Source organism: Carya illinoinensis, chromosome 6 (assembly GCF_018687715.1).
Source record: "Carya illinoinensis cultivar Pawnee chromosome 6, C.illinoinensisPawnee_v1, whole genome shotgun sequence".
NCBI lineage: Eukaryota > Viridiplantae > Streptophyta > Magnoliopsida > Fagales > Juglandaceae > Carya > Carya illinoinensis.
The window spans coordinates 20,696,621-20,768,709 of NC_056757.1; the positions used below are offsets into that span (position 1 = coordinate 20,696,621).

The 72,089-nt window shown below is 34.5% G+C and overlaps 3 protein-coding genes and 1 pseudogene across 4 annotated transcripts; 3 read left to right on the plus strand and 1 right to left on the minus strand.

Moving 5' to 3' along the window:
- Positions 1-214: 214 nt before the first annotated feature.
- Positions 215-685, plus strand: LOC122312660. The gene has a single exon (XM_043127322.1). The coding sequence runs from the start codon at positions 215-217 to the stop codon at positions 683-685; it is 471 nt and encodes a 156-aa protein (XP_042983256.1).
- A 35,291-nt stretch (positions 686-35,976) lies between these two features.
- Positions 35,977-36,960, plus strand: LOC122314431 (nicotinamidase 2-like). Its single transcript, XM_043130036.1, has one exon. The coding sequence runs from the start codon at positions 36,105-36,107 to the stop codon at positions 36,693-36,695; it is 591 nt and encodes a 196-aa protein (XP_042985970.1). The 5' UTR covers positions 35,977-36,104; the 3' UTR covers positions 36,696-36,960.
- LOC122312661 lies at positions 36,881-56,102 on the plus strand (annotated as a pseudogene).
- A 1,873-nt stretch (positions 56,103-57,975) lies between these two features.
- On the minus strand, positions 57,976-70,534 carry LOC122312360 (serine carboxypeptidase-like 34). Of its 2 annotated transcripts, XM_043126936.1 has the most exons (10): positions 70,205-70,534; positions 68,235-68,345; positions 67,854-67,949; positions 67,635-67,727; positions 67,035-67,123; positions 65,953-66,201; positions 59,285-59,421; positions 58,654-58,749; positions 58,393-58,501; positions 57,976-58,306 (listed from the first exon to the last, which is right to left on the minus strand). In XM_043126936.1, the coding sequence occupies exons 1-10, from the start codon at positions 70,503-70,505 to the stop codon at positions 58,151-58,153; spliced, it is 1,437 nt and encodes a 478-aa protein (XP_042982870.1). In that variant the 5' UTR covers positions 70,506-70,534; the 3' UTR covers positions 57,976-58,150. The 2 variants fall into 2 exon arrangements, 1 of the variants encoding a protein (XP_042982870.1); XR_006243173.1 differs by lacking the exon at positions 57,976-58,306 and having other exon boundaries at positions 58,398-58,501; positions 58,595-58,749.
- Positions 70,535-72,089: the final 1,555 nt, after the last annotated feature.

The following is a 72,089-nucleotide window of genomic DNA, read 5'->3' on the forward strand; positions in this document are numbered from 1 at the left end:
TAAGAGCATCCTATGCAATGTAGTCTATAAGCTGATTGCAAAAGTTCTATCTAATAGACTTAAGAGCATCCTGCCACAGATAATTTCCACGTCCCAATCAGCCTTCGTGCCTGGAAGGTTAATATCAGATAATGTTCTAGTAGCTTATGAACTAGTCCATTACTTGAGATAGAAGAGAAAAGGTAAGAAATGGTACATGTCCTTAAAATTAGACATGAACAAAGCGTATAATCGAGTGGAATGGGGCTTCCTTGACATTATCATGGAAAAAATGGGTTTTGAGAAAAAATGGAGAAAAATGGTTATGCGCTGTGTGAAGTCTATCTCTTACTCAGTTCTTATAAATGGAGATCCAAATGGGCCTATTATGCCTTCAAGAGGATTAATACAAGGGGATCTTCTATCCCCTTATCTTTTTCTCCTATACACTGAGGGCTTGGTTGCCATGCTGGCACAAGCAGAGGAGAACAAGCTGGTGGAAGGCCTCAAAATCTATAAAAGCAGCCCATGGATCAACAACCTTTTGTTTGCATATTACAATTTGTTCTTTTGTAGGGCTTCTATGCAAACAAATGCACACATCCATCAGCTTCTCAAAGAGTATGAACAAGTTTCAAGCCAGAAGGTGAATAGGGAAAATACATCAATGGTTTTTTGCACAAATGTTGATTCTCAATTGAAGTAGGACATTATGGCCTCTTGGGGAGTGTAACAAGCTCAACATTTTGAAAAGTATCTCAGAGTTCCATCAGTGGTAGGCAAATCAAAAAATAAGGCCTTTATAGATCTCAAGCATAAAGTCTGGAAAAAACTACAAGGGTGGAAGGAAAGGTTACCATCTCAAGGGGGCAAGGAGGTGTTGATCAAGGTAGTGGCTTTATCAATCCCAACATACTCGATGAGCTGTTTCAAATTGCCTTGGAGTTTATGCAGGGACTTGGAAAATATGATGGCTAAGTTTGGGTGGGGCCAAAGAAAGGAGGAGAACAAAATTAGATGGGTGAGTTGGTCTAAGATGTGTGCAGCCAAGTCTTATGGGGGTATGGACTTTAAGGACCTTCAAAGTTTTAATATGGCGTTATTGGCAAAACAAGCTTGGAGAATAATGAATGAGACATCATTCATTTTCCACAAAGTGTACAAGTCAAGGTACTTTCCCGATTCTAACTTTCAAGAAGCTCAACTGGGTCATGCACATTCATATGCTTGGAGAGGGATTTGGGAGTCAAAAGGTTTCCTACTGAAAGGTTGCAAGTGGCGTGTAGGAAATGGAAATGGAAATTCCATAAATATCTAGTCTGATTTCTGGTTGCCCAGCCAAAGACTTGTCTCCACGATCCATGACCAGGATAGAATGCAAAGATACCAAACCGTTGCACAACAATTGACGAGGACACTAACTGGTGGGCTGCAGAACTAAAGCATTTTTCCCCCTAAAGAAGCTACTGAAGTGTTGAGGATGCAACTAGGACTAGCTTATCTGGCATCATGAGAGATTAGTTGATTATATAGTGCAAACTGCCTATAAGTTTTTCTTGACTTTGAAGAATAACAGTTGCACCTAAACTTTGACTCAAACTAGTGAATCAAAAATTTAGTGCAGTTTTACCTGCAAGTATACAGGTATTGTAGTACCTAACAAGGTTGAATCCACAAGAATTGAATTATGTAATAAAGAAAATAACTCAAATAAATTAATAAAATGAACGTGCAATCGAATGGAATAGAAAATTACTGAGATGACAATTTAAAGTAACAGAATAAAATTAAAATGATAAAATAAGTCGATATGGAGAATGACTAAGGTTTCGATGATCCGTCTAATAATTTAGAATATTGTTTCCAATCGATTTAGTTCAATTAAACTAGAATAATGATTCCATTTAATTGGAAGATTTAGCATTTAAGATCAAAAAAATAGTCACTAATGATTAAGCATGAACGATTGATGATTATAATATTCACAAACTCATTTGAATATCACAGGAATTTTTTTTAAGCATTCACTGTATTTGAAATCACAATGAATCAAGACAAAATATATAGACAATCAAAATATCCAATTATAAAATCTTTCAATCGATCAAGCTTACAAAATGAATTCTAATGTTGATCTGAAAACAATATTTAAATCATTAAACTTCACATCTAACCTTAGTACGAAAGTTTAGCTAACCATATTCATCAAAAGAGTCATGAAAATCAAATAAATATTCTCCATTAGAAAACTAAAATAAAATACACAAATTAATACTAGAAAAATAATCGAGAACATAGAACAAAAGTAAAGATAAGATGAGAGCCCCAAACGAAAAAAAGCTCCCTGCCCGATCGGTCCAAAACACTCTCTTCAAGTCAAGCATTCCTTCTCAAAAATGAAAAATAAAATCATCGCCCCCTTGGAACAAAGCGTCCGTTCAGTTGCTAAAAGTCCCCCTCTTGTTTTCCTTTTCGTCAGACCCAGAGCCTCCCCAGCGTTCCAGCTTCTCTCACCAGTTCAAAACCATCAAGCTCTCATTTTTCTCTCCGTCTACTTCCCAGAGTCTCTCTCCCCAATGAGTAAAAATGAAAACTCTCCTCAACTATCAACCCCAAAAGAAAAACCTGCTGCCTTGTTTTCTTTCTTCAAAACAGAGACCCCCACACTGTTTTTTCGTAAGAGCCTCCTTGCAAGAAGCATCCAGAGCCAGCAAGCAAAGAGCCCCTCCAAGTTTTCGTCAAGTCCCAGACCGGAAAATTTTGAAAGGCAGCTTCCCCAGCGTTCTAGCTTTTCCAACCAAAACTCTGGAAGCCTCATCCTCAGTTCTCCTCTCTCCCCCGAATGAAAAAAGGAGAAGCACCAAAATCAAAACTCATCCCGTTGTCTCTAGAAAAGCTCTCTGTTTTTCTTTCCTCAAAAAATGACTTCCAGTCTTCCGTAAGCCTTTTTCCTTCTTTACATAAAAATACCTCTTTTTTTTCTTTCTCGTTTTTCTTCTGTTTACGTTCTGCCCTTCGGTTCAAACGAAAAGTAACTCTCTTCCTTTCAGTCCATCAGGTGCCCCTCTCCCAGTCTAGCTTGCTCTCTTTTTCTCTTGGTCCAAGTCCAAGAAATAATGCAGCGTTCGATCTCCCAATTGCAGTGCATCCTGTGTCCCAGCTGCTAGCTGCCTCTGTTTTCTTTTTCTTTTCCCATTTAGTCCAGACCGACCTAGAGCTTCTTTCTCGTTTCGTCCCAATCACCCCTGTTCCTTCATGCCTCCCCAGGGTCTCCCCTCGTTTCATCCAACGAAGACCCATGAAAAAAGAAACTTTGTAGTTCCCTTTTGCTGCCAAAACCCCAAGTTTTTTTTTTTTTTTTTTTTTGTTTAACACTGCCCAAGGTGTGACTCTCTCAGTCTATCCTCTGCTCCCATCTAGCCTCTGCTTTTTTCCTTTAGTTTGTGTCTGTCCACATCCGAGTGTCCAACCCTTTTCTTTTTCTGCACTTTTTCCAACATTTTCACTTTGTCTAAAGCGAGAAACTATCTTGTTGCCCTTTTCTATTTCACTACATGTTAAGCATAAAGAGGGCATAAGCTAAAAAGCTAAAAGGGAAAACACTACCTTGAACAAAAATTTTATTTCTAGTATGTAGATTTTGATAACAATGCGAGAGGTACCTCTTATTTAAAAACATTCCAAAAACAAGAAAGGAAATAACACATAAAATTAGAAACTAAAAAAATAATAATAAATTAAAACAAAGATTAAAATAACATAGTTGTGCATATGAGGAAATATTTTTCAATTAAATCACAGGTTATAAAAATTAAGCATAAACATGATATTAATCAATTAAAAATCACAACTTGTATTTATGCTTATTAACCATTTATCCATCTAAAATCAATAATAATATCGTGAACTAATTAAAATGTATTGGTTCTAAACGTATAAAGTATGCAATATTTCAACTCAATCACACCCCCCAACTATCGTTTTGCTAATCCTTGAGAAAAATAGTGAAAATTAATTAAGATGAATATTACATAAATCTCGAAATCTAAACAAAAGCAATAAAACATAATTATGAATTCTCACAAAAGTTGACTTGTGACTACTCAACACTAGGAGTTGTATCCACAAGGAAAGTCTCAACAATTGTTCACATAGAATTAGAGCAAATGTCTTAGAACTTGGATGTGTGTGTGGCTAAACTTCTGTGTGTTCCTCATTAATAACCATGATTTTTCATAGGATTTTTCAACCTTAAAGATTTATCATTATTGATTCTAACTACCTCAAAACTTAAGGGACTAGCAGTTTTCACGTCAACTTTGTTTAAAGGTTGAACACTCAACTCCCAAAGTTTTGGATAACTGTTTCTAGCCCTTTATTTAAGAAAACTAACACGCTTTCGTCTTCTTCTTCTTTTTTCTTTTTCTTTCTTTCTTTTTTCCATTTTTTTAATATTCACCTTTGTTCTCTTTTTTTCTTTCTTTTTTTTTTCTTTAATTTTTTTTTTATATATAAGGCTCGGTAGTCTTGCAGTTTACTTCTTATGTTTTAAATCAATGAACATTAATGAGGAACACTACAAATATAAGCATATGCAAAATGTTCTTTCAAAACTTGTCCTTCCTTCTATATAAATCATACTAATTCTCATCTCTATAAATATTGCATCCCAGAGTTTCAAGTCACTCTTTAACAAAATATGATGCATCATAAGTCATGCTCTATGCTTAGAGTTGAAGACAAATTTTCACAAAATAATTCCACTCAACTACTCTACCAAGGTGTTCAGATTTCACAAAAATGCCAGAATGGGTGTGTTAATCATTTGTGTTTCAATGCACATCACAACAAATTTTATTTTTATTTATTTATTTTTTTAACACATTTTCAACAGAAAACCCTCCCCTAACTACCTGTGACATTGTCCTTAATGTTCAGCAAATGAATGCTCGATGACGTATGATATACTTGCTTGAATTAAAGCAAGATAAACACTGTAAAACATATATTGAAACGCAAATTTTTAAACAGAGAAGAAATAAGTCACCTGAGATACTCAAGTGCACACAAGGAGTAGATTTCTGTCAAAGTTAGAAGATACAAAAGAACAAAAGAAAGCAAAACAAAACAAAAAAAAATGTGATATATACAATGAGAAATCAGAAATTAATTCTGATAAGCAGGATCCTCCAGAGTAGTGGACTCAATCTCTGGAGTAAAATCACCCAAAAATGGTTTCAATATTTGTCCATTAACTTTAAAAATATTACCATTCTCTGGGTTTTCTATCTCAATAGTCCCAAAAGGATAAACAGTTTTTACAACAAAGGGACTGATCCATCGGGATTGAAGCTTGCCAAGAAACAAATGGAGCCTTGAGTTATACAACAAAACTTTCTGATAAGGCTCAAAAGAATTTTGAAAAATGTTTTTATCATGAAAAATCTTCATTCTCTCCTTGGAAACACGAGAGTTTTCGTAAGCTTCATTCTTGATTTTCTCTAACTCATTAAGCTGAAACTTACGAAGGGAGCAAGCTTTATCCACATCAAAATTAAATTGCTTAATTGCCCAATAAGCTTTGTGTTCCAATTCCACAAGCAAGTGACACGCCTTTCCAAAAATAAGTCTATATGGGGACGTACCAATCAGGATTTTAAAATCAGTACAGTATGCCCAAAGTGCATTGGTTAGTCGTAAAGATCAATCTTTGCGACTCCAATTAACCGTCTTTTCCAAAAATGTTTTGATCTCCCGATTGGATACTTCAACTTGGTCACTTGTTTGTGGGTGATAAGGGGTAGCAACCTTATAAGTAATACCATATTTTTGTATTAAGATCTCGAAAGGCTTATTGCAAAAATATTTACCCTCATCACTGATAATGGCTCGAGGTGTTCCAAACATTGATAAAATATTTTCTTTCAAAAATTTCAGCACAACTTTGTGACTATTTTTCTTGCATGGAACGGCCTCGATCCATTTGGACACATAATCAACAGCTACCAAGATGTAGAGATTTCCAAAAGAAATTGGTAAGGGTCCAATGAAATCGATGCCCCAATAATCAAATATTTCAACAATCAAAATTGGATTTGATGGCATCATATTTCGGCGGGTAATCTCTCCTAATTTTTGACAACGTTCACAAGTTTTACAAAATTTATGGGTGTCCTTGAAAATGGTAGACCAATAGAAATCACATTGCAAAATTTTAAAAACTGTTTTCTTCCCAGAAAAATGGCCACCACATGTCCGAAAGTGACTAAAAGACATCATACTTTGAAATTCACTATCAGGAACACATCGCCTAATTATTTGATCCGGGAAATATTTAAACAAATATGGATCATCCCAAAAGAATTTTTTTACCTCTACAAAAAATTTCCTCTTGTCTTGTTGAGTCTAAATGTGAGGAATTTCACCTGTAGCAAGAAAGTTAGCAATATCAGCATATCAAGACAATTGAGATATACCAAAAAGTTGCTTATCTTGGAATGTGTCTCTAATAGGAAATGTCTCTATGGAATCTGAAAGAACAAGTCTAGACAGATGATCAGGAACAATATTCTCAACTCATTTTTTATCTTTAATTATCAAATCAAATTCTTGCAACAAAAGAATCCATCTAAACAACCTGGGCTTTGCATCCTTTTTCACTAAAAAGTATTTCAAAGCAGCATGATCAATAAATATGACAATTTGAGACCCAATCAAATAAGAACAAAATTTGTCAAGTGCAAAAATTACTGCAAGTAGCTCTTTTTCAGTTGTTGAATAATTTATTTAAGCACTATTTAAAGTTCTACTTGCATAATAAATCACACAAGGCTTTTTGTCCTTACGTTGGCCCAACACAGCTCCAATAGCATAATCACTAGCATCACACATAATTTCAAATGGTAAATTCCAATCAGGTGATTGCATAATTGGGGCTGAAATCAACATATCTTTTAGTTTTGTAAAAGCTAACTCACAATCATCAGTCCACACAAAAGAATTCTCATTTGACAATAAATTACACAAAAGTCTAAAAATTGTACCGAAGTCTTTAATGAACCTCCTATAAAAACCTGCATGACGTAGAAAAGATCTGATATCTCTGATGTTCTTTGGGATGGAAAAATTAGAAATTAATTCAATCTTAGCCTTGTCCACTTCAATACCTTGAGAAGAGACAATGTGACCAAGGATAATCCCTTGAGTGACAATAAAATGACACTTTTCCCAGTTTAAAATCAAATTCTTTTCTTTGCATCTAATCAGCACTTTTTCCAAATGAGTCATACATTCATCAGATGAATAACCAAAAATAGAAAAATCATCTATGAATATTTCAACAAAACGCTCTACCATGTTACTGAATATGCTCATCATGCATCTTTGAAATGTAGCAAGAGCATTACAAGGTTCGAATGACATTCTTCGATATGCAAAGGTACCAAATGAACATGTAAAAGTGGTCTTCTCTTAATCCTCAAGAGTAATCTCAATTTGGTTATATTCAGAATAACCATCTAAGAAGCAATAAAATTTATGGCCCGCTACACGTTCAATGATTTGATCCATGAATGGTAGGGAAAAATGATCCTTCCTAGTGAAAGAATTTAGTTTTCTGTAGTCAATGTACATACACTAACCAGTAGTAACTCTAGTTGGGATCAATTCATTATTAGCATTCTTAACTATAGTCACACCAGATTTCTTAGGTACCACATGCGTAGGATTAACCCATCTACTGTAAAAAATAGGGTAAATGATCCCTACATCCAGAAGTTTTAACACCTCCGCTCTAACAGCCTCTTTCATGTTGGGGTTCAGTCTACACTGCATCGCTCTAGAGGACTTAGCATTGTCCTCTAGATATATCATGTGGGTACAAATTAAAGGACTAATACCTTTAATATCAGCTATGATTCATCCTATTACCTCTTTGTGTTCAATGAGAATACCAATTAATTTTCTTTCTTGAATTTTATTCCGTTTTGATGAGATGACCACTGGTAATATCTCCGCTTGGCCTAAAAATGCATATTTGAGATCAACAGATAGAGGTTTCAAGTCGAGTTTTGGTGTTTGTACACTTGAGGGGAGGGACACGACATCACGATGTGGAAATTTCCAAAAACGTGTTCTCCATTTATCAGTGTCCATATAGGAGTAGATTCTAGCAAAAACTTCACAAATGCAAGCATAGAATCGTCATTAAAATTCTCACCATGAACCAAACAAGTTTCAAGAGGGTAAAAAAAAATTGACAAATCAAATTTATTTTGAACAAGAGTTTGGATCAAATTTACTTCATGCACATCATCATCATCACCATGTTGTTTACAAATATTGAAAATATTCAACTCTAAAGTCATGTTGTCAAAAGAAATTATCATCATACCACTCTTACAATTTATTAAAGTATTTGAGGTCGTAAGGAATGACCTACCCAAAATTATAGGAATTTGAGTGCAAATATCAAAGACAGGTTCTGTGTCCAAAACAATAAAATCCACCGAAAAATAAAATTTTCCTACTTGCACTAACACATCCTCAACTATCCCTCTCGGTATTTTTATTGATTGGTCAGCAAGTTGGATTGTTACCTTGGTGGGTTTAAATTTTCCAAGACCCAATTGCTTATATACCGAGTAAAGTAGGAGATTAACACTAGCACCAAGGTCAAGTAAAGCTTTCTCAATTTTAAAATTCCCAATCACACAAAAATTTTTGGACAACCTAGGTCTTTATATTTTAGAGGAGAATTATTCTGAAAGATGGTGCTTACCTGTTCTATGAGGAAAGCCTTCTTTTGCACTCTTATCGTACACTTTACTATACATAGATCTTTCAAAAATTTGTTTAATAGGGTCCAATAAAGGAATGTTAATTTTCACTTGTTTGAAAATCACAAGAATGTCAACATTTTGAACCAATTTATGAGAATGTTGCAACCTTTGGAGAAATGGGGCAGGTATTGGGGCTTTCACAGTCATATCTAACTCAACCTTGTCAAGTTCACCATCATTCTTGAAATTTGAAGAATTGTTGGTTTCACCAAATTTTATTGAAACACTTTTATCAATTGTTTTTCCATTGCGTAGAGTGGTGATGGATTTGGCATGTTCAAATTTTGAATTAGAATAATTTGAATTTCTTACCTCAAATTTCCCTTTGGGATTCGGCTGAGGTTGAGCAGGAAACTTACCCTTTTGTTGAGCGTGTAATGCGGATGTCAAGTCACTAATAGAGCTTCTCATCTCATTAATGACCTGCATTGTCTAAGTATTGACTTGCCCCTGCATAAAAGTTTGTAATGTCTCCTCAAGAGTTTTCTTATGTGGAGGCACATAAGGAGTAGAAGAAGAAGGCCCTTGAGGATTTTGATTTGAATTGGACTTATTCCTCCAACTCCCGTCTAGCCTCTTTTTTTTTTTTTTTTTTTTCACCTATCCCTTTTTGGTGTGTTTTTCGTCCAAGCTTTTTTCTTCAGTTTGTGTCTATCCAAGTCCGAGTGTCCATGCCTTTTCTTTTTCTCCATATAACTTAATTGGATAAAATGTCACAAATGCCCACCATCACCAACTCTACGAAACAAGATGGGCCTGCAATTTCCATATAACTTAATGAATGTTATAGCCACTAACAATCTCTTAAATTGAAAGAACTTTAAACAGAGGCGTATTTTTTTTTTTTAATAGAATTAAGGGTACTAGATGAAAGAGAGTGATGTTGTAGCCCTGCTGTATCCCAAGTAGTTGTCATCCCAAGCATCAATCTCTTGAAGTTAAGAGGAGTAAGCCTTTTTTTATTAGAATATTTAGGTAAAAGAATCATTGCAAGACCACTCAACTCAACACAGAGCAATTCACCAATCCCAACTTACTAGAAAAGTGTGGAGTATTGGTCTGTTGTACATTAATGCATCCTTTAGTTGCCGAGGAACTAATAGAAATAGTAGTGCTTGGTGGCAAGGAATACTGTCAACTAGCGTTTCCTCCTAACATATGAATATGAAAGACAGTAATGCTTAGTGTAGGAAATATTGGCGAATAGATGTCCATTTCAGGATCAAGGTGTCTATGGTAAGTTTAGGCAAAGATAGTAAACAAAACTTTTTTCTTTGATAATAGAATATTTCATTACTTAAATCCAACGAAGCCCTTGGGTCTCCGCTCGTTTCATCTAACGAATCCCCATGAAAAAAGAAACTTTGTAGTTCCCTTTTGCTGCAGAACCTTTTTTTTTTTTCCCCGTTTAACACTACCCAAGGTGCATCTCTCTCAGTCTATCCTTTACTCCCGTATAGCCTCATTTGTTTTTCACCTATCCCTTTTTGGTATGTTTTTCCTCCAAGCTTTTTTTCTTTAGTTTGTGTCTGTCCACATCCGAGTGTCCAGCCCTTTTCTTTTTCTGCACTTTGTCCAACATTTTCACTTTGTCTAAAAAGAGAAACTATCCCGTTGCCCTTTTCTATTTCACTGCATGTTAAGCATAAAGAGGGCGTAAGCTAAAAAGCTAAAAGGGAAAACACTACCTTGAACAAAAGAATTTTATTTCTAGTACGTAGATTTTGATAACAATGCGAGAGGCACCTCTTATTTAAAAACATTCCAAAAACAAGAAAGGAAATAACATAGAAAATTAGAAACTAAAAAAAATAATAAATTAAAACAAAGATTAAAATAACACAGTTGTGTTGTGCAAATGAGGAAGTATTTTTCAATTAAATCACAGGTTATAAAAATTAAGCATAAACATGATATTAATCAATTAAAAATCACAACTCGTATTTATACTTATTAACCATTTATCCATCTAAAACCAATAATAATTTCTTGAACTAATTAAAATGTATTGGTTCTAAACGTATGAAATATGCAATATTTCAGCTCAATCAACAAACCTCAAGGGGAATGCTCAAATTCTCAATCCCAATAGAGTTTGTGGAAACTGCCTATCCCTAATAGGGTCGGAGTGTTCGCCTACTATGAGAAACCCTATTGGTGAGGAAGGTGGTAGTCGAGGATACCTGCAGATTTTGTCGGGTGAGTAGGGAGGATACAAGTCATGCACTGGTTTATTGTTCTTCCATTTTATCATATTGGAAGACAATGTTCAACTACTTGCAATTGGATGGAGATCCCAAGGATTTCATGAAGCTTGTAATGAAGGTGAGACAGGAAGGGCACACAAGGGATCTAGATAATTTTTTTTATCATTTCTTGGTCTTTGTAGTATAGAAGGAATCAATTCCTTTACAAGCGACACATTCAGCATCCACAACAAGTTGTGGACTATGCATTTTCCATTCTGAAGGAGTCATAAGCTGTTCAAGTTGGTTGTCAACAGCAATTGGCAAGGAATTTTAGTTGGAGACCTCCTTTCATAGGGATTCTAAAACTTAATACAGATGGAGCAATTTTCAATGAGCTGTGTAGGTAAGGAGTTGGTGTCATCTTGAGAGACGAAAAAGGCTGTGTAGTTATGGCAGCTTGCAACAAAGAACCTGAGATTTACGATCCTATGGAAGTTGAACTACTTGATATTTTGAGAGGCATCCGGTTGTACGTCCCTATGGGTATAAGTGATCTAATTGTTGAGTCTGATTCATTGTTGAGTGTCAATGCCATCTTAGCAGCAGGGGAGTCCATGTCTCCTTTAGGTAATCTGATCTCTTCTATCCAGGAACTGTTAAAATAGATAACTAAGGTGTGGTTTCAACATGTTAGCAGAGGATTCAATGCACAAGCTAATGGAGTTGCAAAATTTGCATGGTTTGTAGAGAGTTTAACAGGTTGGTGGGATTCAGTTCCCGAGTGTGTATCCCAAATTGTTTGGCATGAAACCAAGTTGTAACTCTTTATGTTGTTCTTAGTGAAATGAAGATGAGTCTATTGTTATAAAGAAATATATATATATATATATATAGATGTACTGTTTCAGAAGAAAATAGAGATCACCTAGTAGATAAGGTGGGTTCTGCCACCTCCTTAAGATTACTTGAACATCCTGAATAGGGAATTGGCATGGATATGGAATTTGCGGCCCAAACGGGACTACCATTGGTTGCTACAATTTTCAATATGAAATCATAAATGTAAAGTTGACACATCCTTTGGAACATAAGCTTTGAAAAAAATAATATCGACTAATGATTTTTAGCAAAATTATACATTAAACCAATAGCATTGTTGTCGGATAAGACAAGAATACTTGAGTGCATGTAGCAGTGTTGTTAAGCATTGCAGCAGTATTGATAGATTGCATTAGTGTCGGTAGGTCATGCATATGTGCTTTCTTCTCCTTTTCCCATCTAGTTGTACACAAAGGATACCTATTTAGACAAGAAAACTAACATAAAAAATGGAACAAGGAACCATTTTGATATATTTAAAAAAGTATTAAATTTATAATGATGTCCCTAAGTGTCCTATCATCCATGAAACATATATTAGACCCAAAAATGGTTAACATCCTACATGATGGATAAATTGCAATTGTATGCCATCCACTTAACACCAATGATTTGAGGAATAAGCAGCAATAGTAAGCATGTTTTCCAAAATTAAGCATAATAGGTATCTAAAATTTGCACTGATAAAGTGCCAATAAGTGATTGAATCTCCCTCAACATTGAACAGATTCAAGATTTTGTTATGGACGTAACAAAAGTATTAGCATGAAATAATGTAAAGTAAACAATTACATAAGGATCTAGGATATGATCATTTCTTAGACATGAAGTTCTCATGGATAATATCATTGCTATAAGTTTTTGTAAATGGGAAATTGCTGCTGTAAAATGAATCAAATTTCCTAGTAAGTAGAATGCATAAAAATGATGCAGTTACACAAAAGACAAAATCTAATTTCTATATGATAACAATGTAAACAAATAAGATTGTTGGATACCCAAAAAAAAAAAAAAAATCAAAGAAAGAATAGTAAGAGAAGTTGCTTCAAAATCAACCAGCAACAACGATTTTTCGAGAAAGGGAAAAAAATATAAAAAAACACAACAACTTTGTGCTCATGTTACAAGGTAAGGATAATAAGTTGGTTATAAAATATCAAAACACGTGATCGAGGGCCAATGGTGGTGGAGGAGAAACTCAAGTTGACAGAGGTAGACTAAGCTCGAAGTACATGGATTCTAGGAATACTCGAAATGAACATGACAATGAGAGATTGGTCAAAGCAAAGTTTTAAACATCGTTCCATTTCTGTCGGAATGGTTGGAATGTTTCGTGCCGAAATAATAACTAGCACAGGGTAGGTACCTGTTTCATCTCAGGTCAAATTTCAGCATTTCTTGTCGATTTTGAATGACCGGAAATTAAGTTAAACATTTGAATGAATTTGAAGCAGTGGTCTTTTTGTAAATTAGCTGAAGAATGAGGGACAAAATTGTATTTTTATGGCCCAGTCAACTACACTATCTGCTGATCTCCCCCTTCCCGTGCAAGACTCCATCTAGAAATCCTTGCCAAAACAATTTTGACGTTTGACTCGTCATCCATTTATAACACCTGATTGGACCAACTCCATCTCTGAATGTCTAGTAAACATTTATATGTGTGTTTGTGTCAGTGTGTGTGTGTGTGTGTTTTTTTTTTTATTTTTTGAGACACCTGATTGAATCAACTCAAAATTGGGACACAATTTCAATTTATAATTCTTTATAAAAATTCAACATTATGCATTCAAGTCGGCATGTTTACTATGGTTTTAAAAATAAAATAAATATGCCAATAAATGTGTGTTTTACATATATGTATTTTTAAGACTTGTATTAAAAAATATTATTAATTTTATTAGTTATGTATGTTTTTAAGACTTATATTGATGTTATTTTAGAATATAGTTTATATATAATTTATCCATTTAATATCTATCCCGAAACAGTACATCGAAACATACCGAAACCAAAATATTCTGTTCTAGTGCCTCAACTGGAATGGTCATTGAAACGGATTTTAAAACTTTTGGTTGAACTCGATATACAAGCAAGCCAACAATGGTGGAGGACTCGACCACTGCTATTTTGTCGAACAGGGATTAAAGAGAGAAGTGAGGGAAATCTTTTAGTCAATTTTGGAAATAAAATTTTGCATTTTGAAGGAGGATACACATAAAGAGCATTATTTTTATTAAAATAAGTTTTAGCGACAATAATGTCGAGTTATGCATGGGTGATCCTTGAATGGAGACTGTACGTAGACTGTCAAAACGCAGAAGATGGCTAGCAAGAATTGGGAAGCATTGGGTTGTTTGTAAGCCAAGACAGGAACGAGCTTAGTGCTTATAGATGGACGTGTCCAGCATTTACTGGGTTATGAGCCAGGGGCTCACTTATGTGTTTTCTTTCCCTGTAAGGCCTTATATGCATTTTAAATTTTATCATTTTTTCTGATATTTGTAATTGCCAATCATTGGTCGATTCTCTCTGGCAACGGTCAAACATGATTCACTAGCTATTAGTAGGGTCAATCCCTGGAAGGAAAGATTTGAACAATTATCTTGAATACAATTTCCATAATTCCCTCTCACCCTCTTGTTTCACTGGAGGTCACTCACCCTTTAAGTGAGAAACAAAACTCCATTATGCATCCTCACAACAAATTCTAGGACTCTTCTTTACTGCTTATTACAATCTGGTATAAGAGATTTTGATCTCTAACTGTGAAAATAGCTGACAGTACACACATGAGTTAGTTGCAGGAAGGTTTGGTCAATCTCACGAGGTCCACAGATTCACAATTCAAAATTGTGGAAACTGAGATCTTGGCTTTGAAATGACAATAAGACTTAATGATGCAATAGATGGTAGCATTGACAGTTGAGTTGCAAAGGAAGAACCACCACTCATCAGATGGGGAAGCTTCAACATAGCACCATCAATGTGAGGAGTCATGGAAACCTACAGAAGGAGTAATGCCAAGGTCAATACGTATTGATTTCCCAAGTTTTAGGGGGGAAGACCCCACGGGTTGGCTCTACAAAGCCCACCATTTCTTTGCATTTTACAATACCTTATCCCATCATAAATTGAGGTTAGCCTCATTACCTATGGAAGGCTAGGCATTGATTTCGTTCTAGGACTTGGAAGAGTCTAGAAGCTTGTGTAGTTGGAGACAGTTCACCCAAGCTCTCTTAACTAGCTTTTGCTCTAGTTCATATGATGACCCCTTGGAGACCTTGACAAGACTGAAACAAGCTAGAATAATGGAGAAATATAAGTCTATATTTGAGGCTCTCTCAAAAAGGCTTAGAAGGTTGTCAGAATCGTACAAACTTAGTTTCAATTTTAGTGGTTTAAGGGACATAAGGCTATCCGTGAGAATGTTTAAGCCAGGAAACTTGTTAATTGCCTACATTTTAGCAAAAATTCAAGAAGAGCACCTGGGGGTGTCAAGGAGAAAATATAAGGGGATACTGCCCTCCACTGAACAGGAAACTTTGAAATACCAGCATATTAATCATACCATAGCCTTAAAAGAGCGTTCAAAAGCCATGGTCCTAGTGCAAAAGATAAACCAAAACCAAATGGAAGGAGAGAAGGGAAAAAGGCCTTTGTTATTATTGTGATTCCAATGCCCAAACCCCAAATTTTTCTTGATTGATGAAGTAGAAGAGAGGAGTGGGGAAGAAACTGGCCCAATTGATGACATAATAGAGGAAGAATGTTTGAAGCTTCAACTGAAAGACAACCAACCACAAATCTCACTACATGCCTTAGTGGGATCCCAAAATCCCAAGACTATGAGGATTAAGAGGAAGGTGGGGAACCAAGTTGTGGTGGGATTTATAGATTCGAGCAGTACACATAATTTCCTAAATCTTTCAGTAGTAAGGAAAAGGAAGTGGGAACATCTTGGTTCTAGGGAAGGAAAGGGTGAAAGTCAAAGTGGTCAATGGGAGGAAATCTCTAGTGAAAGGAGGTGCCTTAGGCTGAAATTTAAATTGCAAGGAGTGGAGTTTGTTACTGAAGTACATGTACTGGTTTTACTTGGTTGTGACATGGTATTAGGAGTATAATGGTTAAGAGAATTGGGGCCAATATTGTGGAATTTTAGAGAGTTAACTATGGGATTTCGGCAATGGGACAAAGATGTAAAATTAAAGGGATTGATTCCCTCCATCAGTATTGAAGAAAATGGCATTACTAAATACAATAAATTGGAAAAAAATGGTGTGGTTACAGCATATTGAAGAAGAGAAATTCCAGGAGTTAGAATAGATTCCTGACTTTTTCAGTGGACTTTTAAAATAGTTTTCTGATGTGTTTGGAGAGCCCCGAGGCCTACCACCCCACATAACACATGACCATTCCATAAACATATTACCCAACACCCCACATGTCTCAATCTGAGGCTATAGGTACTTATACTTTCAGAAAGATGAAATCAAAAAAATTGTCCAAGAATTGCTGAAAACAAGGGTGATCAAGCCAAGCCAAAGCCCATATTCTTCCCTAGTGTTACTAGTAAGGAAAGTTGATGGCTCGTGGAGGATGTGTGTGGATTACTGGGCACTCAACAAGGTTATCGTGAAAGACAAGTACCCAATTCCAGTAGTTGAGGAGTTGCTAGATGGAGTTAGTGGGGCTAAGGTCTTCTCAAAACTAGAGCTACAATCTAGTTACCACCAAACCAAGATGAAAAAAGAAGATATCCCTAAAACGACATTTAGGACACATAGCCCTAAAACTATTTCTTAGTTATACCCTTTGTGCTAACTAATGCCCCCTCAAATTTTCAAAGCCAAATGAATGAATTATTTAGATCTTATTTATGCAGGTTTATTTTGGTTTTCTTTGATGACAATTTAGTGTACAACAAGACACCAGAAGACCATTTACAACATTTGAGGGTGACTTTGGAGACAATAAGATAGTAACACTTGTTGGCTAAGGCTTCTAAATGCAAGTTTGCATGTGCTAAAGTGTCTTATTTGGGCCATCTAATATTAGCTGGAGGGATAAGGGAAAATCCTTAAAAGATTAAGGCAATGGAAGAGTGGCATTTTCCTACTTCACTCAAGGCACTCAGGGGCTTCCTAGGCCTAACAAGATATTATATAAAAATTATTAAGGGTTACGGGAGCATTGCTGGCCCTCTAACCAGTTTACTAAGGAAGAATTAGTTTGTGTGGACCCTAGAAGCTAAAGAGACATTTATTAAGTTGAAGGAAGCAGTCACAAACCCCCCTGTGTTAGCCTTACATGATTTCACCCAACCTTTTGTTATTGAATGTGATACTTTGGGAAAGGCTATTGGTGTTGTGTTGATGTAAAAAAATAAGCCCATTACTTACTTTAGTCAGGGCCTCAAAGGGAGAATACTGGTCTATCTACTTATGAGAAGGAATTATATGCTTTAGTGGCTACAGTGTAGAAGTGGAGAACCTATCTCACTGGGCAAGTTTTACTGTAGAGATAGATCACCAAAGTTTGGAATTCCTATTTGAGTAGAAAGTGGGAACATCCCTATAGCAAAAATATGTGTCTAAGTTGCTGGGTTATGACAGAAGAGTGGAATACAAAAGGGGGTTGGAAATCGTATTGTTGATGCCTTATCTAGGAAGGATAATACTACTAAATAGGAACTGGGCTTGAATATTTGAACCCTATCTATCCTTATAACTGAATGGTGAGATGAAGTCAAGGAGGGGTACATGTAGGACCCCTATGCAATCAGTTTACTTAGACAATTTGAAGAAGGGCAGTTGCCTAAGAAATGTACAGTGAAGGGGGGTCTACTTTACTACAAGCAGAGATTGTTTGTTGCTGAGCATGAGGATTCTAGGCAGAAAGTATTACATACACTGCACAATGGGCCTTTGGTGGGACATTTTGGTTAGGATAAAACCCTCCATAGGGTGAAAGGGAGTTTTATTGGCCTAGGTTGAGGTAGATCTAAAGAAGTTTATAAGGGAATGTTGGGTGTGTCAAAGGGTCAAAGCAGATAAGCCAAGTGGGTTGCTGTAACCCCTCCCAATTTCCCTTTCCACCATGGTTGCACATTACAATAGACTTTGTAGAAGGATTGCCTAGATCCCAAGGGTTTAACAGTGCGTGGGTGGTTGTGGATCACCTCACTAATATGCTCATTTGACACCTCTAGCCCACCCTTCTCGGCTAAGATAGTGGCCTAACGTTTTTTTCAAACAGAGCTTAAGGCTACATGGTATGTCCTAATCTATTTTTTTAGACAGAAGAAGTATTTTCACAAGCTTATTATGGTAGGAGCTTTTCAGAATACAAGGGATTTAACTTGCACTTAGCACCTTATACCATCCTCAAACTGATGGTTAGAGTGAGGCTGTGAACAAGTGCCACGAAAGCTATCTAAGGTGCTTTGTGTGTGATCAGCCAAAGGCTTGGGCCCACTGGATTCCCCTAGTAAAGTGGTGGTATAACACCACATACCACCCCTCTACACGCATCACTCCTTTTGACGCCCTATACTGCTATGCCCCACCCAAACTCCTTCCTTATGTCTCTAGAATCACTAAAGTTGAAGCAGCAGAAGAGGATTTGAGATCAAGGGATTAGATCCTATAGTTACAAATGCATAACCTCCAGAGAGCCAAGGATTGAATGAAAAAATATGCTGACCTTAAGAGAAAGAAGCAAAATTTTGAGACTGGGGAGTAGGTCTACGTAAGGCTTCAACCCTATAGAAAACACTTAGTGGCCTGTCAACAAAACTTGAAGCTTTTCCCTAGGTTTTATGGCCTCTTTTAGATTACCCAAAAAATTGGGGAAGTAGCCTACAAATTAGAGCTACCCCCCTCTTCCTCCATACATCTTGTGTTCCACATTTCACAGATCAAGAAAAAATTAGGGCAAAACATAGTGGTGCAACAAACCCCACACCCAATCAACATATAAGACATAATTAAACATGAACTAGAGGAATTTTTAGCTAGAAATTTGAGGAACTCAAAAAACTTATTAGTGGTAGAGTTGCTGATCCAATGGCAAGGGCAGTTGGTTAAGGACATGACCTGGGAGCCCTACGAGGAGTTGAAGGAGATCTACCCACACCTTGTGGGTAAGGTTTTCTAAACAAGAGGACTTTGTCACACGCAGAAGATGGCTAGCAAGAAGTGGGAAGCATTGGGCTATTCATGGTCCAGGACAAGAACAAGCTTAGTGCTTAGAGATGGAAGTGTCTAGCACCTATTGGGTTATGGTCCATGGGCTCACTTATTTGTTTTCTATTCATATAAGGCCTTATATGCCATTAGTAATTTTAGACACAATATGAAAAGCGTATCATTTCCTCCATATTTATAATTACCAATCATTGGCAGATGCTCAGTGGAAATGATTAGATGTGGTTCTAGCTATTAGTAGGCTTAGTCCCTGTAAGGAAATATTTGAACAATTATCTTAATACAATTTCCAGAATTCTCTTTCACCGTCTCGTTTCTCGAAAGGCCACTCACCCTGTAATTGAGCAACAAAATTCTCTAAGTTCTGGTATGCTTTAGCCTTACTTTTCAACACTCTGGCCACACTAGCTAGTGTGAAAACTGAGTTGACTTAAGTAAAAAAAAAAGACTAGCAGCAGATGCCCCATTTGGTTGCCCTTTTTTATCTTTCAGAAGAGTAAAAAAAGTCCTAAGAGCATGATCATTAGCTTGGCCAAATGAGGATGTTGGCCAAAATTTGAATTATTTGTTGTAAAAAAGACCCACATTGGATTGGGCAAATGTAAAACATTTTACATTTTTGTTATAATCACTAACTAGAGATGGAAGACCACTTTTATTCACCAAAAATTAAAATATTACTTTCTCACTCCTACCAAAGATGTGGGACATGGGAAGCTACAATACATGAAATAAACTGCCCTCTCTCAACTTCGTTTCATCACCCGAACTCTCTCTCTCTCCCCTAATTCACAGAAGTTGAGCCCTTCACTCCCACGGCTGCGCCCCTCTACTCTCTCTCTCACTCCCACTCCCGATCTGTAAGTTTTCTTTCATGATTTTTGTAGGCTCTCGATTTTTCTTGGTTTCTTGATCTCGATTTCTCAGTTGTTACTATACTTCAACACGAATGTAGAAATGGGATTGATAGTTAGGGTTTTTGATTTTGGGATTAACAATTAGGGTTTTTGATTTTCGACAATTGGAAGTGATTTCAGTCTGCTTGATAACTTTGTTTTACTTCTCCATGATAACTCTACTTGATTTTTAGTCTAATTGGAAAATCGTTTTACGTCTCTCTTCTTGATAAGGTTTGAAGCTGAGTTTGGTTTTAGTGTGGGATATTTGCTTTTGCATATTGAGTGAATGTTCAGATGAAACAGAGTGAAACTGTTTCTCCAAACTGGTATAAATTACGAGCTGAACTGCTATGCTAAACCAAAAACCCCTAGAAATGTTGAGTGGATGTTGTTTAGAAAATGAAACATAAAGAGTATGCGCATATTTGGGGGTTTCCCCCTTAATGTCAAATATTATTTTTATTTACTGGGTTCAAGGTTTATCCTTTATATTGGGTTTCATTTGGGTGGTTCATGTATTGGAAGGATATATTATATTATTGGTTTCATGCATGTTGGCATTGTTGAGAAGTTTTAATAAACAGATCAACTCTAGATGCAAAAGAAGTATGTTATAGCTTGTAAAGAAGTGGAACTATTTAGGATTACTACAACACACTAAAATATGGAATGGGTAGCAGTGTATCGCTTTATCCTTTTAGTATATTTTATAAGTTAAAACTATTGTTTCCAAATGACACAAAAGTCTAAATTAAAAAGGGTATCAGTGTGTCTATAGTATTAGTGAGTTAGTCCTCTTGATTTTTTTCAGAACCTGTTTAAACAAAATAGTTAATGGTCATTTCTTTTTTTAAAGTGTTGTGTGTGTGTGTGTGTGTGTAGAAGCCAATAAGACTAAAATTTTTGATTTGCTAATTGTATAATTTTATTGCCTAGTTTTTGCTGACTCTTTTAGTCATTTTGGCTTACTATTTTGACTGTCTCCCCTACTTAAATTGTTGTGTTGACTTTATTACTTGCTAACTATTTTATGAAGGATGGATTCACACTTATCGGATGATCCCTTTTTCACCACACTCATGCAAAGTGGTGGAGAAGGTATTAATAACACCCCCCATGGCTTGTGTCTTGCATGATAATGTTGAGGCCGAGGTTGAAGTGACACAACCCAAAGGGCAAGTAAGGGCATGAACTAAATTATCCCAACGAGGTGTGTCCTTTATCATGGAGAAAGACAACTCCTTGTATCAAGGTGACTCAATATTAACATAGATGCTATTAGGTGGACATGTCAAAAGTCCACCCAATTGTGGATAAGAATCCCTGATTACTTCAATACTTCTAAAAAATAAATCCTAGAGAAACATAGGAATGAATTGAATCAAATAAAATAGCTGGAGGAGGGAGAAGTGCACTGAAGAGTCGTTGTTTTGCACACCTGGTAATATTGTTCATTTTAAAAATATTTGCTAGTTTCTGTTTTTGGTTAATATACTGAAGAGTTGATGGTTTTGCACACAAGGAAATCCTAGTAGTTGCTATTTTTGGTAAATTCTGAGATTAATATTGCTTAATTCTGAGCTTAATTCTGTGTTTTGTAGGAGGTACTAATTTCGAATTTTACTGCTAAATTTTGATGGAAGACTATTTTTTGAAACTTCATGACAGATTTCTTTCTTTTTATGATTTAATATATAAGCTTTTTGGGGGGTTTTTAGTTTAGCATAGTAGATTTGTATAACAACTAATGTGGATGTATTTGGTTTTTTTGTAACTGTTGTTATATGTAATCTGGGGGCTTCTTTTTGTGATGCTATACATGATATGTTGTTAGACATGAACACTAGTATGTTGCAAGACATGGTAATTGAAATGTTGGAAGTGTAGATTTATGTTGGTGTTTTTTATAAGGAAGATGGTGTTGGAAGTGCAGATTTCTTGTAGCTGTTTATGTAGGTGTTTTGTAATTAAGAATGTGTTTTCTTGTATGTGTTTATGTAGGTGCAGATTTTTTTATTGACATGAATTCTCATATGTTGCTAGATATTTAGTAATTAAGAAATTTAAATAGAATTTTATATGATTTTAATCTCACTTTTTGGTTATTAGGATTAAATGACATTTGAAAATATAATTTTTTAATATTAATTTAATTATAATATAATTATTAATAATATTAAATTGGTAGAATTATAAAATGTTATAAAAATAAATTTTAAAACAAATATTAATTTAATAATATTTTATTATTATATAGAGATTGGATGGCAAATCCAATGTGGGGATTGAATTTAGATAGAATAGGCAAATGTAAAGAAGTGTTGATATTGGCCAAATTTAAATATGAATTTGGCCAAGCAATGAGGATAAACATCCTTAGGTTTTACCCATTTGCTTGATCCCGGAACAGTGCTCTCCAATGTTGCATTGCATCCCCATTGCCTGTAAGTGCAGATTCAACCCATGAAAACAAAGTTCTTCAATGACATTGTCAAGCTCTTCCATTTGCATTTAGATTTTTTCTTGTTGATTTGATTTTGGTTTTTCTTCAACTTCTCTACTTTGCATTTCGAAATTCTTGCAAACTTTCTGCTAAGATTGTTAAAAGGTACATATCTTTGCATTTCTAGGTCCTCCCTCATTTTTTAGTTGAAGAACTCTATTTTTCCTATGGTTTTGTATGTTTTTTGTTTTTTTTAAATCTAGCCATTCACATGTTATCATTTCCGCTAGAAAGAAAAAAAAAAAAAACTCAAAACAAATAGAGGATAACTGTGGCTCGCAACTGTGTAGAATGAAGAAGTTGTTGTCGAGTGACATAACTCTTGCTATCTAGGTTGGTACGGTTTGAATAAAGGAAGCCTCCCTGGCCAGTTTCATAGTCGAGTGATGGGTTGCGGCGGTTTGAATCTCGTTGCCCTCGAATTAAATGGCCAATGTTGCTGTCGGTTTGAAAAAGTTGTCATCGAGTGAGGGTGAACTCATCGCATATGATTTTGAACAATTCTGCTACAGGCAACAGGGGTTGGGGAACCGTTGGGGAATCCATAATCCACTTCAGCAGATATATTATTAAAAAAAAAACAAACGGAAAACATAAAAATAAAAGCAGACAAAAGGTACTTAGAGTCTCACAGAGAGAGAGAGAGAGAGAGAGAGAGTTATCGCGCGTTGTGGGAGAACCGACCATATCTATCGTCGTCATTGTTTGGTAGGACGGAATCTACGCCAGTGGTCATCGTTGTGGCTTGCAGAATCTACGTATGTCATCATCGTCATGGATAGTTCCGAATGCATGTGTGTTTGTCACCGTGGGTTGAAGCTCAGATATGCTTGCCTTGAGATTTTCTTCTTCTTCTTCTCCAAGGACTTGAAAAAAATAAATGAAGAAAGCAACATTTTTTATTGAAAAGGCAGCGACCTTCTAACCCCAACGCTCCACACTCCTTCCGCAATCTTGGGGGGTTTGGCTTCTCTCTCTCCCTCTCTTAAGAAAAAGATGTACATTTTGAAGCCAAGAAATAATGTGCTTCAAACCACATAAAGATGTAAAAGAAGGATATGAACCTCCACATTCAGAAAGAAGGCCTAACACCCAATCGTTTCTTAACATGAAGAATTTATGCATTCTCACTCTGGGGTTCTTGAAGAACAGAGAATTTTAAGAAAAAAAAGGAGAAGGTGGCAGCACACGGGAGAGGCTGACAGCCCAAATGGGTTTTACCAAGAAAGTCAACTACTCAGGCAAGCAATTTGTTTATTATAAACATGCAATATTATAGTGAATGCTAGTTTCTTAGAACCATAGTAGAATGCATAGAAAATTGAGTTAGATGTGGAGAGAGAGAGAGAGAGAGAGAGAACCTAAATATTCGATGGTCTATAAACGATACTTTGCTAGATAGCGACCATGGAATTAATGGCTTAAAATTGGGTCTTCTTACAAGAACTAAATGGACATAACCAAAGAGGCTTTAGATTTATGTTCAATGGGGACTTGAGATTTTCTTCATGGGGAAAATTAAAGAAAAAATAAAAACAAAGGGGTTGTAAGATTGTCATCTCTGTTGAAAATTTAGAGCATGCGAAGAAGAAGATGAAAACTTATTTTCATCTTTGCATTCGTCTATAAGAAGTTGTGTTCGTTCGTGGGAATTTGTTACATTTTTTCTGTTCTGTAGAAAGACGAAGGAAAGGTCATTTGGTGTATATTAAAAGTACAATTTCATTTGTACACGTGGACGCCGGTTACGCGAAAGTTTTCCCGATCGGTTGCAACAAGAATTTTTCGATTTTGAATAGGCAATTCGTGGGTTGAAGAAGGGGTCACGACTCGCAGGGCCCAATTTCTTTCCTATTCATGTCCTTTTTGGTCATTTCGTACTACCTAAGTGGGGGTGTGGCCGGAGCGTTAAAAGACAGGTTGAAGAATAAAAATTTCGAAATTCTATTTACCCATTCCTTACAACAAATTCTAAAACTTCTTTGCTGCTTCTTAGGGCATCCACATTGGCTTGCCCAAATGAGATGTTTGGCCAAAATTTACATAATTTGACTCAAAAATCCTTCACATTGGATTGGGCAAATCTAAAATAATTTAGACTTTTGCTACAGTGGTTAGTTAAAGATGGAAGACCACTATTCATTCATCAAATATTAAAATATTAATTTCTCATTCCAAACAAATAAATTAAATTAATTAGAATATAATTAACATTTAACATTTAGAATATAATTATTATTAACATTTAATAATATTTTTTAATATTAATTGAATATAATATAATTATTATTAACATTTAACAATACTTTCTTTAATATTAATTTAATTAGAATATAATTATTATTAGCATTTAATAATAATTTTTTAATATTAATTTAATTAGAATATAATTACTATTAACATTTAATAATACTTTTTAAAATATTAATTTAATTAGAATATAATTACTATTAACAACTAATAATAAGAATATAATTACTATTAGCATTTAATAATAATTTTTTAATATTAATTTAATTAGAATATAATTACTATTAACATTTAATAATACTTTTTTCTAATATTAATTTAATAATATTCCCACTTCCTCCACCTCTCCAGGAGAGTCTTCAGGCTTTCACATTACAGAACGATTGTTCACCTTCATTATCACACTATTCACCACTTCTCCTTTTCTTTCTTAAAACTAAATTAAATTGGATCATGAAGTGGGAATATGTCATCAAACCTCATCCTTCTCTCAAAAATATTATATTCTTGGCCCGCCAAGTCTCTGTAAAATGGTGGGAAAAGTATAATTATGATCATGTTGTAAAAATGTTCTCAAAAATTACCAAGGCTCCTGAGGTTCTTGTTCAGAGAAGCAGATTCCAAGCTCAATTAGCAACAATTACCAATAAAAAAGACTTGAAAAAATTAGCAGAAGCAATGTCACAAGTATCAGACAGTGATGAAGAAGAAGACCATCAAGTCAGATTATCTCCAGCACAGCAGACAACATCATCGCCACTACAGCAGGCCTCTCCATCCCAACAGGCCTCTCATTCTCATGACAACTCACCATATTATCCCTCACAGATGATGGATTCTCAAGATCCGTATGAATTGGAACTGGCAAATTATGACCCTCAGATTATGTAATTCCAAAAGATTATCGTCCTTTTCTTCCATTATCAGAACACTGTTTAAGATGCTCGTCACTGTTCAAGATGCCCGTCAGTCAAGAATCATCCAGCTGTCTAGTTACTGTTTAGTCGCCCATGTTTAATAAATGTAGCCGCCTATTTACTGTGTATGAGTCACTGTATATGTCAGTAATATTGTTGTAAGGTACTGTTTTGGAGTCTATAAATAGGCAGTTTGTAAGTGAGGAAAGGCATTCAGAAATTCTCATCTGAAGCCAATCCTAGTCCCTTTCTTTCGTCACTCTCAAAACTTCTCTCTTGTAAACTCCTTTCCATGTCTCCTGCCTTTCAAACTTTTGAGAATTAATCTCCTTGTAAGTATTATGTTTTCAATAAAGTTGAGTTTATCTTATTTTGATCTTTACTTTTATTCATGCTTTTATTTCTTGCACTTCATTTATTTGTTTATTATTATTTATTCTATTATCTGTTAATATATCTATTATATTAGCTATTATATATATACTATATATATCCTAGTATACGTAGTTGGTATCAGAGCCAACAGTTATTATATATATAGTTATTATTATAGCTATTTTATTTTATTGTTGTTTTATTCTATTTATGTTGAATTTCATGATGAATTATTACGCACATAATATTGGTTTCCGTGATCGCTATGAATTAAATTGTTTAGAATATAATTTGAGACTTGAATTAAAAAATTTACAAGAAAGGATAAAACATCTTAAAGAAAAACAATTATTAATGAAACTAGATTATTGCTCAATGATGGAAAGATATCACGTATATAGAAGTAGGCAAGCTGCAATAGAAGAATTAGAAGATCACTGTAACTTCTTAAGATCTGAAATTAAAAGTTTAAAAAATCACCCAAGTATTCTTGCTTTATAAAAAAAGAAAAAAAAAAGTAAAAATTCGTTGGTATAGAATTTTATCAACGGTAACCTACATAAAAGAAAATAGAGTATATTGAGAATCTTGTGATGGTAAACCATGAAAATCCGTTGGTCAGCCCAATCTTGCCAAAGAGGCTTTAAGGGTGGTCCCGGTGGTGTTCCCTCAAGATCTTAATCTACTTATTTCTCTTTTATATAGGAAATCTTTGCATAAAAATTCTATTTCAATTAATTCTTTATTCAAACCTGAAACATCTACGGTTAACACACCTTTAGAAACTGAAAATGTAAATCAAGAAGATTATAGTATTATAGACATAGAAAGAAATTTACAAGATTGGACAATTCCCAATGTACCTAAAAACCAAATATATAAATATTCAACTTTTTCTTCAAAATTATCATTCCTTACAAATTATACAATTAAAACAGTAGAAAAGACTATTAGCCTAAATAATGATTATGAATCATTACAACTATTAACAAAAGAAGCCATTAAACACCATAAGGAACAGAAATATTCATTTATACATATTGGATTAGTACAAGTGGCTGTAAAACCACTTACCAGAAATGGACTAAATGCTTCAGTATTACTCTGTTTAAGAGATGGAAGACATTATAATTTCCATGATTCATTACTTGGTATGGTTGAATCTAGTTTATTCCAAGGCCCAGTATATTTTAACTGTTATCCTAATTATTCACTCTCATTATTTGACTCTAATATTCTACATGCCTTAACATTAAATATTAAAACAAATGGCTATCATATGATGAAAGGATCACATCCTTTAACTGTAGTATATAGAATCCATTATAAATTAATGAAAACAACATTAGAGCCACAGGCTCTCATTACTAGTCCAAAGGGCTATACATTATTATTACAATCTAGTACACCAAATTCTAGTATACAAATTCCTAAACAAATTTATTGGAATCAGGTTACTCTTCCTAATGAATGGCAATTAGAAAATATTATTCCATTACCGAATGTAGAAAATAATTCTAAAGATGATTTAGATTATATAGATCAAAACGAACAGTCCAAATTGCCTTCCAACCTTTTAGGAGATCATTTTCTCATTATTCTTCTCCAGCATCCTCCAGTTACCATACACCACGATCTACAATTAGTAGGAATAGATCTCAAAATTTTGATAATAGATCTACAATGACTTCAGTCTCTAGAAATAAAATACAAAATCTAGATACACAAGTCCGGAGAGTTATTCCTGGAAATATTATTGATACACCTGTATATTCAATCAATCACCCTGATTCAGCATCCTCTTCTAATCCTCATCAGAATAAAGAAACTGAACCTTCTTCTCCAACCTATTCACAGGTAGTTGGAGACGATGCCCAAATATTTACCTTGAGTAAAGAAGAATTCAAAATCAATAAAGAATATCTTAAACAAGATTATATGAAAGAAGAAAATAAGCAGAAAAGACTTTTGTTTTTCTCTACTTTCTCAAAATTAGAAAGAGATTATATCCAAATAAAATACTATGAATATTTAGAAAGCATAAAAATTAATATACCTTTCTTCATATGGTTTGAAATATATAAATCAAATCAATTGTCGACTATAAATAGGACTACTAATCAATGGGTTAAAGTAGAAAATAATCAAATTATTTATGAAGAATACCCTCCTTTTGAGGCTATTAAATATAATTAAAGAAACACACAAATATTAGCATCACCAATAAAGAGATTAACTTCTCCAGAAACTAAAAATACTGATAATATAATCCAACAAAATAATTATACTAATTTATATTTAAAAACCATGAGTAAACAATTAGAAAGAATTGAAAACTTAATATCTCCTATTAAAACTCCTATTAAAGAAGCTAAAGAAATTCCTTTGTTTATTCCCCATGAAATACCTGCTCACTTAAAATCTAGTTTTTCTAAGACTAAAGAAGATTTACTAGAACAGATCTCTAGCAAATTAGAAAAATTAAATATTGATAATAATGCATCCACTTTAAGACAATCTCATATTAATGTATTAAGTAAGACAGATTCACCTGATCTATCTGATTCTGAAATTAATAATATTGAAAATCAATTTAAAGAATTACAGATAAACAAAATTAAAGGAAATCATAGTGGGCAATTTTATCCTAGGGAATCAGCAACTCATACTTTTACTACTCGAAATTGGTATCCAATGCCTACCCCTCCGGATATACAATTCGAGGAAAGAGAACATATAGTGAGATCTGCTTTTGCATTAGATGCATTATATGAATGGAATATAAATGGATTATCTGAATATGAAATATTAAATCATTTTCAAGAAATGATTATGGTAGCTAATGTTTATAAAGCCAGTAGAAGATCAGATCATCAAGTAGCACATGTTCTAGTTACAGGATTCACCGGCCAATTAAAAGGCTGGTGGGATCATTATCTTACACAAGAACAAAGAATAAGAATATTGAGTGCCTATAAGCATGATGAAAATCTGCAGGAGATTAAGACAGAAGATGGTCAACCCATAGAAGATGCTGTTAATACTCTAATATTTATATTAACAAAACATTTTGTAGGTGATCCTTCCCAATTTAAAGAAAGAACTAGACTCCAAAACAGTACCTTACAATAATATTACTGACATGTACAGTGACTCATACACAGTAAATAGGCGGCTACATTTATTAAACATGGGCGGCTAAACAGTAACTAGACAGCTGGATGATTCTTGACTTACGGGCATCTTGAACAGTGACGAGCATCTTAAACAGTGTTCTGATAATGGAAGAAAATGACGATAATCTTTTGGAATTACATAATCTGAGGGTCATAATTTGCCAGTTCCAATTCATACGGATCTTGAGAATCCATCATCTGTGAGGGATAATATGGTGAGTTGTCATGAGAATGAGAGGCCTGTTGGGATGGAGAGGCCTGCTGTAGTGGCGATGATGTTGTCTGCTGTGCTGGAGATAATCTGACTTGATGGTCTTCTTCTTCATCACTGTCTGATACTTGTGACATTGCTTCTACTAATTTTTTCAAGTCTTTTTTATTGGTAATTGTTGCTAATTGAGCTTGGAATCTGCTTCTCTGAACAAGAACCTCAGGAGCCTTGGTAATTTTTGAGAACATTTTTACAACATGATCATAATTATACTTTTCCCACCATTTTACAGAGACTTGGTGGGCCAAGAACATAATATTTTTGAGAGAAGGATGAGGTTTGATGACATATTCCCACTTCATGATCCAATTTAATTTAGTTTTAAGAAAGAAAAGGAGAAGTGGTGAACAGTGTGATAATGAAGGTGGACAATCGTTCTGTAATGTGAAAGCCTGAAGACTCTCCTGGAGAGGTGGAGGAAGAATGAGAGATTCTGGTCCAAATTGATCCCACCATAATAGGAACCATCGCAGTAGAGTCTTAATTTCCTGTAATTTATCAAAATGGAGAAACCAGGAATGACGCAAATTCTTATTTTGTCGTAAGAACGTTTTGTTCCATGCTTGTTGATAATCGTAGTAATCGAAATAAGGAGGATCATATGGCTGAGAAAATCTTCTCGTCAAGTACGGGCTTTTTCCCCACTGTTCTAAAGTAAGAACCTGTTTAATAGTAACTTTGTGGAATGCAATAATCGGAGTTGCAGGTGGAGAAGGTTGAGATTGTAGAGAGCAGGGGATTTCAGAGATAATAATAGAATCAGTGCTACTAAAATAAATTCATAAAAGTTCTGAGTCTTGGTAATGTTCTGGGGAACATAATGCCAATCTGGTAATAGAAAAGCGTCAAGTAATTTTTGAGGTTCAGATAGATGCTGTAATTCTGATTCAATAGGAAAGACTGGATGCCAATGGGATTTGAAGATAATAGGAGTTACAGAGGGCTGAGATAAAGGTGGAGGATTAATAATTTGAGAAGGAGAAGAACTGGTAGAAGAAACAGCTTTTGAGTATGTGGGTAATTTTGAAGAGGATAATGGTGAAAATGGATTATAGGATAGCCTAATGTTTTGTGGTAATGTCCCTAGTACTGTATAGGGTTTTGGTGTGACGGAAGGACAGGGTGAAGGATAAGGAGGAGAAGGTGATTTGGCATAGGAGGATTTGGTTTTCACTCTGGACTTTGAGGAAGACATGATTTTTCCTGTAAGAATTCTCGGGATAGAAAATCAGGAAGAGAATTAGAATCTCTTTTAATATGCTCAATATCAAAATTAAAAATACTTAAAATAGCTTGCCATCTTGCAAAAATTTGTTTAGCAGCCAAGTTTTTAACATCTTTTACTAAAACTTCCTTGGCTGATTTACAATCAATTCTAAGTAAAAACTTTTGATTCAAAAAATCATCTTGAAATTTAGAAATGCATAATACAATAGCTAAAATTTCTTTTTTAATAGTACTGTAATTCTTTTGAGCAGGATTTCAGCATCCTGAATGGAATTGAGTAATCTGTTCTTTTTCATCTGATAATTTTTGTTTCAAAATTCCTCCATAACCAAGATCAGAGGCATCTGTTTCAACAATTTTAAAGGCATCAGGTGATGGGAGTCCTAAGCATGGTAATTTCTTAACATGAGCCTTTATTTGTTTTATAATATTTGTATGTTCCTCTGTCCATGGAGGTGGATTCTTTTTTAATCTCTTGAATAATGGTTCACATAAAAGTCTAAGTGCTTGATAAAAATCAGCAACATAATTTAAACTTCCTAGAAATCTTTGTAGTTGTTGCTTATCTTTTATTTCATCAGGAAATTTATTAGCAAATTCTATAGCCCTACTTATTGGGGTAATAGTTCCTTGATAAATATCATGTCCGAGAAATCTAATCTTGTCTTGGAATAATTTGACTTTAGATAATGAAACTACTAATCCATTTTGTTTAATGATTTGAACAAAGGTATTTAAATGTTTCCAATGTTGTTCAATTGATGAAGAGAATATTAATACATCATCTATATAAACTATAGAAAAATGGGTGAAAGGTGTAAATATTTCATTCATAATATTTTGAAATTCACTAAGAGCATTTTTTAATTCGAAAGGCATAACATTCCATTCATAATGTCCAAAAGGGACTGTAAATGCAGTTTTGTATCTATCTTTTTCAGCAATCTGGATTTGCCAAAATCCGCTTTTCATATCAAATTTTGAAAATATAGTAGCAGCATAAAGTCGAGATAATAAATCTTTTTTATTAGGAATAGGGTATCTAATCCATTGTAAAACTTTATTTAAAGGCTTATAATTTATAACTAATCTAGGAACACCTCTTTCTAATTCTGCTTGTTTTTGTACATAAAAAGCAGCACAACTCCATGGTGATTTGCTCTTTCTAATAAGTCCTTTAGTTAATAAATCATTAATTTCTTGTTTACATAATTCTAATAATTTTTTATTCATTTGAATAGGTCTAGCCTTAGTAGGAATATTCTTTTCAGAAAATTCTTTTTCATAAGGTAATTCGACTATATGTTGTTTTCTACTCCAAAAGGCATTAGGTAAATTAGAACATACTTCGTTTTCAATTATAGTTTTGAAATTATTAATTTTTTGGATTAATAAAGGATCTTTTAATTGTTTTTCAATTCTTTTATATTTTAATTCTTGTTTTAAGAAATTTATTTGTTTTTCTTTTCTTTTGATTTTGACTTTTGTTAAAAAATTAATTTCTTTAGTTAATGATGTTTCTTTTAAGGAATTAATCTCTCTTGAGACTGGAGGGAATAAAAATTTAAATTGAATTTTTTTTCCTAATATTTTAGTAGAAATTCCTTCTTCTGTTACAGAGAAAGGGTAAAGTAAAGCAAGAAATGGGTTTCCTAATATTACTTTGGTGTTGATGTTTTTTACTAGAATGAATGTTGTTTTAAAGCAAATTCCATTATTACATATATGTGCATTTGATAATTTATAATTTATATTTAATTTTGCTCCATTAGCTTGAGATAATGTCTCTTTTGTTTTTTCAAAATATTTAGAAGGTATTATTCCTTCTTGTATGCAGTTTAGATCTGCACCTGTATCTAATAAGGCTATTGCAGAAAAAGAGAATTCTTCATTAATGGAAATAGTTACTTCAGTATACCATTTTTGAAAATTCATCTTATTAAGTATGTTTATAAAATTATCTGATTCTTCTTTTGTAATTTTTACTGAGCTTTCTCCTTGTTCTTTTTTATGAGTATCATTATTTTTATCTATTTTTAATAGTATAATTTCTTGTAATAATTGCTCATTAGAAACTTCAAGTTTGGTGTTAGAAGCTTTCAAATTTCAAATTTCTTTCTTTATTTTATTAATTTCTTGATGTAAATCCTTTAAAGTAATATTTTGTTTTTCTGATTGAAATCTATTTACTATTTCCAGAAAATCATATGACGAGGGGGTTGAATTGGGTTCAAAAGTCTTGGGATTACTAAAAGTATCTTTTAATTTTTCTAAATGTTCTTTTCTTTCTTGTGGATTATTAATTTTATCTATTAATTCTAATATAATATTTTCATGTGACGATAATACGTAAATAGTTTTATTACAGATACAATTATTTCTATCTAAACAATTACAAATATGGATTTCATCTTCCTCTGACTCGTTATCAGAAGATTGTTCTGAAAAACTTGATTCTTTTAATTGGTAAATTTCATCTTCTTCTGAAGAAATTTCATCTTCTTCACTTGATTGTATAAAGATATTTAATAATTTTTCTTTTATTTCTTCAGGTATATCTAATTCATTAATTTCTTTTTTAACCTTACAATTTGATGCATAATGTTCAACCTTTCCACATTTATAACATACAATTTGTTTTTTCTTTTTATTAAACATTTTTGTATTCTTTACTGGTTTCTTATATACGGATTTTTCATTGGGTTTTTTATAAGGTTTCTTATAATTTCTTTTCTTAGTTGGATAAGTTTTATAAATTCTTTTTCCTTTTTTGTGTCTTGTAGAAGGGGCTAATAATGGAGAATAACCAAACTGTTCACAAAAGATACCTAATTCTTTTGTAGCAAATTTCTTTTCTTTTTCCATTTACCTTTTTAATCTTATATCATTACACATAATCAGACCAGTTCTATTAATAGAAGATATTATATCTCCATATGTAAGATTAATAAAATCAATAGTACCATCTGATTTTACTAAAGATTTTCGTACCTTTTGGGCGAAGTAATATGGAAGTCCGGCTATGAACTTTTCCTTCCAGTATGGTTGTTGGCAATCATCTCTGATCATAACTTTAGTTAGAAAGACATCTTTATACCATCTAAAATCAGATAATCTAGGACATCTTAAATTGATTAATAAATCACTAGTTCTTTCTTTAAATTGGGAAGGATCACCTACAAAATGTTTTGTTAATATAAATATTAGAGTATTAACAGCATCTTCTATGGGTTGACCATCTTCTGTCTTAATCTCCTGCAGATTTTCATTATGCTTATAGGCACTCAATATTCTTATTCTTTGTTCTTGTGTAAGATAATGATCCCACCAGCCTTTTAATTGGCCGGTGAATCCTGTAACTAGAACATGTGCTACTTGATGATATGATCTTCTACTGGCTTTATAAACATTAGCTACCATAATCATTTCTTGAAAATGATTTAATATTTCATATTCAGATAATCCATCTATATTCCATTCATATAATGCATCTGATGTAAAAGCAGATTTCACTATATGTTCTCTTTCCTCGAATTGTATATCCGGAGGGGTAGGCCTTGGATACCAATTTCGAGTAGTAAAAGTATGAGTTGCTGATTTCCTAGGATAAAATTGCCCACTATGATTTCCTTTAATTTTGTTTATCTGTAATTCTTTAAATTGATTTTCAATATTATTAATTTCAGAATCAGATAGATCAGGTGAATCTGTCTTACTTAATACATTAATATGAGATTGTCTTGAAGTGGATGCATTATTATCAATATTTAATTTTTCTAATTTGCTAGAGATCTGTTCTAGTAAATCTTCTTTAGTCTTAGAAAAACTAGATTTTAAGTTAGCAGGTATTTCATGGGAGCCAACGGTTATTATATATATAGTTATTATTATAGCTATTTTATTTTATTGTTGTTTTATTCTGTTTATGTTTAATTATTCACTCTCATTATTTGACTCTAATATTCTACATGCCTTAACATTAAATATTAAAACAAATGACTATCATATGATGAAAGGATCACATCCTTTAATTGTAGTATATAGAATCCATTATAAATTAATGAAAACAACATTAGAGCCACAGGCTCTCATTACTAGTCCAAAGGGCTATACATTATTATTACAATCTAGTACACCAAATTCTAGTATACAAATTCCTAAACAAATTCATTGGAATCAGGTTACTCTTCCTAATGAATGGCAATTAGAAAATATTATTCCATTACCGAACGTAGAAAATAATTCTAAAGATGACCACCCTTAAAGCCTCCTTGGCAAGATTGGGCTGACCAACGGATTTTCATGGCTTACCATCACAAGATTCTCAATATACTCTATTTTCTTTTATGTAGGTTACCGTTGATAAAATTCTATACCAGCGAATTTTTACTTTTTTTTTTTTTTTTTTTTTTTTATAAAGCAAGAATACTTAGGTGATTTTTTAAACTTTTAATTTCAGATCTTAAGAAGTTACAGTAATCTTCTAATTCTTCTATTGTAGCTTGCTTACTTCTATATACGTGATATCTTTCCATCATTGAGCAATAATCTAGTTTCATTAATAATTGTTTTTCTTTAAGATGTTTTATCCTTTCTTGTAAATTTTTTAATTCAAGTCTCAAATTATATTCTAAACAATTTAATTCATAGCGATCACGAAAACTAATATTATGTGCGTAATAATTCATCATAAAATTAAACATAAACAGAATAAAACAACAATAAAATAAAATAGCTATAAATTATTATTAACATTTAATAATACTTTTTTAATATTAATTTAATTATAATATAATTATTATTAACATTTATTATCAGATGGAAAAGAACAGATTACTCGATTTCATTCAGGATGCTGGAATCCTGCTCAAAAGAATTACAGTACTATTAAAAAAGAAATTTTAGCTATTGTATTATGCATTTCTAAATTTCAAGATGATCTTTTGAATCAAAAGTTTTTACTTAGAATTGATTGCAAATCAGCCAAGGAAGTTTTAGTAAAAGATGTTAAAAACTTGGCTGCTAAACAAATTTTTGCAAGATGGCAAGCTATTTTATAATTATTATTAACATTTAATTAATAGAATTACAAAATATGAGAAAATAAATTAAATAAAAAATTTATTAATTTAATAATATTTTATTATTATATAAAAAATTAATAATTAATCTAATATAAGGATTAAATTTTGATAAAATAAATAAATATAAAAAAATATTAATATTAATCAAATTTAAAGATAAATTTAGTCAAACCAATGCTAATGCTTTACATGGACGGACTCTGCATTCCCTCTCTGTCCCGTACATCGCTTCCCTTTTTTCCCTAAAATCTCGAGAACCAGAGCCAAAGAAAACTTTACCAACTTCTATTCCTCATCCTACGCATCAATGGCTACCTCGTACCAGAAATATGAGATCAGAAGGAGAAACCCAGACCCCAAGATTTCAGCCCTCCTTGTCATCGACTTCCAGAACTACTTCTCCGCCATGGCCCAACCTATACTCCCTAACCTCCTCTCCACCATCCACCTCTGCCGCCACGCCTCGATCCCCGTCTTCTTCACCCGCCATTCCCACAAGTCCTCCGAAGACCACGGCATGCTCGAGGAGTGGTGGAACGGAGACCTCATCATCGACGGGACGTTGGAGGCGGAGCTCATGGCTGAGCTGGACCGGAGGCCTGGCGACGTGGTGGTCGAGAAGAACACCTACAGCGCTTTTCGGAACGCTAACCTGGATGGGCTGCTGCGGGAGAGGGGCGTGGAGGAGGTGATCGTGACAGGGGTGATGACCAACCTGTGCTGCGAGACGACGGCGCGTGAGGCGTTCGTTAGAGGGTTCAGGGTTTTCTTCTCCACGGACGCGACAGCCACGTCCGACAAGGAACTGCACCAGGCCACGTTGAAGAACATGGCCTATGGCTTCGCTTACTTGGTCGACTGCGAGCGGCTTCGGGAGGGATTTATTGGGAATCAATGAAATAAATTAAACCTCCATCTCCCTTTTCTTTTCTCTGTTTTTACCCTCTGTATATTTTGTTTGTTTGATTCCGAGTCTCGTGGAAAGAGTGTAGAACAATGTTAATATTAGGATTTGTATCGATTGTATCGTCTCTGTATATTTTGTTTGTTTGTTTCCGAGTCTCGTGGAAGGAGTGTAGAACAATGTTAATATTAGGATTTGTATGGATTGTTCCATTATTGAGAGCTGGATTATGAATTTATGATAATTAATGGTACATCAATACACTATGATTCATATCCCATTTAAGTACCAAATATGTAACCGTCCATTCCATCACAATGAAAACTAACGTTGTTGGTCGGTAGGCACCGATGTGATTAGCTCTCCTTCATCTATAAATCTTTTCTTGGCTCTCCCTTACTAACTCCTTTGTACGTAAGAGTCTTTTGCAGAGACGTGGCCCAAGATGGTGACAGCAATGGTGGAGGTGGCAACAAAGGACCTGAGGAGGTGCAACCACAACCAGTGAAGAAACAGCTACCCGGCATTCAGTTTTGCGTTGACGGTCCTCCCCCATGGCCTCTGTACTCTTTTCTCATACTCATATCATTCTTTTATATCAAATGCAACTTCTACCACTGTTTAGCTTAAGCTTCTGTCCCATTTCATTGTTGTAACTCTCAGTTAGAGTTGAGCGCCTTCCAAGAATCTGTCTGAGCCTTTTTTAAAGCCATGCTTTGATGTCTTGAACATAAAGGGGGGAATATATAAACTGCTAATAGATTGATTTATCTTTTAAGTATTATTAAGATCTTTCGTATGTTTCTTTTCAGTTAGAGAACGGCAAAGTAACTATCCTTGGAGTTTTGGAGTTCTGCAATTTCAGTCTGATAGTTCCATTCATATATAGCAATGTTCTATACTTCTATATCAAAATTTATTCACTTTGCTTCATGATACCATGCTTTATTTTTTAGGTGTAGTTTGGATGGTAAGATGAGGTGAGATGGTTTTAGATGAAAGTTGAATAAAATATTATTAGAATATTATTATTGTTTTGGAATTTGAAAAAGTTGAATTGTTTATTTTACTTCGTGTGGAAATTTGAGAAAGTTGTAAGTATGAGATGAAGTGAGATAAGATGAAACTTTTTCTATACCCAAACTAAGCCATTCTTTTGTTGTTTCCATCTTTATTGATAGAGAAAATCTTCAAACTGGACATGGTGTGAAAATAGGATTTACACCCTCTAATTAGATAGAGACAATTCATTGGTTTTGTAAACTTACTGTAGACCTAGATGTAGAATAATACCATCACTGTTTCCGCCACGCTCTCTTTCCTAACTCTCATAAACTCTCTGTCTGCAAGCGCTCTCTCTCCTAAATCCCGATTCTCCATCGGTCTCTCTCTCGCTCATCAACAAACATGTTCAGGTTCTCCCCCTCCCTCCTTCCCTTCCTCATCACCCAAAAAACAAAATATACTAAACCCAACAGCAGCCACACCAGGCGTAGCCTCCAATGAAATAAAGATTCAAATGTGCGTTTTCTGTGGGAGCAGCCTCGGCAAGAACCCTATCTATTGCTGAAATCAAGATTTAGATGAAAGGATAAGCTTCTTTTGGGACTGACTTTCTTCTTATATCTCCTGCCTCAGAACATTTGGCGTTATTTTTTTTCTCAGATAAGGACCTGGACTGAAGCCTTATCGGCTTACTTCAAAACATATATGCAAGTTTCTTATTTTTTTTATTTTTATTTTGAAGACAATTCAAGATTGCAGATTCCTGGAAGTTTTGGTACCTAAAATTGATCTTTTTGCTCTGATATTTGAGTAATTGAAGCCTGTTTTATCCTATTTTCTTTTTTACTTTTAAAATTAAGACATTCCTGATTTTAGAAAGAAGTGGTGATAAAGAAATTAGGAGTATGGGTTCGGAAAAAATGACCTCTGAGATAGAGTGAAATGGAGATCAGGTACCGAGACCTCAGTTTTGGTGTCCTCTCCTCTGTTTCCTATTGCTTGGGTTTGATTTTGAGGAGAGAGAGAGCTTGATAGTGATGGGGGAGAGAGCTTGAGTGACGGGCTTCAGAGATTTCCAGATGTTTTCCGTTTGCTCCGCTGTAGTTGCATTCACATTAACAAAATTAAACAAGCTGACGTGGTTGTGTTTCATTGGAGTTTGTAAATCCCAGTTTTACACCAGGTCCGGACCGAAGAGGCACTCTTATTGATATAATAATTCTATTGATCCTGATATTAATCTGGATTTACCATAAAATTGTCAATATGTATATTCTTAAGCATAATTTTGTGATAATTTAAGTCACAACTTGGATGAGGGGAGGACTCATAATATCGTAATGCAGCGGAAGCTGTTGTGTTGGGTTTCCAGCATTATCTTTTGAAGCTGGGCATTACCACTTTGATTCCTAGCATGATCGTTCCTCAAATGGGTGGTGGTGATGTAAGGATTAAGCCACATTTTCTTTAACGTTGTTTCTTTCCTTTCTTGATTGTTTTTATTCTAAATGAGGTACTTTTGCCATCACAGACTGAGAAGGCAAGGGTGATTCAAACCTTCCTTTTTGTTTCGGGATTGAGCACACACTTGCAGTCTTTGTTTGGGACTCGGCTCCCATCTGTGGTTGTGGGCTCATACTCATATATATACCCACAACTTCAATTGTACTAGCCAGGAGATATAATGTATACACAGATCCTCATGAGGTTAATTAATGTAACACCCATGCTTGACTTTCTCTGTTACTTTTTTTTGTAATTTTTATTCCTATTGAATAGTCTGACATTATGTTGGACTTATTGTCTGCCTTACGGGTGATTTTTCAGAGGTTCATAGAGACTATGAGAGGAAGACAAGGTGGTCTGATTATTACTGCATGTTTCCAGATGGTTATGGGATTTCTAGGCATTTGGAGGAATGCAGTAAGGTAAATTATAGATAACTGAGAGTTTCATGAATGGCTGGGTTTGTGAATTTGTTTATATTCAAGTTATGCTAGCTATTTTGTGATCTTTCTCTAATTGCTGGTTTCGGTTCCTTAGCCCCCTTTCTGTCGTTCTATATGTAACTTTTACGGGGTTTGGGCTTTATCATCTCAGTTTCCCTTTGGTAAATATTTCTAAATTCTTCACTTTGCCCTTAAGTCTTAATGTTGATAATTACTATCAAAACACTGCTCTCTTTATTTTGCTTTCAAATTTTAAAATGCTATGCTTGTTGTCTTACGTTGTAGCTGGCAACATATGTTGAAATTCACTTCCGGGGTTGATTGTTATTGTGGTTTTCATCTCACCGGTAAGTAGCGAGGTTCTGAACCTACTCTGAACTTCATCTTCTGTTTATCTTGGAAAACAGGCAACTAGGATCACATCTTATCTTATCATGTTTTACATTTGAGAGTTGGCGAAGGAGATAATTTTCTCTAGGACCCTGGTGTGATATTAGAAGCCTTCACTTATCCAAAAAAAAGAAGAAAGATTAGAAGCCTAGGATAAACCATTAGAAGGTTCTTGATTCTAGAGAGAGTTAAAAGTCTCTTTTTATTTATCAAAAAAAGAAAAAGAAAAAAGAGAGTTAAAATCTCTTGTTCTGTTTGCAATAACACTATTTTTCAAGTGGAATGAATACATTTAAGAGGACACTGACCATCATTTATTAATCAAACAATGCATCAGGGAAAATAATCAGTCAGTTGGGTGTACTCTTTTTTCCAGGACAGTAACAGGTAGACGTACAAGTCTCCCTACCTACACTAGGTTTTGTTTTGTTTTTAGTCTCAACGCACTATCTTTTGATTAACGAGATCATCTACATAAGATGGGGGTGGGGCTGAGATTGTGCTTTAGAGGCCTGTTCATTTTTTATTTTTTTTGGATAAGTAATCAAAATGTATTAATAAAAGAATAGGCAAAGCCTTTTGAAGTACAAAGAATGCCCTAACTACGTAGGGAACATAGATACAAGGAAGTCATGGAAATCTTGACTATTAAAAATAACGGTTGTGGCCCAAGTGCAAAGAGTTCTAAAAAAGAAAGCTATAAGTTCCTCCCTTGATCTCTCTGTCTTCGAAAGTCCGATCATTGCGCTCCTGTCACACGCACCACATGATGCATATAGGAATCGTATTCCATATAGTCTTGATCTATTGATTGCCTCGTATATCTGTCGCTAGCCAAAACAACCACTACCATCTCGGGCATAACCCAACCCAAGTTCAATCTACTAAATACATTGTTCCATAACCCAAGTTCAATCACAATGCAGTAGAAGATGGTCCACCAATTCACCAATTCACCCACATTCCTGCACATGCAACACTAATCTGCGATGATCATCTTTCATTTCTTCAAATTATCCTTTGTGAGGATCTTACCCAAGAGAGTAGTCCACACAAAAAAAGCTACTTTGAAGGGCGCTTTATGTCTCCAAATTCTTTTCCAAGGGGATTGAATAGGGAGCTCATGTGAAAGGGAATTATGGAACAAGCGAATTGAGAACACACCTTTACTTGTAGGTATCCACCATAATAAGTCGGCAAGCTAAAATAGGAAAGAAGAGAAAAAAGATCATCCATCAAGCTGGCAACTTCGAGTATCTTTCCCAGTTGTTGAAACCAGAGAGGCCAATATGGGATCGATTTGCAGTGCTCTTCTCAGTTGGAATTGCCTGATTATTGTTACTGTATACAATTTTAGGAATATTTTATTATTAGCTGTATATATTATCTTACCGTGTATAGATGCTGAATATTAGGAATCAGTTAGACTTATACTTTCGTGTATAGATGGAATTGACAATATCTATCATGAAGGTGGCCGAATCAGAGGGCAACTTTTCCAAAACCTCTATTCGTATATATCTGGTCTCTAGTATCATGGTATCAACAGCAGGTTGTTGATTTTTGTTTGTGTCTGAATTTTTTTTTTTTTTTTCGTTTAGATTTGTGGGTTTCTTTGGTTCGGTGCACTCTAGGTTCAACTTTGGTGAACTAGACGTGAATTTTTGGTGCACTCGACTTTGGTTTGGTCTGGGTTCTTGCAGTTTTCGGCGCAGCAGTTGGTCTATTGTTGCAGGGAGCATTTCGGCGCTTCTATTGTTTGTGCCTTTTGGCAATTTCGGTTGCAGTCTATGGTTCTTCTTGGCAATTTTTGTGACTATTACGTTCCTGGTTTGTGCTTCTTTTCGGTGCAATCTTTTTTCTGCTGCTTGTTTGTTTGTCTATTTTTTTTCTCATGGTGCAAGTTACAATTTTTTGTGGGATATTCTCTTTCTTTTGGTTGCATCATGTCATCAGATAAGTTGGAATCATTCCAAATTAGGTTTACTGGCAAAGGAAAAGAATTGTGGGGTAATATTAATGGGAGTGCTCCCGCACCTCAAGGTATTGAGGCTTTGTCTAAGTGGAAAATTAAAGATGTCTGGGTTATGACTTGGGTCCTTAGCTAAGTTGAGCCTCATCTTGTTCTCAATTTGAGGCCTTATAAAACTGTTGCTGATATGTGGAATTATCTCAACACAGTTTACAATCAAGAAAACTCCGCTAGGTGATTTCAATTAGAGTATGAGATGGCTAATTTCACACAAAGAAGTCTCTCAATTGAGGAATATTTTTCTGGTTTTCAAACTCTTTAGATTGATTATTCCAACATTGTTTATGCTAATGTTCCCGTTGCAGCTCTCTCTGCTGTCCAAGCAATGCATGCAACCAGCAAGCGCGATCAATTCTTGATGAAGCTACAACCCGACTTTGATATTGCATGGTCTAATCTGATGAATCACCATCATGTACCATCTCTGGATGCCTGTTTGAGTGAACTTCTTTGTGAGGAGTAGCGTATCGTAACACAGGCTGCTGTGGAACATCGGGCTAATGTTAGTGCACCTATTTCTGTGGCTTATACAGCACAGGGGAGGAATAAGGGTAGAGACATGCGTGTTGTCCAGTGCTTTAGTTGTAAAACTTTTGGTCATATTGCTTGGGATTGTCCCAAGAAATTCTATAACTACTGCAAGAAACAAGGTCATATCATCTCTGCTTGTCCCATTCGACCTGAAAGGAAGCAGGTTACTGCTTATCATGCCTCCACTAGTGCCTCTAGTTCTGCTGCATTGCCTGCTGCCTCGTCAGTTGTTCCTATTCCTGCTCCTATAGTCTTAGCAAACCCGAACACACTCACTCCTGAAATGGTACAACATATGATCATTTCTGCTTTTTTTATTTTTGGGCTCTCAAGTAATCATAAAGTTTCTTCTAAGCCATGGTATTTTGACTCTGGAGCCTCTAACCATATCTCCAATACTATTGCTCATCTTTCCAATGTCATAAATTATAATAGAAATATGAAAATTAACATTGCTGATGGTAGTTTTCTTCCTATCAGTGCTGTTGGTGATCTTTCCTCTTCCTTAACTGATGTTTTTGTGTCTTCTGACCTCTTCACAAATCTTATTTCTGTTGGTCAATTAGTTAATAATTATAATGTCCATTTCTTCCGTTCTAGTTGTGTTATGCAGGATCAAGTGTCAGGGAAGATGATCGCGAATGGGCCTAAAGTGGGACGACTCTCTCCTCTTCATTTTTTTCTTTCCACTATTATTCCTAGTTTTCCTTTACTTTCATTTGCTTGTAATGTTGGTTCTGGAAATAAGATATGACATAGACGTTTAGGCCACCCAAACTCTGATGTACTCCATACTTTGTTTAATTCTGGATTATTAGGAAATAAAGCATGTTCTTCTCTTGATCTTTCTTTTGATTGTACATCATGCAAACTTGGCAAAAGTAAAGTTCTACCTTTTTCTCATCATGCATCTCGTGCCTCACAATGTTTTGAGATTATTCGTAGTGATGTTTAGGGGATTGCACCTGTTGTTTCTCATGCGCATTACAAGTACTTTGTTACTTTCATTGATGACTTTAGTCGCTTTACTTGGGTTTACTTCCTTCAGGCTAAGGCTGAAGTTTTTTCAATTTTTAAGCGTTTTCTTGCACTTCTCGAGACTCAATTCTTTGCCAATATCAAAGTCTTGCGCTCTGATTCTGGTAGCGAATACATGTCTAATGAGTTTTAGGACTTTCTTCAAACTAAAGGGATTTTCTCTCAGCGTTCTTGACCTTCGACACCACAGTAAAACGGTGTTGCTGAGAGGAAAAATCGCCACCTTCTTAATGTGGTAAGAACTCTTTTACTTGACTCATCTGTTCCTCCTCGTTTTTGGTGTGAAACACTTTCTACCATAGTTCATGTGATCAATCGCTTACCCTCTCCTACATTAAATCATGTTTCTCATTTCTTTAAGTTGTTTGGTCATTCTCCTTTATATTCTGATTTTCGTACATTTAGTTGTGTTTGTTTTGTGCATCTCCCTACTCATGAACGACATAAACTTATTGTTCAGTCGGTTAAGTGTGTTTTTCTTGGTTATGCTATCCCTCAAAAGGGTTATGTTTGTTATGATCCCCTTGCTCGTAGTATACGGGTTTCTAGGAATGTGATTTTCTTTAAAAATCAATATTTCTTTCCATCTCATATTGAGTTATCATCTGCATCTATATCTCTTCTGCCTAGTTTTTCTGATTCCCCAACAATTGTAGAAAGGTTTAAACCTGGTTTTGTGTATGAAAGACGTAGTCGACATGAGTTTGGTTCCACTTCCTCTGTGCCCCCTTCCGATCTTGACCCGGTGCCTGATCCTGATTCTACTCTTGCTTCTAACACTCTTCGTCGGTCTACTCGTTCTTCTCGACCCCCTGATTGGTATGGTTTCTTCTCTCCTGTCTCGCTTGTCGCTACTTTATCCACTATTTCTATTCCCTCTTGCTGCAAACAGGCCATGGCACATGAGTGTTGACAAATTGTAATGCAAGCAAAATTTCAAGCACTTAAGGAGAATCACACTTGGGATATTGTTGTTTGTCCTCCTACAGTCAAACTTATTAGGAGTAAATGAGTTTTTTCTGTAAAACTTCGTTCTGATGGCTCTTTGGACCGGTACAAAATTTGCCTTGTAGCTCTGGGTAGCAAGCAAGAATATGAGGTTGATTATGAGGAGACATTTGCTCATGTTGCCAAAATGATCACGGTTTGAACCATCTTATCTATTGCCGCTTCACAGTCGTGGCAACTACATCAGATGGATGTGAAGAATGCATTTTTTCATGGTAATCTCCAAGAAGAGATTTACATGAAGTTTCCCTCTGATATGACTACTTCTTCTCCTCATGATGTCTGTAAGCTGATGGGTTCTCTGTATGGGCTCAAGCAAGCGCCTCGCACTTGGTTCGAGAAGTTTCGTAGTGCACTTCTGTCCTTCAATTTTACACAAAGTCAATATGACTCTTCTCTCTTCTTCCACATGTCTACATCGGGTATAGTTATTCTCTTGATTTATGTGGATGATATTATCATTACTGGCACTGACTGTGGTTTGATTACTAAGTTTCAGCAGCTATTACATGCAACTTTCCATATGAAAGATCTTGGCCAACTCATATACTTCTTAGGATTGGAAGTTCATCATCGAGCCCATGGTATTTTTGTGAATCAGCATAAGTATATTCAAGATTTTATCACTTTGGCTAGTTTGGAGGAAACTTCTTCTGTTCATACTCCTATGGAGGTAAATGTCAAATACAGGTAAGATAAAGGGGATATTCTGGATGATCCTACTCTCTATCGGCGCCTGGTTAGGAGTCTTATCTACTTGACTCCTACTCGACCTGATATCTCCTATGTTGTTCATCAGGTTAGTCAGTTTATGTCTTCCCCTCGGTATCTCCATCTTGCTACAGTTCGCCACATTATTTGCTATCTTCAAGGTTCACCTACTCGTGGGTTGTTCTTTCTTACCGGCTCCTCTCTTCAACTTGTTGCCTATAGTGATGCTGATTGGAGTGGGTGCCTGGATACACGTCGATTTACTACAAGTCGGTGTATGTTTTTAGGTGATGCCTTAATTTCTTGGAGATGTAAGAAACAAGATCATGTTTCTAAATCCTCTACTGAGGCTGAATATCGTGCCATGTCTACTGCTTGTTCTAAAATTGTATGGCTACGTGGTCTTCTTGAGGAGCTTGGATTTCCTCAGACTACTTCTACCCCTCTTCATGCTGATAACACTAGTGCTATTCAGATTGCCACCAATCCCATTTTCCATAAAAGCACCAAGCACATTGAAGTTGATTGTCATTCTATTCGAGACACTTTGGAAAGTTGGATGATATCTCTTCCTCACATCTCTTCTGATCTCCAAGTGGTTGATGTTTTCACCAAAGTTGTGACTCAACAACGGCATCAGTTTCTTGTTGGTAAATTGTTGCTAGTTGACTTACTAGCATCAATTTGAGAGGGGATGTTACCGTATACAATTTTAGGAATATTTTATTATTAGTTGTATATATTATCTTAATATGTATAGATGCTGAATATTAGGAATCAGTTAGACTTATACTTCCATGTATAGATGGAATTGACAATATATATAATGAAGGTGGCCGAATCAGAGGGCAACTTTTCGAAAACCTCTCTTCGTATATTTCTGGTCTCTCTAGTATTTTGACAATTATATGCACAATTTCTTACTTCAAGTGGTGTGTATAGGAACAAATGAGGTGAGGTAGTCAAGATCAATTTGTTGGCCTTTGGTCGGGATGGTGTACCAATGAGGTGAGTGGCATATGGAGTGGTGTTGTGGAACATATAAGAAAAGGAAGAGGGGTCTTCTCTTGTCACACAAGATTTCATTTAGGAGAGGGGGTCAAGATCAAATTTTGGTATGATACTTGGTGTGGTAATTGTGCTCTAAAGGATCAATTTCCTGCTTTCTTCAAGGTCGCAAGTGCTAAAGAGGTTTCAGTGGCGGATGTCATGGTGATAGTGGGGGAACAAATCCAGTGGAACATCAACTTTAGCCGGGCGGCACACGATTGGGAAATGGATAGTTTTGTAGCCTTTTTCAGCCTTTTGTACTCACTCAAACTGAGTAACTAGCATGTTGATTTATTGTGATGGATTCCTACAAGTAAAGGCTTGTTCTTGGTTCACTCGTTTTATAAGTCTCTTTTACAAGAGCCTCCCATTTAGTTTCCTTGGAAAAGGCTTTGGAGACTTAAGGCGCCTCTCAAAGCAGCATTTTGTGTGGACCGCTTTATTGGGTAAGATCCTTACAACGGATAATTTGAGAAAAAGAAGGGTGATCATCGCAGATTGGTGTTGTATGTATAGGAATGAGAGTGAATCTGTTGACCATTTTCTATTACACTGTATGGTAGCTCGAGGGTTATGAAACAAGGTATTTAGTAGACTAGATTTGGGTTGGGTTATGCCTGAGACAGTAGTGGCGGTTCTAGCTAGTTGGACAAATTTAAGAGGTAATCAACAGATTAAGGCTGTATGAAAGATGATCCCTATTTGTATAATGTGGTGTGTGTGACAGGAGCATAATGAATGGATGTTTGAGTACAAAGAGAGAATTCTTTCTACTTAGGCCATTGCCATTAATTTTAATGGCAAGATTTTCGTGTATCTATTGCCCCTACGTAGTTAGGGCATTCTTTGCACTGAACACAGCTATTGCCTATTCTTTTAATTAATATACTTTGATTTACTTATAAATGAATAAATAAAGTGTATAGGAATAAACCTGCAAAGACTGAGATTAGTTGTCGCACAGATCGCATTATACTCTTTACTACAGCTCTTTGGTGAGATTTTCTAAACAAGCTCGTAGAAATGTTGACCAATTGCTTTCTTTCTTTCTTTTATTTTTCTCTTGAAAGTTAAAACCTTTTATTCATAATTGATGTATCTTCATCAATAAGTAATCGATAGTTAACGTTTGATGATAAAAGTTATCGCATGGTCGGAACAAGAGAATTGATGGTTAACTGTTCTTAGCTCCAGCGCACCCCCCCCCCCCCCCACACACACAAAAAAGGAAAAAAAATAAAAAAGGAAAAAGAAAAACGAAGTGATGAAAACAGGTTGATCAACATATATATATATATATTTAAAATTCTTCCTTGCTTCGGTAGAATAGCAGAGCAATACAAGTATATAAGTATTAGTAGAATAGTAAAAATGTGTTCTTCGTCATTTATACATTTGCTCGCAAACTAACACAATTTCTCCACAAAGGGATTTTTTTTTTTTTTATATTTATGACTACATGATAGTTAATTAAAGTAGAACTTGAACAGCTCTAAGAAAGTTGATTAAAGTCCTCACCACGGGGAGGGCCTCAAAATTCATATATATGTTCTTTCTGTATTTTTCATATATATGCTCTTCCTGTATTGTTAATCTTTCAAGATGTTACAAAACTGCCCTGCGCTGAGGCAAATCTCTTTAGAGATTGAATTCACCTGCTATTTGGGAAGTCTGCAAATCAGTAAAACAACTTGGCCTATATTTTTCCATGTTTTGAAGATAATTTTGACTACAATAAGTTGCGTCATATTATCTTTTTGTCATTACCTGCAGGCTATATTTTCCTTATCCGTTTCAAGGAGGAAGCCCCACATTTCATTAGGGCTAAGCTCCGACTCCAAGAGCGATTTCTGGCCTCAGACTAGAGTCGGAGGCAAAATTTAGCTCCGACTGCGACTCCGATCAAGGCTCAGAGTCTGACTCCGATTGGAGTTCAGAGTTTGGAGCTCCAACCGAAATTCCGATTGGAGATTAGAATTTCGATTATTTGATGGGCCCATTGGCCCATTGGAATTTGGTGGCCATTGGGCCAATCCCTAAAAGTTTTTTAAAAAATTGAAGAAATTTAATAGAATAAATCATTCAAAAACTCCTATGCAATAGTTCAAAATATTATTAATAGTAAAATCAATCCATTTCAAACAAGCCATAAGGAAAAACATATTGAACAGTCCATAAAAATAAAAACATAATCTGTAACACCGTGCTTTGTCATTGGTGATACCTGAAATTAAGATAAAAAGTCACAATCAATAAAAAAAGTCACAATCAATAAAAGGAAAAAAGAAAGATTCAGAAAAGTGAATACGCTAAAAGTAGAATTTGATTATCATTTCTCACCAATAAAATTTAAAGGGGGTTTATCAACTTATCCACACTCCAAGTTCATGATCCATCAACTACATCCCAACACCCAATGGTTGTCCATCTTAGACTTAAATTATCAGTTATCGGCAAGTATGCTATGGTTCACAATTATATCTATGAAATTATAAAAAGTAGAAGTTTAATAGATTTATGGAATCATAAAAATAATTAAATAAATCAATTAAAATACTTAAATAAAGTTACCCGATTCAAGCCTATAGCTCTTAGCATCAATGCCAATGGTATCTAGTCCGATGGGTGTATCACTTCTCTAGTTCTGTGTGCAAACGAGGGCCTCCATAGTAAACGGTGACAATGAACTTTGGTAAGAATCCAAGACCTCCAGTGCTAAATGGCAACTCAGAGGTAACCGTAGTGATAGGAATGACTAGCACATCTCGGGCAATACAAGAAAGGATTAGATACTTGATGGAATTAACCTTCCACCAAGTTAATAATTGAAATACATCACTAGGTGTCTCGACCTCTTCTATAAAAGACCGTTCAACCTTAGAAGTACACTGCATAATATTCCTCTTTACAACGAGTTGATGATACTAATTCACAATGTTCTAACCTCAATGGCATGGATGCAATGTTCTATCTGGGCTAAGGTCATCGAAGGGAGGTGTCGGAATCGAGTGTGAGATACCCTCTGTGGATGAAGGCTAACCACTATTGTTGTAGTGGGAATATATGTCATCAAGATCCCTTTTAAGCATTGTAATAAATCGTGCATCCTTCACTACCCCCATTACAGAATTTGCCCAAAATTCTATCACAACCAATTTATATCGGGGGTCAATGATCACAGCAACAAAGAGTAATCTAGTTATTTTCTCAATATCCCCCCAATATCTATCATATTTGGTCTGCATCCTCATAGCCATACCAGATAATAGTTCACTAGGATCAGTACAACCTTCTTGCAAGTGTTAGTGAAGTTCCGAGAGCTCGTTGAATAGCAAGTTTGCAGTCGTATGTGCGGGTCCAGATATCTGCATAGTGATGTCATAAAAAATTTGTAAAAATGTGACAAAGTGCCTCACATTAGTCCAGTCATGTGTGTCTGATGCACCAAGCCCCTTTCCTGCAGGCTCCAGCAAAGCATATTTAAGACCCCTATCCTCGACCTCCATCAGCTAGAATGCTCTTTGGTACTTTTGTGCTATATCCAACATTTGGTTTAATACCAAACGTCGTTCCACTTAAACTTAAGTGGAACGGCGTCGTTCTAGAGTAGGTATATTATATATATATAAGAGAGAGAGAGAGAGAGAGAGAGAGAGAGAGAGAGAGAGAGTAAAACATCGGCCAGTTCAGCGGTCCGGTCCAGCTTCAAACCGAGACCAAACCGGTGAAGGATTTTCTCCATTTTCCACTACACGCCAACCAGTTCTCCATCGGTTCCTGACGTGGCTGGTTGGTTTGTGTATGGCCCTACGATGAAGGGTGTTGTGATACACATGTAGGAAACGTTCTGTATGGAAGTCCATGTATCAGTCTTAAATGACCCTTTCTAACTAGTGGTAATAAACATCTTCTTCATCTCCACCTTCTCTTTTGCATGCCTATTCATACAATCCCGCATTATTGTATACCATGATGGCAATAGAAATCGTGGCTCAATAGTCTTGACAAACTTTCAGAAGCCTCTTTTTTCAACTGTGGTAAAATGCATCTCATTTTCAATTATCATATCTGCAAGCATATCCCTTAACAATTTCTTATTGTACTGAGGGATGACCATTTTCTTAATCTGTGTACCATCAGTGGCCATAGAAGTTTCGTAACTAAACTTGGTTTGTTCAATGGCCGCTAATCCCTTTGCTATTTTATACCACTGGCAACCATTAAGATGGGCTACCAAGACAGAGGTGCCTTGCTTCTTTGAATGACATCCACAAAGTTGCCCATAGTGGTGGCATCTCGCCTATGGGTTCTCACGATCACTAGGAATTTTGGTGAAATGCTCCCGTGTCCAAAACCTTTTTTTATTAGTTCGTGGTCGAGGTGGCCTTGCAGATGGAGGTGGTAAATCTGGATCATCCCCAATACCCATCTTCTCATCCTCATTAAACTCATTCTCATCTTCTATATCTACTAGGAGTGAGAATCAACTACTTGCACAAGAACTAGCTGCTTTAGAAGTGGGTCTAGATCTCAGTGTCAGTGTCGGTAATAGAATTGTGGCATTTGGATTCCCTTCTGACCTTCCACTAGGTGAAGCATCCATATTTATAAAAAATAAAATAAAATAAATAGTTAATATAAATAGAAAAATAAAAAAGAACTATCTGACAAATCACACACAAATACACAAAAGCAGTGAGTTTGCCAATAATAAAAGTTCACACCAATAATAAAAGTTCACATTCCTACGTATATGTGAGGATCGTCTGGCAGAGGTTTGTTATCTACTCTATAGTTTCCTTAAGCATATGACTTCTATTAATCCATGGAGACGGAAATAAATATTGGATATAAGTTCTACCTATAGCAGCTTTTATGGCCAAACCACATAAACAAAAAACTGAGTTGAATGGCAAAGAAGATAAAGCAGAACAAGAAAGGAAGTTATGTAATGTATTTTCTTAAGAAATTCTCATCGCCAGTGTCAAACTTGATAAAGGATATTTAATTTAAATAAGAATTCTATTTTATTTTCTGTCACACACACACACACACACACATATATATATATATATATACTTTTTTTTTACCATGAGAATGACACTTATTACATTAATATACCTTTATATATATATATATATATATTTTTTTTTTTTTACCATGAGAATGACACTTATTACATTAATATACCTTTTTTATTGGTCGGTAAAATTATTTACATAAACCAAATAATTTGTTAGCAGGAAAGAAAAGATATTTTTTTCGAGTCCCTGGCCATAATTTATAGATAGCATGTTGGGAAGTACCGCTAATGGGGTAAAGATATGGACTACACGCATGTATAGATCTGCACTCTCGTGTGGAGTACTGCTAATTAACTTGTTATAATATATTGAGTGTCAAACTGCTAAGTAATTTTTTCATTATCAAAGGAAAGATGAACAATATGAGAACAATGTTGATCAAATTATAATGCTTTAATTAGAATGTAGATCATGGGTTAGGGGTGAGTTCGGTCCGGTTTGGTCTGGGAAGATTTTGTGGACTAGACCGGATCTATTCGGTCTAGGGTTTTCCCACCCTGGACCGGACCGAACTCCATAAGGACCGGGATGGTCCGGTCCGGTCGGTCCTCCCTTCCCTTTTTTTTTTTTTTTAATCCAATGGCATTTTGTTTAATACTTATGTAATTATATTGTGATATATTTAATATATATACATATGGTATACTATTATATATATTATATATATTAGTAATACACTAATACTAATACTATTAATCTATTAGTATATAGTAAATTAGTAATAGTTATTAACTTATTTATTATAATTAATAATACACTAGTACTAATATTATAACTAATAACTAGATGTAATAACTAATAACTAATAATATGTAATAACACTAGTACTAATAGATAATAACTAATAACTAGTATTACTAATTTACTATATCTCTTCATTGTCTTCAAACCCAACACATTTACTAATACTCTATGTAATACTATATTCATTTATTAAATAAGAGCAATACTCTTATAGTCTTATAATCTTATTACTAATATAGTAATACTAGCATATTAGATATTAAGTTAACTAATACTAATACTCTTAGTCTCTTATAATCTTATTACTAATACTAGTATATTAGTATTAATTTAGACTATTAGTAATTTAGTCTTAGTATAAATATTAGTATTATAAATATTAACCTATTAGGTTAGATAAAAATTATAATTAATTATATACAATTATAAATATTATATAAATAATAAAATATATTTTATATAAATATATTTTATTTATTCGGTCCGGTCCGGGGTAAAACACTCCTAGACCGAGACCGGACCGAAGGTCTACCAAAATTTGGACTGAGACTGACCGGACCTACTCTCAGTCCAGTCCGGTCGATTTTGCAGGTCCGGACCGGCTGATACTCTCCCCTAGCAGGGGTCATATATTCATAGCAAAACAATGTCGTTCCTATTTAAAGGAACGTCGTCATTTAAGTTAGGAATAAAAAAACACAGATGCAAAACGACATTGCATCTGTGTTTTTTAACGTTTAGATTTTCGGAGTTGCTCCAATTCTGACTTTGAATTCTGACCACTCTAGCTCCGACGGAATCGGAATCGGAAAGGAGTTCAGACAAAGTCAGAATTCTTGGGAATTTGCACAGCCTAAATTTCATGCCAATGAAGCTTTTGCAATGATGGCTGCTTCTTTTGTTTCACTTTCTGAGGTTTACTTCTGAACAGGGATTACGTGTTTCTAGTTCATTAGCTAGCTGCTCCATAACACCATTCTTTGCAATTTACTTCAGAAAGCATAGCAAACATTTCATGTGACCACCTCATCAGCTTTTGTGTTGAATTTAAGGATCTGCAAAAAAAATTTCATCGTTCTAAAATGGATAAGACATACAAATGTAAAAATCTTTCACTTCCAATGCTCCTCTTGTATTTGCAGTCTACTGGTATATTTTTTACAACATTAAGATATGGCAGCTCTACACCCGTGTCACCTTCAGTTACTAGTCGTGGTGTTGGTTGGCTAGTAGGACATGTTTAAATGATGCCTCATTTAAATATTATGATTCTTTTTCCAATCTAAGCTAAATATTTTGCTGCTTCATCACTTGTGAAATTTGTTTGGTTTTCAGGGAATAGGAGTTTTGCTCAATGGCGTGGTTTGCTCTGTAACAGGCATTTATGCATCAGTGTAAGAACTAACTCTCGTTTTTTTAATAGTGGGTTTATTTTGGATGTCATCTATGAATATTAATTCAACATGATGCATCTGAAAATAAGGTTCTATTTGATGTTTCCTATGGGACAACCTGGACTTAGCCAAGTCTTTGCCTATCTTAAGTTGTCATGTTATGCCTCAGTTGGGCCGTGCATAAGGTTTAGAGTCCTTAAAGAACCTTGGGCTTTTATTATTTAATTATTTATGTTAGTGTGTTTGGGCATCTAAGCCCATAAAAGGGGCCCAGTAGGCCTTAAGATTTCAGCTAGCCCTATTGTGCTAAAGCCTAAAACCCTAGGGGAACAAGGGGCACACACCCAATACACTAAACCCTTAGGCCACTTGTCACACATTCAAGATCCAATGAATCTAGACAAGATTGTGGGAAGAAGGGGTGAGGGACTTAGGGTTTCGGTAACCTAAAAACCCTAACACGCCAACCATGACAAAGGAGCACCAGATTTTGACACTTGTCCTGCATGAAGAAGGGTAGGAGGATTTTCTAGAAGAAAGCAATCATGGGACAGCTAGGGAAGACAATGATCACTTGGCCAATGTAACACCCCACGCCCCACGGTTAATATAAAGTCACTTTTAAACATTTTCAAGAGTCGGAGTGCTACTATTGTACCTTAACTTAAAAATATATATTTTTATTCTAAAGAAAGCACTAGGTACACTTATCCAAAAAGAAATTGCCAGGTATAAAGATTCTATAAATAAAATTATTATTTATTACAATATTGAGATCATAAAAGAAAGGTGCATGGAAGCATTTATTAAAACTTCTCAAAATTTGTGCTACAAAAACTTCAATTAAAATCTATGTATATGATCTAAAGCCTAAAACCCTAGGGGAACAAGGGGCACACACCCAATACACCAAACCCTTAGGCCACTTGTCACACATTCAAGATCCAATGAATCTAGACAAGATTGTGGGAAGAAGGGGTGAGTGACTTAGGGTTTCGGTAACCTAAAAACCCTAACACGCCAACCATGACAAAGGAGCACTAGATTTTGACACTTGTCCTGCATGAAGAAGGGTAGGAGGATTTTCTAGAAGAAAGCAATCATGGGACAGCTAGGGAAGACAATGATCACTTGGCCCATGTAACACCCCACGCCCCACGGTTAATATAAAGTCACTTTTAAACATTTTCAAGAGTCGGAGTGCTACTATTGTACCTTAACTTAAAAATATATATTTTTATTCTAAAGAAAGCACTAGGTACACTTATCCAAAAAGAAATTGCCAGGTATAAAGATTCTATAAATAAAATTATTATTTATTACAATATTGAGATCATAAAAGAAAGGTGCATGGAAGCATTTATTAAAACTTCTCAAAATTTGTGCTACAAAAACTTCAATTAAAATCTATGTATATGATCTAGGCCACTGTCACGTTTCCCTAAACTAAGTCTCGTCTTGCAACCCTATCATCATAATTATCCTGACCTGGGATAGTTTAAAAACATAAAAATAACCAAAATGAGTGGATGACTTAATAAGAAACTTATCATAATATAAACATACTTAATACAAGATTTTTCATAAAATATTTTATGCTAAGAACCTAAAATCATTATCATTCATATGTATGTTTATGCTATGTATTGCATAACTTATCTTGAATTATCTTACTTATCATACTTATTTTAATGGCCCACACACTTAAACTTGTGTGCAAAATTGTGAACCATAAATTTTTATGAAAAAATGTTAAATTTTTTGTAACATTGTTTAAATTTTTATGAAAATTTTAAAAATAATAATAATCACTCCACATAAAATTCATCTTTAATAATGTCCTCAGAATATTGTCTAAGAATTTTGCATCCATAAACTTTTTTTTATATATTCTAACTGTAGTCGTTTTTCTATATGACTTTTTAGTTTTTGACAAAAATTGTAGTTTCTATATAACTACTGCTATTTGTATAACTTTTGGAAAAGGAAAATGCAAGTTCACAATGGCTTATAGGGGTAGAACAGGTCAACCCTCCAACAAAGAAGTTTGAGAGAGTAGACTATTATTGGAGCAATAAGTGAAGCTTGAGAATTTTCAGGATCTTAGTTGGGAGGGGCTCTCCTTGGCATTCATGTTCATAGAGCGTGGTTAGCAACCAACCAATCCTTGACCAGAAGGATGAGGAGAACAACAGGATCATTGTGTACATTGACATGGTATATGAGTTCTATAACGAGGTTGGTGGTGCCAACTAAGATGATGAGGGTATATGTTCTCAGTTTCGGGTGTATCCATTGCATTTTCAGTGCATCCAGTTGTTGAGTTTCTTGATATCCCTCAAAGGTGCGTTGCATCTCCGAAGATGATGCCTAGGGAGTCTACAGCTGCAGGTGATGGGGACACAGCCAAGGACAAGGGCACTGATTTAGATGGACTAGATGACCTCCCTAATCATAAGGGTTGACAATTGCTTGTGAGTCCAAATGCTCCTCCCTATGATGGGACCAAAAGTATCAAATAAGCTCATTTATCTAGATATTTCAATATAACGAACTTAATCATCACCAACAATATCGATCATCAGCAACACAAGACCGAGATTGATATGGATTGAGCACGGTTTATGATACGTGCCGCTCGTGGGGAGCTTGTTAACCTAGCAAGGTATATCTTTGCTAATATTTAATCACAAACTAACCATATTATGACATATATCTTGCCTTTTGGAATCCTGATCACAAGATTTTTTGTCATAACAAGGGTCCAATCAAATGTTACTGAGCATGTCCGAGAGTCAATTGGGCCGATCAATTCCTCCACCTTGTCATACAATAAGGGATACTCCAACAAGAAGTCTCGTGCTCCCACTACGGAGATGACTAAGATTCATGGAGATGCACACTCGACAAATCATGGGGTATTGGGTTAGGCCTCTACACAAGAGGCAACACGCACTACTATTCATGAGGAGATTGCAATTATAGGGTGTGCAGAGATATACACACAGACAATAGAGGTGATAGTTGCAGTGTGTACATAGATTTGGAGTGTCATCTCTGACGTACATACAAAGATTACTAGCATCATCACAAAGTTGGGTTGAGACGTGCAGACGACTCAAGTGACGATCTTGACTCGGCTGAATCATGTTAAGGAACGTGGAGTTGAGTCGATGGTCTGTGATTTGGGGGGCATAGTGTATACATTTTATTTGCACTTTATAATTTTTTGTATGAACACGAAATGTTTTTTAAAATTAATTTAATTATGAATCGTTGCTTAAATATCATTAATTATCTCTTCTATCACATTCATTTATTCTTATTTTTAACAATAATTGAGCTATTTTATGTCCGTCTTTTCATTTTCTAAATTATTTATTGATCTTCATTCTTTATGTTCTTTAATTGTTATTTTTCATATAAATTAAATATTTATCTCTAATTTATTTAGGTATTGTTTTGATATCAAAATAAATAAAAATTTTGATCATATTCGAACGTGTTTTGTATGCATTCGAAATGATTTTCCACTCCCACCAAAAAAATCATTGATCCCGCCATATTTTTTGTTTAAATTATATTTTTGTCATTCAAACGAATTCTTAGTGGATGTTTGAATGTTCAATTTAATGTTTGAAAGGTTATTTTATTCAAGACAATTTCTTTTGTCTAAAAAAATAACGATCGAATGAAATATAAAACGTTCGAAATATAATGGTTCTATTTTCAGTTCCATGAACAAAACTGCTTGGCGTTTGAACAGTTACATAAATTGTTTGGCGGTAGCTAATTTCTGTTCAAATATTTTCTTAACCATTGGAATGAGAAATTTATTAGGAATAATATTTTTTGTACTTCATTAAATAAGCCATTCAAATGTAACTTTTGTTGTTTGAACGGTAAACGATCATTGTTAGTATTTAGAGATGAAATTTGAATTTTGTCTCAAAAAATCATTTTTTTGAGACAATTTTAATTTCGTTAAAAAAAATCTTCCCTAAAGACCATGATTTCTGTTGTAGTGTTATTACTTTATCTTTTACCAGTGAATTTTTTTCTTTTTCAGAATGAAGAATTTATGATTATTTTTACTGGATGTAACTAAGATTTTGTTTTCTATTTTAACACTTAAAAGAAGAGGACAGAAAAATAGTCAGGGAAGGGAGTTATTTATATTAAGCGCTTAATGAGCATGATAGTCAGTTTTACTTTCTCATCCATTTCGATTCCTTTATTGAAGTATCTAATTAATTGAGTAGTTACTCTCCCCATGATTATTACGATTAATTAATCTCCTCTTTTTCTCTTCTTTTTTAGGCAATTAATCCCCTTTTCTGCATCAAAAGCATACTATATTTATTCATTATTAAGGGATTACATGAAGTACTACGAAATCATTAAAATCGTAAGATTCTAGTACTCTAGCTAGCTAGCTAAGAGCCATCCCTTGTTGATATTTTTCATTTCAAAAGGAAAAAGAAAAAACCAAGCGCGCACACAATGAGGAACATTAAAATGGTGAATCAGATTGCAGTTTCTTATTGGCTAAGAAGTGTTCAACCATGTGGAGAGACCTCTTGGGTGCAAGCATAGGAACCTTGTGACCAGCACCTCTCACCGTCACAAAGATAAGCCCCTTCTCATAGATAGTTGTCCTCCCGGCAACCTGCTCACAATTCATTAATCCAACAAATGAACTCATGTCACTTTCATGCATGTAAATTTAAACAGAAAAAATAAAATAAACCCAACCTGTTGGTTGTCGCTGTACCAAGGAATCCAATCTTCAATAACCTTTAGTCCAAGCTTTCTCAAGGCATACCTTGTTGAGGTTACTGGAAGTATGCCATCTGAATCTCCACTGAAAAGAAGGATTAAATACATATGATCAGGCTGTAGTTTATATATATATATATATATATATAAGTTTAAGCATCCGAATACATGCACGTACCGCGTACAGTTGATCTCATTTAGATCAAGCTGTTACAACGTACGTACGTCTATGGTTACCTGTAAATCCATATGCGCAGATCACCACTAGCAATAAGCTTTTTAATTGTGGGTAGCACTGATTCTGCCGCATCATTCCAACTCTTGATCTCCTTGCTGCATATGGACTAAAATATTAGACTAAAATGTCTACAAAATTAATTACTGTTTAGATGTTGAACCGAATTGAGATAAGTTGAGTTCTTTATGAATAATACTAATAAGTTGATATGGCAGAGTGAGTTTTGTGGAGTCTACTTAAGATGAGTTTAGATATGTTTAAATATTAAAATAAGTTTAGATGTATTTATAGGAATAAGAAAAAGGTTGTGGGTTCCGCGCGTGTAAAGAGGTTTTGAGTCCCACGTGTAAAGAGGTTTTGAGTTGAGATGGATTTAGTGATTTAAGAGTTGAATGTTTGAATTTTAGACTCGGCTTAAAATTAGTCTAAGTTCCTAACAGGGCCTAAATATTGCTTTGAGGAATATTGAAAAAAAATGTGCCTAAATTCTAAAATAAAACTAGATGGAATTATTTAAAACCCAAATAAGTAAAAGTCATTAAAATGTAATTATTATTTTGTTCTTGGACAATTACTTGATGTATAATTAGATGCTAAACATACATGTAATGAAGGTTGGACGTTAAATACCTGCAACGAGTCCATGGATAAGGGATTCCGGTGACATTGGCATGCAATGCTTCCTGAACATCTGCCCTATTCAGATACGTTTCAATGTAGGTTGACGAACAAGGGTCGTAACTAAGTAGTTTTCTGTGCCAACCATCCTGCATGCATTCATGTAAAACAACAACTTAATTGCCATGATCGATCATTTTGAAATTTATACATGATCAAGTTAATCACATGCTCCATCTGTTTTCTGCATTATCCCGATCGACAAGTTCTTATATTGAACTATATATATACACCCGAAACTACATATATTTTTGTCGTTAATTATATATGAGTTCTGCCAATTAATTTCCAAGTAATTCATATATAGAGTACTCTTCTTTTTTCAGCATGAAATAATGCATCGATCATGCATGTCTTTAAAAGAATATATAGTTTCGGTTGGGGGATATAAACGCATGTAAATGGCTGCTTGAGGGAGGAGGTTTAGTTAAACCCGAAGTGAAGAATTGTCATGTCGTCTAGTACTACTCCAGTCTCCCACCCCAAGTAGTGGATCGAGACCTATTCTTTTTTTTGAAAGGAAACCTGCATCTTGTATTCATGTGTTAATCATATTACACAGTTTATCAAAAACAACATTTTCCAGAACCTCCTTAGGATGATCTTCCATCCAAACTAACTCTTCACTTATATTTAAAGCTAACTTTGCAAGACTACAAGCAACACTATTACAAGATCTCTTCACATATACCATTGTCCAATTCCTTCTATCATTGCTTTTAAATCCTCAATCAGTTGACCATGCCATTCCCAATTCACTTCTAAACTGTTAACAGCTTTAACAACAGTTAATGCATCACCTTCTAATTGTACATTCCTAAAATTGAGCTCTTCACATAACTTCATGGCCCTCCATAGAGCAAAGACTTCTGCTATGACAGGATCTGCAACATGTTCTTTCGGATAGCATAGAGAAACTAGTACCTCTCCATGACTATCTCTTATTACTACCCCAATCCCACCTCTGTTTTCACTAGACTTCAAAACCGCATCCCAGTTGACCTTCACCATATCTCCCACATGTAATTTCCAATAAGGAGAGTTGCTACCATGAGTTCCACCAATTTCCTGAACTTTGCATTGCTTAACTTGTGCCAACTGATACTCTGACAAGCATTCAACAGCTTTGTTAAAAACTACATTAGGTCCTTCAAACTTATTTTCAAATACCAACCCATTTCTTCTTAGCCAAACTCTTTTTAGCACCATAACCATTACCTCTAACTGATCTAGAGGCAATTTTGAGAACCAGTCAGACCATAATTCAAAAAAATCTTTTTCACTACTTTGCCATTTCTGCACTGGACTCCTTTCACATGCCCAAACATCACTTGCCCTATTACAACTCCACAGAGGATGACATACAGACTCATCCATGTTTTTACAAACTGAAAAAGTAGCTTCTTTTAGAACAGCTCTTCTCATTAAATTCATCTTAGTTGGTAGGCAATTATTTATAGCCTTCCAAACAAAGATTTTAACTACCCCTGGAATATTCATTCTCCATAACCCCTTCCATACCTCACTTGACTTGCTTGATAATTCCCCTTTCTCCCTTCTTTTTCTGTTAACTTCAAAATGATATGCACTTTTCACACTGTACATACCATTCTTTGAAAATGCCCAAATCTATTTATCAGGAAGCCCAGAAAAGCTGACAGGTAATTTACAAATTATTGAGGCCTCACCCTCATTAAACACCTGCTTCACTAGTTCAATATCTCATTCCTTCCTATTAGCTCTTATTAACTCCTCCACCTTTGCTTTAGTATTCAATATTTTTATTGGTGATTGAATTCTATAAGTAACAGCCATAGGTATCCACCTATCTTTCCAAATCCTTATACTCTTCCCATCACCAACCCTCCAAACCAGCCTCTCTTTCAACAGATTAAGAGAACTCCACAAATTTCTCCATATCACAGAGGGTTTAAATCCTATAGAGGAATTCAATATATTAGAATTTTTGAAATATTTATCTTTCAACACTATAGCTGCCATAGACAATGGATTCATCATCACCCTCCAATATTGCTTTGCAAGGAGTGCTTGATTAAAAGCTTCCAACTCTCTAAATCTCAAGCCTCCATCACACTTTGACATTCCCATCTTGGCCCAACTCTTCCATTGTTTTCTGTTATCCTTCTGTTTAAACCCCCACCAGAATTTAGCCATTTGTGAAGTTATCTCATTGCACAATCTTTTTGGCAATCTGAATACACCCATATAATAGGTAGGAACACCTTGTATAACTGCCTTTAATAGCACTTCTTTCCCCGATAGAGAGAGGAATTGATTCTTCCAATTATTTAGTTTTGTCCACACACGATTTTTGAGCATACTAAAAGATTGATATTTAGACCTACCAACCATAATTGGCATGTCTAAATATTTTTCACAGTTGTTCTGCACACGAGCCCCATAGTCCTTAACTATTGCATTCCTCACATTCAAATCAACTGCAAGACTGAATAGTATAGTTGTCTTGTGCTTATTAGGATCTGGCCAAATGCCTTCTCATATACCTCCAAATCCCACTAATTTTCCTCCATTCCTTCCATGTAGCCTTCCTAAAAATTAAACAATCATCTGCAAATAGCAAATGAGTCAACTTAATCCCAAGTCAAGCCACTGTCACCCATTTAAGTTCACCTTTCTATTTTGCCTTTTCAAGCGTTGTACTTAATCCCTCAGCATATAGATGGAATAGGTAAGGAGACAGTGGATCTCCTTGCCTTAATCCTCTAGTAGGAATAATGTACTCACCTGGCCTTCCATTTACAATAGTAGCATAAGACACTGATGAAATGCAGTTCATAATCATTCCTGTCCATCTAGCCCCAAAACCAAGTTTTTTCATTACTGCTTCTAGGTATCCCCATTCCACCTTATCATAGGCTTTAGAGATGTTCAGTTTCACAGCCATGCTTCCCACCCTACCCTTCTGTCTACACTTCATAGAATGTAACACTTCATAAGTTGCAATAACATTGTCAGATATCAACCTGCCAGGGATAAAAGCACTTTGGCTTTTTGAAATGATCTCATCCATCACCTTTTTCAGCCTATTTGCAAGAGTCTTTGCAATGATCATATAAAATACATTGCAAAGACTAATAGGCCTAAATTCATTAACACTCCTTGGATCTTTAACTTTGGGTACCAGTGTTATGAAAGTTTGATTAACAACCCCTTGTAAACTGCCTCCATTTAAAAAATTTAACACAGCATCACTCACCTCTTTTCCAGCCACATACCAGAATTCTTGAAAAAAAACATGCCCCAAAGCCATCAGGCCCTGGAGCTTTCATAGGCCCCATCATCTTTAGTGCAATCTCCACTTCTTCTCTTGTAAAAGTCTCCTCAAGGAAATGATTCATAGCTTCTGACACTCTCGGTTCTATCTCAGCAATGCAATCATTTATGACTTCTTCTGATGGCTTGGCACTAGAATAAACCTAAGAAAAATGATCTCGAAAAGCCACTGCAATACCCTCCTCATCCTCTCTCAGAACTGATTGACCATCCAGGATTGATACTATTTTATTTCTTTTCCTTCTTTGATTAGCACACTCATGAAAGAATCTAGTGTTTTTGTCTCCCAAAGTGTACCAATTTCTTTAGCACGTTGTCTCCATTTAATATCTTCCAGTTCCAATAACAAACCAACCTTCTCTTGCAGCATCTTCATCTCAACCACATTTTCTTGAGACATATTCTTTTGCAGCACCTTGATCTTCTTTGAAATCTAGTCTATCTCTTGGACTCTCCCCTTATCTTTTCTTTTAAAGCAAGATGATAAAGACTCACTACAAAACTGTAGTCCAATTTGGACTCTCTGCACAGGTTCTTTCATTAGTAGTCCTCTCTCCCAACCCTTCTTTATAATTTGTTCACAACCATCTTGCTTCATCCAATAGGCCTCAAACCTGAAAGGATAATTCTGTCTTCTCTTCCACAGCTCTCCTTTAGTAATAGAGAGCAGAATAGGTTGGTGATCAAAGCATCTCCCAGTCAGCACCTCTACTTTCATCTCCTTAAAAATAGATCTCTACTTCTCATTTGCTACAAACCTGTCTAATCTTTCCTTTGTAAAGGTAAGATCATCATGCTTATTAGACTAGGTAAAAGCACTGTCTCGAAAGCCAATATCTCTCAGACCACAGTCCTCCAATGCATTCCTAAACAGATTGAGTTGACCATCTAGTCTTCTCTTGCCTCCCACCTTCTCATTTTGCCACAATATTTCGTTAAAATCTCCCCCTACACACCAAGCAGTACCATTATCAGGCTTTAATTGCCTTAGCAGCTCCCACGATAGCTCTCTTTTCCTTGTTTCAGGGCGCCCATAAAAACCTATAAATTGCCAATCCTTTCCTTTCTTCTCGCCTTTAACCATAACACTTATATGCCAGCTTGAGTAATTAATCACCTCTACAGAATTCTCATATCTCCATAACAAGACCAAACCTCATCTCCTCCCATCAGAATCCACCACAAGGCATCCTTCCATGCCTAATCTTCTCTTTAAGTTTGAAATTTTATAAGATCTTGTCTTTGTTTCACAAACAAAAACCAATATGGGCCGCTTATCCTTAACCAACAGGCTAAGATCCTGAACTGTTCGAGGGTTCCCAAACTCTCGGCAGTTCCAACATATAATATTCATAATGTTGGGTGGTGCTGCTCAGCAGCCACCACCCCTAGTCTGTTCTCAACACATACCAACTCAAAATTACCCTTAAACCACTTTCCTTCCACCACCATTTCACTAACTTCATCAATCTCCTCAAAATCTCTTTTTATCAAGGAGTGACTAGAAGTCTTACCTGACTCAGGCCTAGCTCTAGTCCTCCTTTTCCATCTCGAAACCCTCTTACTGTCATCCCCTTCACCTGCACACATATGCTCAAGCAACTGCTCATTTCCAAACATAGTAATCTGGAACTCCTTATGTTTTTCAATACCAATTGACCTCTCCTTGTTCACTTCTTGCAACAAGCCTGGAGATTGTGGAGCCCCAACCTGAGGCTCAGTTAATTTGATCTCCTCATTTCTCACATTACTTCCCATCTTCTCAATTTCCTCTCTAACCTCATCCTTATGAAATACCCCATCTCCCTTCACATTATTCAAACTTTGACTCCCTTTATCTTCCCTCTCCTCACTTTTATCTTTATCTTTTTGTTCACCTTTCTGTACTACATTCTTCCTTGATTGAGGTATAGCTCTAAGCCAAACACCATACTGGCCAGCACTTTGTGCACTCTCCTTACAACCAACCTTCTCATGAACTATCATTCTGCATTTAAAACACATCCTCGGCAACTTCTCATACTGAAAAGGCACCCAACATTTCCTCCCATCCACTACAATTATTCTTCCTCGAGCTAAAGGTTTTCTCAAATCACATTCTACCTTCACTCTCAGACATCTACCCCATGCCGAACCATCCTCCAGCACATCAATCTCCACAACCTCCCCCGTTGATCTCCCTGTTACCTCCCCCATCATCTTATTCATGTAACTCAATGGTAAATTCAACATCTTAATCCAAAGACATGCATGATCAAAATCGATCATACTAGGTTGAGTCTTTCCATCAAATTCTTTTAAAACAAACAAGTGATTATCGAACAGCCATGAACAACCATTCATCACTCTCAATTTATCTTTACGAGAAACAAAAGTGATAACGAAACAGTTTCTATCAATTTCTTGAAATTCCAAAGGCTTACCTACCTTTCACACTCTTTCCATCATAGTTCTGGCTATATCCTTCCCAATTCTTCGATCTGAGACAATTTTCCCCACCAAACTGCGATCACCCTTCCCTCGCATCGCACCAATTGATTTATTCTATATCTCTATCGGACAATCTTCTTCATCGTTCAACTTCAGTCGCCTCCAAACTTCCTCCATTTCCTCCATTACTTGTTATTCAGCCGAAACACTACTCTGCTCGGAAACACTACTCTGCTCACAAACGCAAGCAAGAGATCAGACGCTTACTTCCTCAAATGAGAAAAAAGACTACACACTTCTCCTCAATCGCTCTCCAGGGCGGGAAAAGCAGTTGCGAGAGACTCGAAACAATAGTTAACACTAATACTCCTCTGTAATGATCGAGAACTATTCTAATATAAAGTATAAACTCTAAATTAGATCGATTAAGATCAATTTTAAAAAGAGAAGTGCTACAAACATGCATAAATATATAATATAAAAGTAAACTCACAAAAAAATCACGTTATTTCATATGATTCATTAGATCTATTTTATAATAAGAGTAATTTTACAATCTAACGTACCGCATCAAATCACATCAGTTTGTAAGTACTACCGGTACCGCAACAACGGCCAGTAATATCAACTTAATTTCTAAAGAGTTGTTTATTTTTATTACTATTAATATTAAAAACTTGTAGCAATTTTTAAAGATCTATGTGCATCCAAACAATATATATATATATATATAGAAACTTTCTAAAGTTTTCAATAAAAAAACTTAATAATTAATTATCTCAGTGAGGATCGAGCATATATATTGCCAATTATTTATATTTTTGATGATGATTATATATACAATGGATGTAGAAAATGATGAAGATTTAACTCACAATTCCGGAAATATAATGTTGAGCAATTGATCCATTGACGCATATAGGAGTGTAGATGCTGTATATGTCAATGCCGTCATATTCAGCATATAACTCAGAGAAGGCCGCATCGCAGCCGTCCGATTGAATTTTGAAATTGCATTTGCTTTTTATATCATGGTACAATCGATCCGATATCACTGCATGACTCCATGCATAATCAACGGCTCCCTCATTATCTGCTTCAGCGTCCAATGCTGCGTTCCCAATCTGCATTTATTCATATATATATATATATATATATAACGTAGCCTCAATATATTGTATTTAATTAGGAAATTAAATATATCTCTTGTGAACCCAAGAGATTGAATCATATATATGAGTTTAAATTACAAAATGAATATTGCTAAAAAAAAAGAAAATTACAAAATGAATAGAAACAAACAACATAAATATATGATATATATTTTTGTATGTAAAATGCCGAGAAGTTTGTTATGAATATATAGTGAAAGAAGGGCCAAGAGCTTAATGGCCTGATTGCATATGACCCGATTATCCAACTAGAAAAACCTAGGTTTGATACTCCCCCAACCCCTGTATAAAAAGTAAAATAAAATAAATAGTGAAAAAATGGAAGAGACCATATGAAAACTTAATTTATAGGATTTTGTATAAACATTGCTCCCATTTTAGAAATATATATACTAATTAATACTTTTGTAAAATATTTTAATAATATTTATTATTTAGATTAATTAATGCTTATTTATATTAAAATAAATAAAAATAAGGATACTACAAGAAAAACACTTATTTGTTGTTAATTATTTGCAACAAGAATGAATCCATTCTCATAACAAGTGGTTGTTTTCGTCGCAAATATCTAATTATGCAGATAAGTATTTTCTATTTTTTTTTTTTTTTTATAGGTAGTGTCTAGACTTTTAAGCCAGTGGTGTTAAGTCATGAAACACGTTGATAAGTTGGTATGAACAAATATATGTGACATTGAAACCAAATTAACAAACAACCATGCACCACAATAATTAACATTAATCGTCAAAGAGTAAGAGAAATTTGGCAGGAAAAAAAATCACCATGAACCCTTTAAGGTTTATAAAAGTATCTTTGGATGCATTCTTATTATTATCGAGAATGGCCTCAGAAAGTTGTGGAACATAATGCCCTGAAAAATTGCAGAACCGATCAGTTAGACAAATGCGACAAAGATTATAAAAAACACATTTATATGCAACCAGTTATTTGCGATAAAAATAATTTATTGAAGAAGTTCATTCTGATCCCAAATAATCATTTTTGTAATAAATAACCTGTCACAAATAATTATTTTTCTTATTATCACAAGCATGAATAAGTGAGCAAAAGGAACATGTATTTTAAGAAAGATAGAGAAATAATAAATAAAGAAAAATTCTATATACCATACAATCATCTCACTTTCATTTCACTATATAAAATGTGGTATATTTATTACCATTGAATCGATCATTTATTACAATTATTTTATATTAAAAAAATGACGCAATCAATCATATTAGTATAATATATATATAAATACGTAAAAGTAACTGTATATAAAATTTTTATTCTAAAATCTTGTTATGAAAGATAGAAAAATAATAAATAAATCAGGCAAAGGGTATTGTAAGTGATTATTATTATTTGTAGGTACGTACCTGCATAGCTTTCTCCTGCAATGTAAAACTCGTGTGATTTGAATTGTGGAAATCGTCGAAACCAGTTGACTAGAAACGTGTATGAATCCTTAGCTAATTATGTCACGAAAACAGGGCCGCCAATTAAATTATGGGTAATAAAATATCTACAAGAATTTAAAACATTGAAGTTGAGGATGTTGAATTATAATTGGGTCGTGTAGATCAAGATATAGTTACCCGTCCTTGTGTCACCAAGTTCAGCAAAATCAGTGCTGGTATTAGTGTAGGAAAAGCCGACTCCGAAGGGAGATTCCACAAACAATAAATTGGCAACTGCTATCATAAATATCAAAAGTAAATCATATGGCAATTTAATCTTTTTTTATTTTTTTAATAAAAATTCTATCTGCTGTGTTTTTTACATACTTTTTACACACTTCATTAATATAATTAGTTACGTCACTTCTTTTTAATATAAAATAAATATTTTAATCATTCACACAAAAAATATATAAAAATGATTATATATCTGTTATATATCTATTTTTTAATGACAGTGCAATTAAACTTTAGAAGGGAAACAAGTCATATAAATAGAAGTTCTAAAAATAATTCGACCTTTGTTCCATGAATAGGGGTTTAGACGTAACAATGGTTTGGTGCCAGCTTTCTGAGGGAAAAAAGGCCCCAGTTCTAGAGTTTCTCCACCAATGGACGAACATCCTGGACCTGAAATTTTGGAGTTCATCATCCAGCAGCTTTGATTGAGAGCAAAGAAAAAGCATTCTCTGACAAAAAATTTGATTTCTTCTAAATATATAGAAATAATTGTCAGTGTTATGACAAACAGAGATTTCAGAATTGCTATGAGGTAGAAAATATAACAATAAGGTTTCATTTAGTTACACATATTAGATAATATAAGATGAAATGAAAATATTGTAAATAATAAAAATATAGTTTATAAATAGTAATGGAATTATTTACGTTAAAATATTGTTAGAGATTTCATAATTACTAAGTTTCATGGCTTGTCTGAACAACAATCACACGAGATACTAAAATTTGAAAAGTTCGGCTTTAAGAAGTGTTTATATTTATTGGTGAAGATGAAAAAAATAAATTCACTAATATAAAAAATTGAGTAAAAGAAAACAGTGATTAAAGTTACTAAAAGTCAAAGTCTCAATAAACATTATTTAGCATATAATGTAAATAATTAAATCTACCGTTTTTTATAAACTTAAACCTTCGGGACAAGTAGTGATTTCATACAGTATCAAACCTATAAATTTTTTAGACAAGCGATAATTCGATACACCTAAATTTTACTCACATAGAATATAAGAGTTTTCTAAGAAGAAAAAAGAAAGAAAATACTCTAAAGTTTTCTCTATTATCCTAATACATGACATACAAAAAAAGCTTTTTACTCGGTTATATTGCTTTTCTCTTGCCTACTAAATTACTACTATAAACTAAAAGACCTCAAACTTTATTGTAAATTGGGTATCAACCAAAAAAAAAAATACGAGTATTTGTAACAAGTTATTTATTACGAGAATTTACTCAATTTGGTAGGAACTAGTAACAGAAAATTGGGAACAAATAAGCATTTTTCTTGCCGTGAATGTCTCTAATTATTTAAGTAAGTGATGTAACACCCTTTATAGATGTATAAATTTGACTATATGTGGGATCTGTAACCAATCATGCTCATGCTTTGAATAAATTGCTCAAGCATGAAATAGTTGTCTATTTGGTTGAAAAGTCAGGCATGCATTTAAATTTTAACGCGTTCAAGGCAAATTTCTTCCCCACGTGAAATAGAAGCCAAGCCATTCAACAGTCAATAGGTCAAATGAGATGAAAGTCACACGCGTAGATAATATTTTATTTTAAGTAATATTTTATGCATTTGATGTTATTGATTAGGTATTAAAAAAAAATTAATATAATCAATTACATCAATACTAAAGTGCGTAGATAGTTTACAAAAGTGAAAAGAAAACTATTAATCTCCTAGCTAGCTGCATATTCTAGTTGTAATTGCATAAACAAGAGGCGAACTTGCATCTATTGCGGAGGAGATGTTGGATCATGCTTGTTTCTGAATAATTAATTATTTGGTAATTAGGGATGGTTTAAATGTATTAGATTCATTCCCTTTTCTCAGGAAATGTGTATATATATATATATATAGAGGAAAATGATAGGCACACTGCTTCCAGCTCTCGTTGGGAGCTACCGTTGATATTTTTCTTATTTTTTATTTTACTTCGTGATTAAGGAAGTATTTTTTTAATAATGATATGAGTTTTTTTTTTTTAAAAATATTTAAAAATATTGAAAAAAATTTAAAAATAAAAAAATAAAAAATACTACATATCACTAACGGTAGCTTCTAACTGTAGTTGGAAGCAGTGGACATAACACCGTCCATACATACATACAAACATATATATATATATATATATATATATGTGTGTGTGTGTGAATCTTGAGTACTCTCTGGAAATAAGTACGTACAACACGATGCAGAGCAAGAAATTGTGTAGAATTTGCAATTAATGATAGGAAATACTCACCTCCATTGAGCCACAAGAGTACAGGCTTTTCATGGGGATTGTCAGTTGCTTCGAAGAACCAATAGAAAAGTGCTCGACCATGGGTTTCATTGACTGTAATATATCCGGCATATTGCTTGAACTTCACCGGAATCTGGCCGGGAAGTCTAACCACTTCGTCAGTTTGTTGTTGAGCCAAGATCTCAGAGCTCAGTTCATCATACCCAGACCCACTACTTAAATTCCCTTTTGCGAAGCTCACGAAAGTTAACAAAAGAGGGAGAAGAGAGAGAAAATATTGAGAATAGGAAGATAATGCCATCGTGGCCCCCGACCAAATTCTCAGTCAAGGCCGGTACTTATATAACATGTGATGATTCACAGACACAAGAATTAAATCATTAGATTATGTGTGGCTCTACAGCCACTGGGGGCTCCCACTGGGTTCCCGGTTGTTTTTGTGGTTGTTTCTTTTTGTTATTTTTTACGTGTCTTTTTAAAATATTTTAAAAAAAAATTTACATCATATTTAAAAAAAAAATTATTTTATTATTTTTTATTACTTAATTATTTAATAAAAATTAATAAAATAAAAAATTCTAACCATAACTTTTCACGAAAACCACCAACAAGAAAAATAACATTTTCATTTTATTATTTTACAACCTCGAAAAGACCGTTTGGATTTACGACCCAATAATACAACGTCTGATCTCTAATTAAATTCAATTAATATTAATTCTTATCATTTTAATATTATATTATAAGATGATGAAAATTAAACTAATAAATAGATTTTTTTTTTATTTAATACGTAGGTTACACTACAATTTATTATCCAATAAGACTATTTAATAATGCTTAAAAAAATTTTAAAAAATTTTGTACAATCATTTTAAAAAACATAAGACAAATTTATAAATCATTTGAATATTCTAGAAAGTATTACTCGTAGAGTCCCGATACTGTGCCGCCTACACTTGACCACCCAAGTGTACCACTAGTCTAAAATCTTCTTATCTTTTTTATTTCAATCTTTTATTCAAATTTTTTATTATTTTTAAACATTTTTTAAAAATATAAAAATATATTAATACACTAAAAATTCCTTTCTTAATTATTAAATAAAAAAATTTAAAAATAATTAAAAATAATGAACGATACACTTGAAAGGTACAATACGGACAGCACTGTATTATTTCTGTTACTCATAATATTGGCGTACATTGGCGTCAGTGCATGGTTGTAATTCATTATGGCTAGCAGTTAGAAAATTAAAGACCTTGATTCTTGGGATGTGTGTATAAATTATTGTTAGATAAAATATTAAAATCTGATTCTATTTTGGATTTTCTTTTCTATATGGGCAGCGCTGCTAGTTGTAAACTTGTAGTGCGCGTTTTTTATTTTTAATTATATATATTTAATATTTTTAAATATTTAATTTTAAAAAAAAAATTACAATATTATTAAAAAATACTTATTTAATCATTAAATAAAAAATAAAAATAAAAACCAGCAGTGGGAGATACAAACAGTGGGCCATGGCCTAAGCATTTCCCTTTCTATATTTCTTCTTTAGAATAATTAAGGGGTTGTTTGAGAGATAAATCATATCTTATCTAAAAAATTTTCATAATTTTATTTTTAAATATTATTTAAATATAAAATATTTTTTAATTTTAAATTTTCAAATTTTTAATTTTTCCATTTAATCATTACAAAATTTTCAAACTTCCCAATAATACAATTTTTTTCAAATTTTAAAACAAAAACAATATTAAAAAATTATATTCAAATAATTTTTAATTTTAGAATATTTTTATTTAATTTTTTTTCTTTCCTTTCCTAAAACCTAATAAATCATCTCTAACTCAAACCATTTCACAAATTCCTTATCTCATTT

Coding starts and splice junctions, on each gene's coding strand:
- LOC122312660 (XM_043127322.1), top strand. CDS start 215: ATGAACAAAGCGTATAATCGAGTGGAATGGGGCTTCCTTGACATTATC.
- LOC122314431 (XM_043130036.1), top strand. CDS start 36,105: ATGGCTACCTCGTACCAGAAATATGAGATCAGAAGGAGAAACCCAGAC.
- LOC122312360 (XM_043126936.1), bottom strand. CDS start 70,505: ATGGCATTATCTTCCTATTCTCAATATTTTCTCTCTCTTCTCCCTCTT. Junction 67,950..68,234: donor CCCCTATTCATGGAACAAAG/GTCGAATTATTT, acceptor TTATGATAGCAG/TTGCCAATTTATTGTTTGTG. Junction 58,750..59,284: donor TATCCATGGACTCGTTGCAG/GTATTTAACGTC, acceptor GTCCATATGCAG/CAAGGAGATCAAGAGTTGGA.